Source organism: Eleutherodactylus coqui, chromosome 4, assembly GCF_035609145.1.
Source record: "Eleutherodactylus coqui strain aEleCoq1 chromosome 4, aEleCoq1.hap1, whole genome shotgun sequence".
NCBI lineage: Eukaryota > Metazoa > Chordata > Amphibia > Anura > Eleutherodactylidae > Eleutherodactylus > Eleutherodactylus coqui.
In genome coordinates, this window is record NC_089840.1 from 49448438 (window position 1) to 49520526 (window position 72089).

Below are 72089 nucleotides of genomic sequence, written 5' to 3' on the forward strand. Positions count from 1 at the left end.
TCTAACCACATTAAATAATGCAGGCTTCCTGGTATATAATTTGATTAGTGTGACTCTTTGTGGCCTGATGACTCTTCTCTGCTTATTTGCATACGATACACGATAACTTTGGAATTTAATTGCTCAGGTACATGGGCTCATTAGGAAAAGAGAGGACATTAGATGTGGTTGATTGGAAGTGAAGTTAGTTTTAGGAATGAGATGATGACAACAGGTTCCCTTTAGCTATCTAGGGAGTTACAAAAACAGCTGAGCAGCTTCCACATAGTGTGTTGGAAATACCCACTGAAAAGTTTTAGAAACTAATTGTCCAGTGAATGTTAACAATAAACCTTTTACAGTAGGAAACAATGAACTATCAGGTGACCTCAAAAGTTTCGTTCCAATAATGATGGGTATTACGAGCAGCTGCTTAGGACTTCCCTGTTTGGGGTTATTTATATTTGTTTTTAATTACATTGAGATAGGCCGCCTGCAGACGAGCGGGTCGGATCCGGCAGCGAGAAATCTCGCCGCGCGATCCGACCCCAGAGCCTGCAGGGACGAGCGCGTACTCACCCGCGCCTGGCGGCCCCGGCTCTTTGATGTGCCGGCTGCCGCGCAGCCGGCGCATGCGCAGACCGGAGCCGGCGGCCAGGTGAGTGCGTGCCCCGCAGAAAATTAGAACATGCCGTGTTTGTTTGCCGCGCGAGATTTCGCGCGGCCAAACCGCGGCCGTCTGCATAGGAGTGCGTATTGTAATGCACTCCTATGCAGACTTTCAGCGGCGGAAATCCCGCGGGAAATCCCGCGGCGGGATTTCCGCTCGTCTGCAGGCGGCCATACTATGATTATCAGAAGCACCATCACTGCTCAAATGTTTATGGGAAATGACATCCCACAATCCTTCTCTTGTAATCCGTAAAAGTGTTTTCCAAACATTTCCTTTGGAATGACACTAAATTACTGGAATTCTCACAGATTCTACCGCAGTTTTTGACTTACAACATTTGGTCCTCGGATTTTGTACTTATAGAGCCTCGTGTGGCACAGAGTGTAAAGGCAGCAGAAACGCAGTTCTAAACTCTCATGACCTGAAGGTTGTGAAATCAATCCCCCGCATGGTTCAGGTAACCTCATCCTTTTGTGGTCGGTAAAATGAGTACCCAGCTGTCATTCAATAGCTGAGAGCTGCCTCTGATTGGTCACAGTGCTCAGCCAATCAGAGGCAGCACTCACTCACCCATTCATGAATTCATGACTGGGTGAGTGAGAGCTGCCTCTGATTGGCTGAGGGCTGTGACCAATCAGAGGCAGCCCATTCAGCAGGCGGGGAAAATCCCCGCCTGCTGAATACTACAGAAAGCAGTTCAGGAGAAGAGCCGGCTGGATGCGGATGATCTCCTGCAGCTGCAAAAAGGTGAGTATATATATTTTTTTATTTTTTACACTTTTTGGATGGTTTTTAGGGAAGGGCTTATATTTGAAGCCCTTCCCCGAAAATTAATACAGCGCTTGCCGGCAGCCCATTGCTTTCAATGGAGCCGGCTGTATTGCCGACTCCATTGAATTCAATGGGCGAACATCGTTCTCCTCTGCCACAGCTGTGACAGAAGATAGCGGGTAGCGCCCGTGTGACCGAGCCCTTTGGGCTGATAAACGCTGCAAGCAGCGTTTTCTTCAGCCGTGATGCTGGCTTCGGTCACGCGATTTTTTTTTGTGCGCATCAGTTTTGCGCGCAAAAAAAATCACACGAAAAAACCCCCATGTGACTAAGCCCTAACTGTGAATTTTGATGCAGAATTGCAGGCACTTCTTAACCTGTTTTTAATACCGCATTAAATTCCACTGGTAGCCTGCGGATCTTGGTGCTGAATTTACCACAGCTTGTGGTGCATCATGAGGCCCATTCCATCCCATCTGAAAGGTCCTTTAAGGACATGAGCAGTTTTGATCCCTGTGGTGTTTTATGGTATTAGCATAAATCGCCTACACTATTTAAATAGTGTACAAGCGAATGTGGCCAGCTACGCTATGCAAATAGCATAGAACTGTATGCTGCACTACAGCATTAACGCAGCACATGTGGGGTCAAGGTAACAATAGCTATATCTGTATGCATGACAGCATGTTCCCCATATCTTTTAAAACCCTATCAATACCCCTCAGCTTTAGGCCTTAGTCAGACGGGCGTTTTTTCGCGCGATTTGCGCATGTGCATGCGATTCGCGCATATAGAGAACCAATGGTTCGCTATGGTATCGGTCACATGTCCGCTTTTTATGCGGATATGCGAAAAATTATAGGACACGACGATTCGCAGATCGCGCCTATCTGCGTTCGGCGTTTTATGTGCGCACCAAAATCATTTTTTTCGCCGGCCAGTCTAAGTTTCATGCGCATTTTGATGCGCACGGCGATTTTTCTCCGGTCAGACGGGCGTTTTGCTGCGACGATTAACGCGGCTAGGTGCAGATTTTTCCCGCGATTTTTCGCCTCCGGTCACGCGATTTGCACATGCGACATGCGATGCGCAAATCGCGCAAAAAAACGCCCGTCTGACTAAGGCCTTACGATGAGGTTCATCCTTGGAGATGGTCCCATAAACAGAGATACCAATTCAGATGACCAGGGACATAGCTATAGAGGATGCAGAAGCAGCAATTACTTGCATCAGGGCCCTAGTCTTACATAAGCATACACCATTATTATAAATTGCATATACCGTAGTTTGGCACGGTTCCTCCTCACAAACTCAGCAAGAACCTCTGAAATAGGACAGACTGGCCTGCTGATGGCAGCATCGTTCTGCATCTACATTCCTTATGTTTAAAATGGGCTGTTCTTGTTTTGGAACTCGAAAGGAAATGGTTATCAGAAGTATGTGAAGCGGACAATGGACAAGACGGTAGGATGGGAGCTGGCAACAGCCGGCAATCTGATTCTGCTTTAATTTACTGTATTTGTACGTAATTATTCAAAGGTTTGGGAGCTAATGAAGCTGATTGATGCGGGTGATGTCTGTAGGAAATGTATATGAGCCTAATATATTACAAATAATCTATCGACTGGATTGGCACTGAGAAGGTTAAAATATCTATGCACCTTACAAAGACCAACCAAGAGAGCTGATTTTTTTTAGGTTTTACTTTTTTGCTTGAACCTTAAAGTAATAATCTTAATTATTTGACTTTTTTAATGTGTTTTATTGCAGTTGTCTATCACTTTAAATTGAAAGTCTAAAAAAATGTGGAATCTGAATTTTACAGTAATTTTTTTTTTACAAGATGTAGAGATTTTTTCCTATTCTGGTTGAATGACAATTTTCTATTTGGTGATACTATGTTACATTATATTTTGTATAATGTACTTCTAACCGGGTATAATAAAGGGAATGGTATCCTATCAGACCAATAGACTATAAATGGGGCAGTAGACCACGTGCTTGACCACCGCTCCATTCAATGTCTGGACTTGGAAGCCCTGTTCTAGTGATTGTGAGTGCTGCAGCGGTGGAGCTCCCTGCAATCTTATATTTATTACCCGTGGAGAGGTGATAAATGTACTTTATGAGAAAACCCTGTCTACGGGCACGTCCACGGGGAGTAGATATGCTTCGGATTTTCCATCTGGATCTGGGGGCAGAAAATATGCGGCATATTACTTTTATAGTAGTGAAGATGGGATTTTAACAAATCTCACCCACACGCTGTGGACAAAAAACCCACGTGGAGATTGGCGCGCAGCGCTCATTGTAGATCCACAGAATGCCAATTTATGTTGCAGATTTTTTACCATTTGTAATGCATGGAGTGAAATCTAATAATTATTCCTTCAAGTGATAATGTTAGTTCTACTAACACCTTCTGAAGTTTGTGCCTGTTTTTTATTTTATCTTTTCTAATAACTTTTGTACTTATTGGATTCCTGGATTTGAAGTGAAAAAAGTTTTGGAAATTTTTCAAGTCTGTGGTCTTGCCGTATGGAGCTCCGATGAGACCACGGCTGGAAGAGTGAGTTCAGTCTACAGAAAGACACTGATAAATTAGAACATGTCCAAAGATGGGCTACAAAATTGGCGGAAGGTCTCAAGAATAAAACTACAGAAAAGACTAAGCCCCTTAATGACGCGGCCACTTTTTTTTCCATTTTTGTTTTTTCCTCCAGCCTTCAAAAAAATCGTAACCCCTTTATTTATCCATTGACGTCGCTGTATGAGGGATTGCTTTTTGTCGGATGAGTTGTATTTCTAAATGGTGCCATTTACTGTACCATATAATGTGTACTGAAAAACGTTTTAAAAATTCTAAGCGGAGTAAAATGAAAAAAAAACAACATTCCGCCATCTTTCGGTGCGTCTTGTTTCTACGATGCACAAACTGCAACAGAAATGACATGATACCTTTATTCTATGGTTCAGTGCGATTACTACGATACCAAACTTGTATAGTTTTTTTTTACTGTGCTAATTTTTTTTTCAAAGACATTTACTTTTTTAAATTATTTTCTGCCGCCATCTTCTGCACGCGATAACTTTTTTATATTTCCGTCCAATTTGGAATACATACGACTTTTTGATTGCTTTTTGTTGCGTCTTTTTCTGGTAGACAGGGTAACTGAAAGTGCATTTCTGGGGTTTTTTTGTTTTTTTTCGGACGACATTCACCGTGCAGGGAAAATAATGCACTACTTTAATAGATCGGACATTTATGGACGCGGCGATACCAAATATGTATTTTTCTTTAACCCCTTCCCGCTCCATGACGTACCGGTACGTGATCGGGATAGCGCGAGATCATGACTGACCTCGCGCTATCCCGCAGCGGGAGCCGGCTGTCAGTCACAGCCGGCGTCCCGCTGTTAACCCCTTCCCTGCCGCGCTTCTAAGTAGATCGCGGCAGGGAAAGAGTTCACAGAGGGAGCACGCTCCCTCTGTGTCTCCGGCCGGCTCTCGCGATGTCATCGCGAGAGCCTGGCCTGTCACCATGGCAACAGGACGCGAGACACTGGCGTCCTGTATTGCCTATGCCTATGATCTCTGTATAAGCGAGAAGGCATGGCAGAGCAGTAGCTCTGCCATTTCTTATCACAGTGATCATAGGCACAGTGCTGCAAGTCCCTCAGAGGGCCTCAAATTGTGTAAAAAAGAAAAAAATGTAAAAAAAATCCCTTTTTTTATGCTTTTTCTAATATTAGCATAAAAAAAGGTTACAAAATTAAAACCCCACATATTGGGTATTGACGCGTCCGTAACGACGTGTACAAAAAGTTGAACATGCTTTTTATTTTGTATGGCAAAAAGCGTAACAAAAAACGATAAAAAACAGAGGCAAAATGCTAATTTTTAGCATTGTGCGTCCCAAAAAATGCAATAAAAGTTATCAAAAAAGCTGTACATTCCCAAAAATGGTACTGAAAATGGTACCAACTAAAGCTACAGCTCGTCTCACAAAAAATAAGCCCTTATAGAGCTCCGTACATAGAAAAATAAAAAAGTTATAGGACTTTGAATGCAGCTATAGAGAAAAAAAAAGATTTCCAAAAAAAAGGGTTTTTATTGCAAAAAAGTGTAAAAACCTAAAAAAATATAAGAATTTTGGTATCGTTGTAACTGTACCGACCTGCAGAAAAAAGTTAGTGTGTCATGTATGCTGCATAATTAACGCTGTAAAAAAAAAATCTATGGCAGAATTGATGCGTTTTCTCTCCCTGTTATCATAAAAAAAATAATAAAAGTTAAAAATATAGTCTATGTACCCAAAAGTGGCACAGATAAAAACTACAGCTCGCCACGCAAAAAACAAGCCCTTATACGACCGCATCGGCGGAAAAATAAAAAAGTTATGGCTTTTGAAAAATGGAGATGGAAAAATACCAAAAATCCCTTGGTCCTCAACGCCAAAATAGGCCATGTCATTAAGGGGTTAAGGATGTAGATTTTTTTTATTACAGATATGGCAAAAGGGGGTTGATTTAAACTTGTATTACTTTTTTTTTTTTTACAATTGATATAACTTTATTGTTCTTATTTTAACTTTTTTCTTAAGCCCCCCTGGGGAACTACAACATGCGATGCTTTGATCGCTCCTGCAGTATGACGTAATGCTATTACATCATACTGCTTTTTGACAGGCAGTCTTTCAAGCCACCCTATGGGGATGGCTTAATAGGCAGTCTCCTAAGGCAGCCCTGGGGCCTTTCAGAAGGCCCCTGGCTGCCATGACACCTGCATGGCTCCCTGATCTCAACATGGGGGGGCGGTACGGGATCCCCCAACATCATTCAGGGGATTTAAATGCCGCTGTCAGAATCGACAGCGGCATTTAAAGGGTTAATAGCTGCGCTCGGCCTGTGGGTGTCAGGTGTAATAAACAGCTGACACCCTCACTGTATAAAGAGAGGTCGCGCATACATACCCCGACGCCACAGGATGTACCCTTACGTCCGTGGTCGTTAAGGGGTTAATGGCCTCCCATAAGCCTTTTGACAGCAGCCAAATTTATTCTCATGCCCCGTAATTTAATGGTTGCTGCATCTGAAGCCAGGCATGAGTCTCCCGTGCCAGGGAAAGCGGGTGCTCAGCTGTTAGATAACAACCTGATTCCTGATCAAACAGCAGATAACAGAGAAATTGCTTATCGACACTGTTTATCCCTTTACATGCTACAGTCATTGTGACCTCGGCATGTAAAACACTGACAGAGGGAGGGGGCTCCCTCTCTCACCCATCAGACCTCCGCAATTTGATCTCAGGGATCCGATGGTATGGCACCTAGAGGCTTGAATATATTCCCTGGGTCTGCCAGCTAGAGTAGCCTATGAATTTAGCACTACAACAAGGGGGCATAATCTGAAATTAGTTGTAAGAAAGATTAGAAGCAATGTCAGGAAATATTATTTTACTGAAAGAGTAGTAGATGCTTGTGTAGTGGCCCAGTATAACTAGGCCCTTCCTCAAAAGTGTGTATGCTCAGTGTTGTTTTGCTAGTGTCCTTTGTGTTGTGTGATTGAGGTGTGTTGCCTATTTGCAGCACTGAAAGGGTTAACTGTCGGGTATGTGAGCTGACTATCTGGAAAATGTATCTGTTTGTTTGTCATGTGACCTGGTGTGATATATGTGATTGCAAGGTGTGTACAAGTGGTTGTTCTGCTCTGGGCTTGCAAGAGGAGAGTGTGTTCTGAGGAGTCCTGCAAGAGGACCACACAGGCACCTTCAGCCTGTGTGGCCCAGAATGGAAGAGGCTGAAAGAAATACACATCCTGTCCTGGGCCCTCTGTCCCCAGGAGATGTGGAAGGACTCCTTCCGTTCTAAGAGAGAGAAAGTGAGGAACCGCCAGGCAGTGTACCCTTTTTATCAAATATGAGTGTTGACCGGTAGAGTGTTGGAGAGAAGATAGTGTGTTGCCGGGATCAGGACCCACAGATAACAGGATTATGGTTTCTCCTGTACACCCGTGAGCCCTCCCTGTCGCACCACTTTGACGTTTTTGCACTATTTTCCTGCTGGCGTGTATTTTGAAGTTGCAATCAATTTACTTCAAGTAAAACAAGCAGTCGCCTGTCTTTTTTCGGAGGCTGTATCTTAAAAGAATCCTGTGTGTGGATACCCCATTTATTAACCTGCCCTCAGCCCTTGACGTGTCACTGGTTACCCTCTGAGTGGGAGACAGTAGAGCCACCGTGACAAGGCCCAAACTCTACCCTGCTGTCTCCTAGGCCGTGTCCCGCTCCTCGGGCGCTGTGCTTGGAACTAACGTCCAGCAGACATGGTTGGAAAATCAGCAATAAATGAATGTAAGCTGCCTAGGAGAAGCATATACAGTATTTATCCTAAGAGAGAAATAACATAAGGGTGGACTACATGGACCAAGGGGTCTTTTTTCTGCCTTCAGTTTCTAGCTTCTCAGTAATTGTATTATTAGGATTATTTATTATCATGATTATTATTATTACTACAGTTATTGTTGTATATAGTAAATATTTTTATTAATTGATAACAATGATACAATTATTACCTTTCTTGGACATTTTCTACTTCATCATCCTTATAAACAAGAATAACAATAATACTATATACAATATGATGTAATATACCAATCAAGAGCCAGATGGAGGGGTTGACGATCGCTTACTGCAGAAAGCCCAGGACCGTTATCTAGCAATGAACCACACATCTGACCCACCCTAGTAGTGTCTTGTACTAATAGTGGGATTGCTTTACAAAAGCCGATTTTGGGGCTCTTGCAGCAGGCTAAGCAGCAGAGGACATATGTGGAGCCCGTCCTCCATGTCAGCGCCCATAAAACGCTACTGGTTTAGTAGCTGCAGCGACAATGACGGATGTCCATCTAGATAAATTGTACAAATGAATGATTTAGGCGATAATAAGATACTTTTACCCCTACTAATTACCACTACCACAACATCATGCACTACCAGTGATTGTCGAGTCCAGCCAGTAGTTCCTCAGTAAATCTGCTCCCCAGTAGAGGAGTATCCTGACCGCATTTTGACCCAGTAATGTATAAATACTCTATTTGTGGAATATATTTCCTGCCGCATTTCCTTTTGTACTGCAGACTTTTATCTTTTACTGTTGATTTATTCTTCAGCCCAACACAGGATATTTCAGCCTGAATCGGAGCAAAGTAAATGCTTTTTGTGCATTATCTTGGTTTATTAACCCCTTAAGGTTTGCGGCCCTTTTTTTAAATTTTCGTTTTTTCCTCCCCCCTCTTTTAAAAAATTGTAACTCCTTTATTTATCCATCTACGTCGCTGTGTGAGGGCTTGTTTTTTGTAGGATGAGATGTATTTTTCAATGGTTCTATTTAATGTACTGGAAAACTTTTTTAAAAAAGCATGAAATTCCACCCCCTTTCGGTGCGTCTTGGTTTTATGGCGCACAAATTGCAACAAAACTGCAACAAGAATGATTACTACGATACCAAACTTATATAGTTTTTTTTTTTGCTGTACTGCTCTTATTTTTTTTCAAAGATATTTAATTTTAAAAATAATTATTTTCTGCCGCCATCTCCTGAGAGCAATAACTTTTTTTATTTGTCCGTCAACATAGTTGTGCAAGGGCTCATTTTTGGCAGGACGTCCTGTAGTTTGCATTGGTACCATTTGGGAATACATACAATGTTTTGATAGCTTTTTATTGCATTTTTTTTTTTTTTTGGAGACAAAAAAAGCGCGTTTCTGGACTTCTTTGTTTTTTTTCTGATGACGTTCAATGTGTGGAGTATATTATGCATTACTTTGATAGATCGAACTTTTGCAGATGCGGTGATACCAAATATGTATTTTTGGTTTGTGATTTAGATTATTTGAGCATAAATATGGCAAAAGTGCTTTTTTAAAACATTACTTTTTTTCTTTTTAATAATTAGTAAAACATCATTGATCTTATTTTTCTTTTCTTTTTAGTCATGCTGCAATCAGGCAGGCAGTATATCAAGCCACTCTACTGACATGGCTTGATAGGCATTCTACCATGACAGCCCTGAAGCTGCCAAGACACCTGCATGGCTCCCTGCAATCTCATCGCGGGGGAGCTGTACAGGATTCACAAACATCGTTCAACGGATTTAACCCTTTGCAATGCAATTTTGCCTTCAGACATCAGACAGTGGATTGGAAAGGGTTAAAAGCTGCTGTCAGAATTGTCAGCAGCATTTAAAGAGTTAACAGCTTAGCAGATGAGCCACGTGGCTTATCGGAGCTGTTGCCATCGGGTGCCAGCTATAAGAAACAACCAGTGCCCACGTTGTATGAAGGGATATCACCCCGCGATCTCCCTTCATACATACCCTGACACTGCAGGACGTAAATGTATGTCCTACATTGGGAAGGGGTTAAATATATATCTGCTAAAAAAGAACAGTAAAGGACCTTTCACCCATGATGGTATATTCTGCAACAGTATTATGGAATATGCCTTGCTACAGAATGGGATTGTTCTCAGTAAGAGAAACTAAGTAATCCTGTAGATATGATACCTTTAAGTAGCTAACAAAAAGACGAGATGTTACAGCGAGCTTTCGGGTTCTTATCGACCCTTCATCAGACTAAAATGAAACTGGTTTGGATGGTACACAATTATAACATACAAATGCAGAGGGGAGGAGGGACATCCCTCTTGATCTAAATAAATGTTCACAAGCAGAAATTTGAGACCTAAAATAACACCAATCTGAGCAAAGAGATAGATGCTTAATCAGTCTACTAAGCTGAGGAATGTGACAGTTTTATGATGTCTCTTATCTCTACTTGAATTGCACATGGAAGAGGATGGTAACACTATCTCTGCATCACCATCTATTGGGTGGCAACATTCTTAAAATCAATTTCTGAACTTTTATGAGAAAAGCAAAAAACAAAAAACAGACAATGATTAGGGAAGAGGACACCTGTCTTGAACTCCATCAGAACTTTCATATTCTCCATGTATGCAAGAATCCCGGGCTGAGGTTCATTCCATTCTTGAGTCAAACATGGCCATAAACTTATACTCCCAAATTCTTCTGTGACACTGTGACTTGATGTTGCCCTTCAGTATGATAACTCTCCTCTGCTCTATGCTGTGTCCCTGACTACAAAAATGTTTTGCCATAGGCAATTCCGTCTTTTCCTCTCCAATTGATTGGCAATGAGATCTCATCCTGGCTCACAGTTTTTGTCCTGTTTCCCCGATATAAAGCCCCCCAACAGGACATTTACTGCAGTGGATCAGGTACACAACATTGGACGTGGAACATGTGAATGTCCCAGGTGTCTTATAGTCCTGCTGTGTGCTGGGGATCCGTATCCTGTCTGCAGTCAGTACATGTGAGCAGGTCTTGCAGTTCCTTACACTCACATAGCTCTCCATGGTGCCGCACCACTGTACATCACCTCCCTCCTGTCCATACATCACCCAGCCAACTTGCTCCACTCTGCCAACACAGTCAGACTAGACGTCCCCCTAATACGAACCTCACAGGCTCGCCTCCAGGACTTTACCAGAGTGGCACCAATCATATGGAATTCTCTACCACAAGACATCCGGACAATCCCTGATGCACAAAATTTCAGACGTGCCCTAAAGACTCACCTCTTCAAAGAAGCATACCAACTCTCCTGATTTAGTTTCCCTGCCCTTAAATTATGCCCACCATGTACATTCACCGCCCCTATACCTCCTGTACCACCCCATCCCATCCTGATTCAGCTCCCCCATGCATCAAATACACTGCAGAATAGGTTGGCGCTATACAAATAAAGATAATTATTATTACTACAATACTAGTGTCTTCCTATGTGTCAGAGCAGCCTTTGGACTTCCTCAGGCATCAGGCTTTAAGTATGACTGCTATATCTTCCCCTTTTACAGATGTGCTCCAGTCCGTAATACGCCAAGCACAGAAGTAAAGGGATAAATTAGTATTAGGACCTAAACAGATGAACATACGCATAAATGCGTTCACCACAACGGAGCAATTTTGTGCATGAACTAGGTTTGGAGATGGCCCTAAACAGGCTGATATGCGCGTGCCAGCACATATTACTGCCATTTTTGCCCTCAAAATGCCAGTTCACACATGCATGTTACTCCCTTTCTGTGGAATAGAATGTTAATTTAATGCCAAATTATGGCCACCTGTCACACCCTCTCGCTCCCTTTTTTTAAGCCACCGTAGACTTCTGTTGCAATCGATAAGACGATGTTTTAGGTTGTGCTACTGGGGCCTGTAGTATTATGGGTTTCCACGAGCACATCTTCTCAGCTGTGGGATATTTGAGCTGGCTGGGTGTGGAGTTTCTCAAGCCAGTCAATCCACACTGATCTGCTGCATATAAATACCAGCTCCTCTGGCTAGAGGATACTAGTCGTTTTACTCAGTTTTACTCATTCTGTGATATTCCCACTCAGAGCTAGTGTTATGCATGTTTAGTCTGAAGTGTCTCTCTCACTTTACCTGAGGATGGTCTGGACACCTGTCTTCCTCATCTGTATCTTATGCAGACCAATTCTCCCTTCCCCTTGACAGTTGCGGCCTCCAGACATCTGATGTTACGTGTGGTCAGATGGACTATTCCTGACACTGTTCCCTTTATGTCAACACAGTGGTTGACTCTTTTCCCCCTTGGTGTGAGGACACTTGGACTTGCTATGGTTTTACTAGCTGTTTGCATGTGAGTTCTGAGTGGAGCTTCTGTTCTGTGTGGTATGCATTACCTGAGGTGTGTGTGTGTGTGTGTGTGTGTGTGTGAACAGCGATGTGCTTTGTTGGATTTGTGCAGGTGGCCAGACATGTGGCATATGAACAGTCCTGTTCTGTGTGGCATGCACTACCTGGTGTGTTGGTGTGAACAGCGATGTGTTCATTGGGTCTGTGCAGGTGTCTAGACTTGTGATTTATGAACCGTCCTTGTTATCATGTGGTGGTTGCGGCTTGTGGTCCCGCTGCCGGGGGCGTGGGTGCCTGGCCGGCGGTGAGCTTGTGGCTCTCAGCGCTGTGCGCATGCGCACCGGTGAGTGCAGCTGCCGTGCACTAGCTTCCTTTTTATATTGTCTATTGGGAGTTGGCTTCTCCCTCTCTCTGCCCCTGGGTGGAGACTTTTTGTTTATGTCTGGCAGTGACTTGTAATCACTGCCAGTTATTGGTTTCCCTCAGTGAGCTAGCCTGCCTCTGTTGGACTCCTGCTCTTCTCAGCTTGTTTGCTATTTCTGCCAGGTTATTCCATCTGCCTCAGGTCTGCTTTGTATTTTCGTGTTGGTTTATTACATATGCCTTTTCTGTCGTTATTCTGCCCTTCCCATCAGGCATGCCAGCATCCCTTCTTGGTCCCTAGCGAGAGTAGAGACCGCTGCCCAGTTGACCACCTGGGGTTAGCCAGGAGTGGATGCAAGTAGGCAGGGACAGGGGTTGTGGGTGAGATCAGGGCAACCCGAGCTGGCATATCAAGGGCAGTATACCGTAACAGTCCTGTTCTGTGTATAGCTGTGAACAGTTATGTGTCTTGCTTTTGATGCATCTCTCTGGGTTCCTAATCAGGGATAACTAGGTCCCAGATGAAGACAGTAGGGCCGTCCTTATTAGGACGCCTACCCAGTTTTTAGGCAGGGGTGCCCCCACTTCCCCTGATTATTAAGGGGCAGGTTTCCTTCCATCCTTGCCTGGAATGCTCCTTGCAAATACTATGTGAGTGTCTGCAGTTTTACTAGGACACCATCTTGCATCTGTGGTGAGGCGCACTGCTTTAGTGCGCAACATGAACTTAAAATGATGGCTGTAATTAACCTTTGTTTGGTGACTGAGACATCCTTGCAGTTCCATATTGGTCCATGCTCACCATGGTCATATGGCGCAGTGCTAATTGGCGCTTTATCTCTCCTGTTGAGCTGCCACTAGGTTTGATGAAGGAACCAAGGAATATGAAACTATTAACCACTTTGATTTCCTCGTTACTGACCTTTATGTGGACTTCCTTATTGGCAGTGGTCATGATCTTTGTCTTCTTGATGTTCAGGTGAAATCCCATCTTCTCACTTCTCACTAGCTTCAGGATCAGTGTCTTCAGATGCTTTACTGACTCTGCTACCAGGATTGTATCGCCTGCATATCATAGATGAGTGATGGTTGTTCCATCTTTTTTCAACCCAATACTTTGATCATTTAAGTCCAGCCACCTCATGATCAGTTCCCCATAGAGGTTGAAAAAAAAAGGAGAGAGGGCGCATCCTTGTCTTCTGCCCTTATTGATCCTGAATCATTCTGTATCCCCATACCCGGTTCTCATGATTGCTTCTTGATTGCCATAGAGGAATTTGATCAATGTAATCAGGTGCCCTGGTACTCCTACCTCCCTCAGTACTTCCTAAAGCTTAGCATGCTCTACGCAGTCAAAAGTCTTGGTGTAATCAATGAAACACAGGTAAAGCTTCTTCTGATACTCTCTTGCCTTTTCCATGATCCACTTCTGGTTTGCGATGTTGTCAAGGGTCCCTCTGCCCTTGTGGAATCGATAAATAACTATCGACATCCTAATCAGAGTGACTTGATCTGGGAAACCCCTGCTTCTCTCTTGCATGATTATTGGCCTATGACTCCTCACAATTACACTTGTACCTTATCCAAGCCTTGGGGTCCACTTTAGGTTCTGACTGACTAACTGTCTCTTTGACTGCCTTATGGCCCTCTAACAGGGGCAGGGCCTTATATAACTTTCCCTTCTATGGTGTCCCAAATGGCCACTCAGGACACGAGGCCTGTTCTGAGAAACTGGGAGGGTAGAGTTATCACTTGTCACGGTGGCTCTTAACAGTATCCTCCCCGGAAAGACGCACGCAACCTCAGCCCAAGTACCACTAGGCCTCTTCTGGACACCCCTGGAGCAAGGATGGCTTATAAACATGCGGTGAACTGTAGATATGTCACGTGAGACACCACTGTTCCTTACTCACCGGAATGACCTTCAGTGGAGAAATGAAGGAAGTCCACACATACAATTAACTTTTAGTACCTCAATCCCTGGGAATGGTTAGGGCCTGGGAAAACTTTACTTGCAATTTGACAGTTTACAGCTTAATTACGCACCAGTGCAGGAAAGACAGTAGGCTTGAGGTCAGGAAGGAAAATTTAGGAAGACATCGGTTCTGCAGTCCACGTTATCTGTCAGGTACTGCTCCTGGAAGGGGAAACTCTCCAGAGAAGGACAGGGTAGGATCTTTCCACAGACACTCACTTGATTCAGACGTTGACACACTGTACGGTGGACTCCACGCTCTTCACTCAGCTCTCGCTCTCTTAAAAGGTTCCTGGAATAGGGACATCAGGGTACCTTTCTTTCTCTTTCATCACTTTTCACCACATGAGGGTTGAAGGTACCCCCATGTGACCGGCACTCCACTCCACTCACTACCATTGAAGAAGATGAAAGACCACATCTTGCTCTCAAACCAAACACTCATAGTCTCTAGCATACCATATGACAGGACATAACTTGATACTTTTGTAGACATATCATAGTCACATCAAGACATTAACCCTTCACTTGCTGCAGCTGTGCAATACACATAACCAGAGACTAGACATTTTGTACAGTGCATCTACACAAAAGACATGACATGTATGACATTTATGGAGGGGCCAGGACACTCCCAGAAGTTTCTACCATCTTCCAGTTAGCACCCCCCCCCCCCCCTCAGCCAATCAGGGTTCAAAAAATACCTCAGCATGGCTGACTAATAGGAAGAGATTTTCCCAGTTTCTAAGACCAGCCAGAGATACCGGAGATACAGACATATGATCAAATACAGTACAATTAAAGCATATGGTGACACAGTTTCCCTGAGATGTTAATATCCAGTAGTACCAGTACTGCGTCACTATATCAATATAGCCTTAGTATTACATGGTAGATACTACGCTAGTGAGTTTCAGACTGGAAGTAGAAAACTATAAGTATAGCGGTAAGTCCCTGCTACTTAGCTGTACCATCTAGATTTCAGCATTTTTAGAATTTCCATTTTGTGCCCAGAAATCCCCTTTAGGCCTTAGTCAGACGGACGTTTTTTGCCGCGATTTGCGCATGCGCATGCGTCCGGCAATTTTATAAAACCATTGCTTTGCAATGGTATCGGACACATGAGCGCTTTTTATGCGCTCGTCTGATAAATTATAGAACAGAAATCGCAGATCGCACCTATCTGCGATCTGCGATTCCTGTTCTCTTCTCTATATGCGCTCAATGGGGCCGGCGGCAGCAGCGCCGACCCTATTGAGAACATATAGAAGACAAATCCTTCTTCTCTGCCACAGCTGTAACAGCTGTGGCATGGAAGAACGATGTTTGCCCATTGAATTCAATGGAGTCGGCAATACAGCCGACTCCATTGAAAGCAATGGGCTGCCGGCGTGCGCGGGATGAATTGTCAGGAAGGGCTTAAATATATAAGCCCTTCCCTGCAATTCATCCAGAAATGTGTTAAAATAAAAAATATATATATACTCACCTGCTCCCGGCAGCCGGAGTTCCGTGCGGCCGGCCTGTAGTGGGTGTGAAGGGGGTGTGAGTCAGACCTGCCCCCTGATTGGCTCAGCGCTGAGCAGGTAAGTATATATATATATATTTTATTTTAACACTTTTCTGGATGAATTGCAGGGAAGGGCTTATATATTTAAGCCCTTCCCGACAATTCATCCCACACTCGCCCGCAGCACATTGCTTTCAATGGAGCGGGCTGTATTGCCGGCTCCATTGAATGCAATGCGCTGGACAGCTCCGGCCCGTCTCTAATGAAACGCGGCTAGGAGCAGATTTTCGGGCGATTTTCGGGTACCGGTCACGCGATTTGCGGATGCGCATCCGTCATGCGATCCGCAAATCGCGCGAAAAAACCCCCGTCTGACTAAGGCCTTAATGTTTTGTTTTATCTAAATGTATTTTTTTTACAGCCAATGTAATTATTCATTTTTTATTTTCTCTCAGGAATCATATATTTCCCTTGTCTGGCTGACCTGTTTAATTTATATTACCTGTGGTTTAGGTAAGTCTCTTCCATAGAACACTCATAAGACTTTTAATATCTGTATTCAATAACCTAAGGTGTATTTATATTTTTTCAACACTATTCTTAATGTCCCAATGCATCTAGAATGAAAAATGAAACAGCTTTGCCAATAGTCTTGGTGATAAATCTACCATTTCATGTCTACAGTTCCCTTGTAGATCTACATGTCTACAGAATAAAAGCAAACCTTGCATATAGTCTGATCCTGCAGTCATGTATGTCATCTTTCCTTCTTCCCCCTCTACTAATGTCTGTAGGTTTGTAGGAAGATATTGAGTATGCTATGAAATAACAGCTGGCTCTCAGTTAACAACCAATACAGCTGCACTTCCCATCATCATTTTTGCGAAAATGGCCAACATTGCAGAACAATGTGAAATCTCTTTAAATTGATCATTGCGCTAACTGCTAATATAGTTTATGGCCATTTTCAGTAGTTAAGGAGACCTTCTTTAATGTATATACACTGACATGCCAAAGTCAAGTGAAAAGAACTAATATAGTTTAGGACCTCCTCTGGCCTGACACAGTGCAGCAACTCAACGTGGCATCAATTCCACAAGTGGATGGAAGATGTCTAAAGGGATAGTAACATAGTATGTTAGGCTGAAAAAAGACAATGTCCATCTAGTTAAGCCTGTTTCAACTCCTAGTTGATCCAGAGGAAGGCAAAAACCCCAAGAGGCAGAAACCAATTAGCCCATTTGGGGGAAAATTCCTTCCCGACTCCGTAATGGCAATCAGAATAATCCCTGGATCAACCTTTGATAGTTCCTACCTAAACATAAGACCCGGAACTACAAACCTGCTGGTCACCTAATGTCTATATCCTGTAATATCCTTCCGCTCGAGAAAGACGTCTAGTCCCCTCTTAAACTCCTCTATGGATTTTGCCATCACCACATCCTCAGGCAGAGAGTTCCACAGTCTCACTGCTCTTACAGTAAAGAACCCCCTTCTATGTTTGTGATGAAACCTGCTTTTTTCTAGACGTAGCGGATGCCCTCTTGTTACCGACGCAGTCCTTGGTATAAACAGATCATGGGAGAGATCCTTGTGTTGAACCATGCCGTCTGGATGGTCACCCACAGCTCCAAAGTACTTGTAGGTGTGGGATCTCTGGTGTGAATGAACCTCTCCACTACATCCCATAAATGCACAATTGGGCTCATGTTGGGTGAACGTGCTCGCAACGCTATTCATAGGAACTCTCTAGGATGCTCTGTGAACCAATTCTAGACAACTTGAGTCCAATGACATGGTGCATTCTGCTGCAATATCTCATCATTGTGGGGGTACATGAAGTCTATGAAGGGCTGCAAATGATCACCAGACAGCGAAATATAGGGGGCACCAGTCAGTGACATCTTTAAGCTTACCAGTGGACCCAACCCATGCCTTAAGAACACACTTCAAACTAATATGGAATCACCACCAGCCTGCACAGTGCCTTGTTGATAATTGGGGTCACTGGCTTCATTGAGTCTGTGGCACACACGAACCCTACCATCAGCCTGAAACAATTGGTATCATGACTCCTCAGACCACATTACATGTTACCAGCCCTCTAGGGTCCAGTTAGCAACCTAACGTGCCCTGGTGAAGTGCTGTGTCTGGTGCTGTGGTGTCAACATGGGCACTCTGTTGGGTGCTCTGCTCCCATATCCCATGGAAGCTAAAGAACGTTGCTCCCACCTGCTGGATATACGTGTGGGGTCTCCTGCAATGAAAGTGGATGTGATTTCTGCTGGAGTCACTTGTCTGTTCACGCAGACAGTTCTAGCCAGATGCTTCCGGTCACGACCATTAAACCCATAGGCAACCATTGCACTGTCAACTGTGGGTGGTAATTCTTTCAATGGCATATTCTCCGTACACACATGGCACTGCGGATTGAGGAATGTTAATGCCAGCACAACTTTGGAAATAGAATGTTCCATCCATCTGGCATCCACCATCTTGCCTTGTTGTAACTCCGATAATTCACGTTCCCTTTGCCATGGGCACACAGGCCGATGTTCAACCTCACTCACAAGAGAACACCTCACAACTTATACAGGTGTGGGCATTCCTAAGCCATCCGCTTAGATAAAGCCACATCAGTGTATATTTTTTATACCTTATGGTTGCTGCACAGTAGAAAAATGTGTTTGTGTCTTAGACAGCTGGAAACCATCCTAATACTCTTTGCTCTTTTGAAGACTTAATAAGCCGGCGCTCCCGCAGTCCAGAAATAGAATCCGGACATATAAGCGGGGTCACCGGCCGGGCACAGAGTCGTATCTTGCTGTGGGATCCCGCATTCCGGATCCAACCCTGTCATAGAGGCCTTACTCTAGCTCATATTGGCTTAAAGGGGTTGTTTCACTTCTTGCTGTTTTTATACAGCTCCATACATTGCACAGTGGCTCAGTTTGGTATTGCAGGCTTGTGTCCTATTGAAGTGAATGGGACTCAGCTGGCATTACCAGCCTGGGTCACTTCCCAATATACGGAGCTGTCTAAAAAATAGCTAGAATTAGCATATAAAGAATGTCTTAGAAAAGCAAAAATAATCTCTCTGCATGTCTTGTAGATCTAGATGTAAAATTGCATTACTGTGCTGCTTGTAGTTCCCTTTACATGTGCTAAATCCCGATAAAGACGTTCTCACAATTCAGAGATACTTTTGCTTATTTTGCAGATGTAAAAACAGAAGTCGGCCCGGTAGTGTATGGAGAAAGTGTAACACTAAGGTGCATTCTGCTCCCACCCAATACTGCTGCTCAGGTGATATGGACAAAGGTTGTAGGTAACGAAGAAACTACTGTAGCCGCATACACATCAGGCTCCAGAGCTGAAATCAGTAAAGGTTACCAGAATCGACTCAGGATAAGCACTTCCCTCCTAAATGAGACCGCCATCACAGTTTATAAAACCGGCCTACAGGACGAAGGCTGCTATAAATGTAGTTTTAATTCTTTCGTCAAAGAGCCACAAAAAGGAGAAATGTGCCTTACAATTCCTGGTAAGAGTTCTGCTGACTTGCATTTTCTTAGAAGCCATTTTTAAAGACAAAGAATCAAAAGGGACCCCTTGGGAGATCGGGCTTCTAAGGGACCTTTCCCACGAGACGGAATATTCCCCGACAGCATTGTGGAATATGCCATTCCTGAAATTTTGCATGAAAATCCACTTCAATGGTGTGAATTCTTGTGCAGAATGTTCCACAGGAGGGAATTTTGCACAATACTGTTGTGGAATATTTTGTTTCATGTGAAAGGGCCCTAACACTCCCAAATAAATTTGCTTAACAAGCAAAAACTAAGTTTATAGCCCCATTCCCCTGGGGATGTCCCAGCATGGTGAAACATGTTGGGGAGGGGGGCTGATAAGATGTTAATTAGGATCTCCTGGTGGTTGTTAGCATTTAGGGCATGTTTAAACACTGAGGAAATGCTTCAACAGCAAAAAAATTATGCGACAAAAATCAGCATTTCCATATCCACAACTGATTGCAGACGATACAGTGCTCCCCTCACCTCCGAAGTGCTAGTTGTCATGGCACCACAGGTTGTGTATAGTTTGTACTATAAAACCATTTGTTCCCTATCTAGTGTTCAGATGTCCGTCTTTTACAGGTACAAAATACTTGCACCGGCAAAAGATAGGACATCCGTGCAGCAGCAAGGTTTGTGCTGCACGTAAAATATTCCCGCGGGTTGTCCCCACAGTGTTCAGTGACAAGGGGACTCTCCGCAGGGATGAAGGAATCCCCTGCCACAGTGGTGGCAAAGGATTGCAATCTTCTGCCATTGCTTTCAATGGGGCCTGCGCTCAGCCGACCCCATTGAAAGCAATGGGCTACAGGCAACCCCATTTTCTCACCGTTATTAGCATGCGAGAAAACGTTGTCCGAAAATTGCTACCATGTAAAGCATTGGAGTCCAATGCATTAATTTACATGGGCGATTTCACTGGTGATTGCGTTTTTTCCTTGCAGAGTTAAACGATAGGCTGCGACCTATCTTATGACAAAAATCGCAGGAAGCCCGGGGAGGGGAGGAGTTTATCGGGTCCGGCGCTCATCGCAGGAGACGGCTGGTCCTATTTAGTTATTTAGGTTTAATAGAGCCCTTCTGCTGGCCGCCGCTGCAGTGTCCTTTTTACACGATGCGGCCGCGTGAATGAACAAGAAAACGCTAATTCCTTTTGGAATGCCGCATTTTTTCACGCAATGCATTTTCCGTGAAAATACAACGCTTGTGTGAAAGAGGTCGTAATATCTAATTTTACTTTATGTTTTTTTTTATTCAACTGAACATAAACTGATTATCTTGGCAGGAAAGGTGCTCATTGAAAAGCATCACAGGGTCCGACTCTTCCAACCCGCGACACTGAAGTGCATCAGGAGAAAGGACAATAATTCCTCTAATGTGGTGCAGGTATCATGGCAGAAAGATGAGACCAACATAGCAACTCATGGGGACAGCGTCTACATTATTCCGGAATATGAAGGACTAATCGATGTGACGGCGGACGGTCCCAATGTGTCTTTGCTCTCCCTGTTTCGGGCCACTGTAGGCGATGAAGGAAGGTACAAGTGTCTGTTCAGTATCTTTCCTGTCGGATCAGTTCGAGGGGAGACGTACTTAGAAGTCTACGGTATGTTTGACAACCAAAGGGGCTTTTTTTTTATATTTTGGCTTTTAAAAGTAATGAATGTAAAGTTTACGCCCAACTTCACAACCGTTACAAAAAGTTAACAGATGTTGCAAATTTCCTATTGTTTTCTGTTTACAGCTCCAATGCAAGACTATGTTTCCATGGTAATGAAAAACAAAGAAAACCCCATCCCATATTTATACTGACATCTATCTGTCCCATAGTTCTTACTAGCATCAGGTAAAAATTAGAGGACAAATGGGATTATGACTGCAAGATCAGACTACACATGGTTTCTTTGTTATCTGTTACCATGGAAACATATAGGTCTGCATAAGAGCTATAGACACAAAATGACAGGAAATTGGCATTTAACCTTCCGTCAGGCACAATGCCAAAGCCCACCTGTTCTGTCGCAATGTGCCCAGGGCTTCATTCACATGAACGTATATCGGTGACCATTTTCAAAGCTGGATGATATACGCTACCATCTGATGCATTGGATTCCAATACATCAGATCAGACGAGCCATTTTTTACCACGTAAAAGTACCTGGCCAGCCAAGATAGCTCATAGGAACGAATTTCGGCTGGGTGCTTTTATACCAGCAAGGAAATATAGTTCAGGATCTATATTTCCCAGCCAGAATATGGCTGCTGCCATAGACTCCTATGGGAGCCTATGACAGCTGCTGGAGAAGGGAGGTGGGAGGGAGTTTAGCAGAGTGTCTGCTAAACTCCCACTCCTTCCCTCCTTCTCTCTGCCCCTTGCCGGCTTTTTGCAATTGGACAGGGCAGGGGCTATTTGCTAAGTTCCCACCCCGCCCCCTCCTTTTGCTGGCAGCCAATCAGGGGCGGAGAGGGTTCGGGAGCTTAGCACAATAGCTCCCAAGCTGTTCTGCCCCCTTCCCTTGGCAAGAGCCGGCGAGGAGATGGAAAGGGGGAAGGCAGTTTAGCAGAGCGTATATGCGCCGGGCCGTCTGATCGGGTGCACAAACAGCAAATTTGTGCACCTGTTCACGTGTTTTATGACCGTAAAAACGCCTATGCTCATGTGAATAAGCCCTAATAGGCACATGTTTTAAATAAAGGTAATTAAAACCTAAATTGTTAATTCCAGCAATCTGCAACTAATCAACAACATTTTGAGGGATTTCTTTTTATCAAAATTTGAATGAAGATTCCCCATCTTCCACCACTAATACCAAAAGTAACATTTTTTATGGGCCTTCTTGTTTTTTTCATCCCCCCCAAAAGGGAAAGGGTGTTTGCAAATGTGAAACATTGGTGTGGGTAATGAAATGGTTTGCTAGGGTCAGGATTAAGCCTGTTTGGTTCAGACATGTACTTGCATAGCTGTAGTAGGTTCAGGGGTATAAGTTGCCACATAAGAAGTAAATGGATCTTCAAGTTCTCGACTTAGACAGAGGTTGACTATGTTCTATGTCTTATAATACTAACCTGCTTCCAGTTATGAGACTCCAATACAGAACTCTTCTATCTTCCAGAACCTTTGAATGTGACAATGTCAAAAACTGAGGAAAATGGGTGCTTTAAAATAACATGCGTGGCCCGGAGCAGGCCCCCTTCTATGATTTCTTGGTTGGATGTAGACAAAGAATCCATCAATAGCACCACCTATGATGGATTACTAACTGTTAGCAGCTGGATTCTGATAAAAAGCCCGGACAGTCAGCAGAAGAAAATGCCAAAATGCAAAGTTCTTTACTTAGGGGAAGAATCGTATTTCAGTGTGTCTACAGGTAAGCAATGTAAAACCCCAAAAATCCCCAAAGGTCATCTTCTTATATACGTCAATACCCTTCCAAAGAAAGAAAGTTAGCAGCTGGGACTACGTGCAACTAGGCCTTCATCTGTATGTGAGTGACACTGATGGATCTCGATGAGAGCATCTACCACCCACCAGTAAAATCCCCGATCGCCAAGTAGCTATCATAATGTATCTTTAGGATACGCTACTCTAATTAACTGATTTCTAGAAATGTATGACTGCATCTTGGAAAAAAAAGCAGAAATATTGGTGGTGTACCTCTTTCCCCATGACAACATGACCAGGGGCATAACTGTAGGGGATGCAGTTGACGCCGGGCCCACAAGCTTTAGGGGGCCCATAAGGTCTTTCTTCTCCATATAGGGACCCAAGTACTATGAATAAAGCATTATATTTGCGGGCCCTGTTACATATTTTGCATTGGGGCCCAGAAGCTTCATGTTAGGCGTCTGAACAAGACCACTCCTATGTACCAAGGGTTGTCTTAGATACATTGTTCAGTAGCATCAATATCATTGGCAGGTGTTTAATTGTAGACATTGACGTGGGTGGTAATTGTCTCTATGATACTGTGAAAGGAAATATTTTCATGTGGGCTCAAATAAAAAACTATTCTCACAAGTGCTGATAATTCAGAACTGGAATAAAACAGTTAAACCGATCCTCTGGTTCCAGGACAAAATTCTAGCCTTGGACAGGGGAAGAAGAGGTATATTACTTTCAGTTGTTCTTCTCCATCATCCCTCCAATCTGCTGATTCCATTTTTGGTCATCCAAGATCACCAACGCAATCTTCAGACTAATACCCACAGTGCATTGGTAATATTATACTATTAATGCACTATACACTCTCTGATTGGTCAAAGCTCCGCACATATTTAGCATTGGCCAATCAGAGAGCAATGTGCATTGGTAGTTGGAAAATTGCTGCGGCCTTCTTGGACAGCTGAAAACAGAGCCCAGAATCATCAAACAGAGGAGCAGCGGGGTTTTCTCCTGAAACTGTAGAGTCATTTTAAACAATATTCCATTGAGTTTTTAGAATATGCTAGAAGGATTTAGAGAATTTCCTCTTTAAATTGGGGGATGGGAGTAGGTGGGGTCAGCACCACGCTCTTAATGACAGAGAAGTCATACTGAAGAGTCCGTTGTATTACCTTTTCTTGACTAGTATCCAAAATGCACCATATTTTTCTGTGCTGTTTGGTATAATGGTTAGTCAGATCTGTCATAATAATATGCTACATACCTCCAGTGAAAAATAACATAAATGTAAGTGTCCTTAAGAACATGAACAATAGTTTTTGTTAAGCCTTTCCCTCTAAAGCTCAACCATTTGTTCTGCAGACCTCTGCTTCCTTATTCGTTAACAGAAACTTATTACCATTGTCTGCCATGTTACATATATAGTGGAGCCGCGTCATGGTCACTGTCTGCACAAGCCTGCTAGCTCACTGTACACTTGCCACTAGCCCCATCCTACTCTCACACAGCAGAAAGAGAGACAGACTGCCCAAATCAGTGCTGATGCTGCTGTAATCTCAGGGATTTAATAACTAGCAAGTTTCCTCTATAGAGGCAAATTTTCCTATATCTCTGTATTCTGTCTATGTGCAAAAGGAAATAAGTACTAGGTATCAAATCTATCTATCTATCTATCTATCTCAGATCTATCCACCTATCTCATATCTATCTATCTATCTATCTATCTATCTATCTATCTATCTATCTATCTATCTATCTATCTATCTATCTATCTATCTATCTATCTGTCTGTCTGTCTATCTCATATCTCATAACGCTTATTGTTGCCCTCATCCACTCTCGGCTCGATTATTGCAACTCGTTGCTGATTGGCCTCCCCTGCACCAGACTCTACCCTCTCCAATCCATCCTAAATGCGGCAGCCAGGCTCATCTCCCTGTCCAGTCGCTACTCGGACGCCTCTGCCCTGTGCTGGTCACTGCACTGGCTGCCCGTTAAATTCAGAATTCAATTTAAACTCGCTACCTTCATCCACAAAGCCCTCCACAGTGCAGCACCCCCCTATATCGCCTCCCTCATCTCAATCCATCACCCAGCCCGGGCTCTCAGCTCTGCTCATGAAACCAGACTGAGTGCCCCTTTAATTCGAACTTCTCATTCCCGCCTCCAAGACTTCTCCAGAGCAGCACCGGTCCTCTGGAACGCATTACCAAATGCTACCCGGGCAATCCAGGACTCGCGGAACTTCAGGCATGCTCTAAAAACGCACCTCTTCAGGGAGGCATACCGCATTCCCTAAACAAACCCCTCTGTACTCCGCCTGATAACATGCTCCCTGACCTACTGACTGCAATCCCTGCTAGCCATCATAAACCGCTCCTGCAGTCATACTGTTTCTGCCGTCACACGGCTAAATGTTTGACCATTGTCTATGTGTATAGCATCGCTCACTCTCCACCCCGCCATATCGTGCACATATCCAGCCCCTTTACCTTCTGTATCACCCCACTATTCGTAGTATGTAAGCTCGTTGGAGCAGGACCCTCACCCCTATTGTTTACATCAACTGATTACTATGTAACCGTGGTTCTGTTATATTTGTATTTTTCGTCTTTCTGTATTCCCCCTGTCTACGTAAACGCTGCAGAATATGTTGGCGCTATACAAATAAAGATTATTAATATTATCTATCTATCTATCTATCTATCCATCTCATATCTATCTATCTCATATCTATCTATCTATCTATCTCATATCTATCTATCTATCTATCTATCTATCTATCTATCTATCTATCTATCTATCTATCTATCTATCTATCTATCCATCTTATTCACATATTCTCCTAGATGACAGGAGGTAGACTTTAAATAGGACTGAATATTCTGATGACAAATGCACTTTATTCTACTATAGTAATCAAAAGTCTTTGTTTATTACATTACTGCTGCAATTTTCATCCAGCGACCGGGTTCATTTCCTTTCTTTTTGCTGTCTAGGCACTCGATGTCGACTCCATCCTGTCATTCTGGGTCTACTTGTCTCCATAAAGTTTTTCCTCTGAAAGCTGCTACATTACAGAACACAGTGTGTGCATAATAGTAAAATGCTTTTGCTTCACTACAGATAGGTGGATGAATACGTAAAGAATGAATGGCCATATAAATAAACGAATGAATGAAGAAATATATGTATAAATGAATGCATGGATGGGCAGATTAGTGAATGAATACATAAGTGGTTGAACGAATAAAAGGATAGATAAATAAATAGATGAATGAACAAACAATTGAATGTGTGTATGGATGAATACATAAATTATTGCATTGATGGAAAGATGAATGAACAATTGAATGTATGTGAATGAACGGATGGATAAACAAACAAACTAACAAACAAATGGTTGACATCTGTATGAGTGGATGAATCCACAAATGAATAAATGAGCTGAAATATCAAAAGATTACTGAATGAATGAAAAAACACATAGATGGACATAAGAATGAATGAAGAAACAAAAGAATGGATATGAATCCCATTCCTTACTATGTATTATTTGGCTTGTGCAAAGACACTACAGTGACAAAGATTGAAAATGGTATGTATCACTACCCTGAAAGGGCTATGCATCCGGAGTGATCCGCTATCCTGTGCTATGCTGTATGTACAATGCAAATCAATAAGCAAGTGTTCTAGACAATGCTGCTAAACCAATAGTTAATGAAGAATGCAATGCAGGGCAAAAACAAATGAGGAGTGCGCTAATACGCCCTCCACTGCGATGCATAGTCGCGCATGTACCAGGTTTGTTTCTTTTTTCGGACTATTCGAACTCCACGCCGGTGCGCATGAGTTTAGAGATCTAGTGCCCTATCTTTCTCGCACGTAGTATGAACGCATGGGAATCCCGATGGTGAAATCAATAGTTTGATTTTGTCCCATTACGTGGCCGACATTTTCAGAACCTCATAATGGGGCTAAAGCGTGCCCATGTGTTTAACTCTGTCCAATCCAGTTTGTATCCTGGTTTTCCTAGGGGGATTACTCTTTTTCTGCTATTATACAACGGCGCTATCTGCTGGCTAAAGCCAGTACTGCATGAGGTGACACGTTGGATAGGCTCCGACAGCAGAGAAGCTGGCAATATACAGTAAGAGAACCCCGACAAACGTCTTCCTACATCGGAGCTGTACAGCCTTAAATCATAATGTCTTTAGACGTCAGACAGTGGATTGGAAAGGGTTAAGCTCAAAAAGGTCAAGAATCACTGGACTGTCAGTAAAGGTCTACTAGACAAGCTAATTTCACGTTTGAGCAAGCGGTCAGAGCTGGCTCGTTCGCTCAGACAGCCTATATAGACAGGCAGATACATCGCTGGCTCATTCAAATGAGCGCTATTTAAACTGAATGATAAGAATGAGCCAACGATGATGAAAGTGAATGATTTATCGTTTATCATTCGGTCGTCGGCTGTGTTTAGACTGAACCAATAAGCTTCACTTTTGCTCGTTTGAACGATTTTTTTGAACAATAATCGTTCCGTGTAAAAGGGACATAAGATGTTACATCTGCCGTGTATTTATTTAATCCTACCTATATCTTATTTATTTTTTGTCTATACTGTAACTCCCATTGATTTGTAGAGCGCTGACATTTGTAGTCCATCTTCATTAAAGTTACTTTCCATTTTTTATTAAGGTGCGCAATTCCATGCTGATTCAAGGGAACCTCTCATCACATTAAACTTTGTTATGGGGCTCATAGGTGAGGCAATGGGAAGGGGGGCTGTGTTTCATACTCAACCAGGTACCCACCTGCATTATCTCCCCGCAAAGTTTGCACATGCATGCGTTGTGAGTCATTGTGCACAAGGCTGTCTGAAAGAGTCATGTTTTGTACGTATGCCAACTTCACAGGGACGCTGCACACTAATGTAGTTTATGGGGCTCAGAGGTGACGACAAGTTTCTTCATGTTCTATTAATTTCTCTGCCATGCAAATGATATAATTCTGACTCCCTGCGGCCACCACTAGGGGGTGCTCTCTGCACATAGATGTGTACAGCTAGTATTGACCTTAATGGGAGCTGTATAAACTTATGTTCAGTGAGGGCCTCTAGTGGCCGCTGTAGATAGCTACTACAAAAGTAGCAAACAGGTAAAGCATTGTAGTGCCGAGCCTCTTTCTAATGTACCATAGCCCCCTTAGCAGTTGGGTGCACAGCCCCCGTGGTGTGCTACTGTTTGGTATCATCAAGAAGTAGCAGAAAAGACCCAATTTTATTTTAGCCGTATTTATACCCCACAGTAAAGCCTTGTGCTGTGTCTGTCTCTCGAAGCTATATTAGATTTACACTTTTGTTCTTGACCTTAAAGGGGTTATCCGATTACTGGACAACCCTGTATCAATAGGGCTGTATGGGTTAAAATAAACTGAAACATACTTACCCCTCTGCAGCCACTGAGATCCTGTGCTGCAGCCCAGCTGTAGTCCTGGTGGTGGCTGTGATCACTGATGTCACAGGAAGTCAGGTAACCACTACAGCCAATGAGAAAGTTCAGTGCCCAGCGTTCCTGAACTCCTAGCAGCATGGTGCTTAGAATGTAAACGCTGATGCCAGGAGAACAAGCAGTGGCTCTGCTGCCTCTCATTGGCTGCAGCGATCCCTTGAATTCTTGTGACGTCAGTGATCACAATAACCAGCCGGGATCACAGCAGGGCTGCAGTGCTGAATATTGGCGGCCAAGGAGGGGTAAATATGTTTCAGGTTGTTATTTTAAGCCACACAGCCCTATTGAAGCCGGGTTGTCTGGTAACTGTAAACCCATTTTAATAAATGAGCAAACTTAATTGTATGGATGTGGCAAATCGGCAAGATTACTTTGCTTATCCCTGATAAATCTTTTTTCCTTTTGCATCTTCTAGTAATTAAACAGTTCTAGTACCTTTATTCTTCTGAGGCCTCTTTCACATGAGGGTATATCGGACGCCATTTTCAAGGCCAACCGATATACACTATGATCCGATGCATTGGATTCCAATGTATCAGATCACATGGCCATATTCCCGCAGAATAAAAGCACCCAGCCAGGACAATATAGCGCTGAGCGCTTTCATGCCAGCCCGCTAAGATAGTCCTGAAACTATCTTTCTGCCTGGAATACGCAGGCTGCTGCATAGGCTCCTATGGGAGCCAATGACAGCGACCAGAGAAGGGAAGTGGGACGGAGATTAGCAGTGTGACTGCTAAACTTCCTCCATCTTCTCTCCTCCTCTCTCCTCCCCTCTGGCTGTTTGCAATGGGAGGGACAGGGGCAGAGCTAAGCTCCGCCCCCTTCAATTGCTGGCTGCAGACAAGGGGCGGGGTGGAGGGAGCTTAGCTCCGCCCCCACCCCTCCCATTGCACACAGTCGGATGAGAGAGGAGGTGAGCCGGCGAGGGGGAGGCAAGAGAGGCCCAATGGCATTGCGGGCTCGTTAGATTTGTGCACCCATTCAGGTGTTTTTACAGCCTCCGAGTAATTTCAGTTTTACTCTGCCAATCCTTAGCGAGAGTCATCATGATATATAGCAGTAGTCTCCAGCCCACGGCCTTCCAGTTGTCGCAGTGAGACAACTCTCATCATGCTCTGATACTCGCAGGGGGAGCGCCACGGAATGGATACCACTGATATGTACAATGCTGCCATGACCTTTCTATGCAAGAGGAACAGTCCTTTGAATCACAGGTGTAATTTGAAGCTCCAAGACCCCACATTGTACGTCCCACTGCCCCACTTCTGTCTATACCACTGGTTTCATATCATATTTATATTGCTAATTTCATTACCATAGTCTGATAAGAGAACTATTTGTACATTATATATTATAATAAATTATATTTATGCAATTGCCTGATGTTTCTTTATGTGTAAAACAAAAAAGCACAATGAACCCTGGTAATCAATATGATCACATCAATAAATGTTGTAAGAGATACAGATTATCTAGGTAATGTTTTATCAAAGGGCCACTCCAACGAAAACACATTTTTCCATCCCTGCCCCCTCAACTGATTGCCTGTCACACTGTGGTGGTTTCCTCTATACAATGCAGTAATTTCCATGCAGTGCAGCCTCCTGTCTGATGCTTATCATTTACCATCTTGATCTGAGAATTCTGCTTTCACTTTCACCAGTTAGAGACTGGGTACTGTCGATATCGGAAGCTAGGGGTGTGACAGCACTTAGCAGGAGGGAATGCCCCTGTCATGCCCCTAGCTTCCGATTGGGTAGTACTGCAGCAGGGAGGGCACTGCTCCCGTGCAGCCTGTGGCCGCTGCTGAAGGTGGGACCATTGTCACTCAGCTCCCCGCTGCTCTCCTTGGTGGACTGCCACCTCCACTGCCATTCCCCCGGTTGCCCGCTGCTAGCAGGGACCACTCTAAATGTGCTCCAGGCTCCCCTCCATACCTCACTGACAATCTGGGCTCCCGTTCCCCCTGTGCCTGCTGCAGCCGGGAGCGCTGTCACTGGGGTCTCCACTGCTCTCATCTCCGCTACTGGTCTCCATTCGGCTGGAACCGCTGTGAGTATGCTCCACACTCCTCTCCCCACCACACACAGGATACCCCTGGCACAGCTGCAGCAAGCGCGACAAGAGCTGTCGCCCGGGATGATGGTAGGCTGCCGGGAATGGGTCGCCTTGTATGCAGGGTTACGGTTAGTTTAAGTGTTAGGCTTACATTATTAGGTGTAAACAGCTAATAATGTAAGCCTAACACTTAAACTAACCCTAACCCTCCATCCAAGGCAAACTTCAGTCCCCACGCTGCTAGGACCTTGCTCCAGGAAGCCAATCAGTAACTTCTGGGTATACAGTGGGCATATACAGCCCATCACTAGGTCTCCACCTATGCTTGTGGTGGAGACAAGATACACCAGTACCTAGAGACTGTACCATCTCTGCTGCAGAAAGAGCACTGTCATTACATTATGTATTAACGTAAATAAGTGATCGATCATAAGTATATAGTCAGTAGGATGAGTTGTGTGATCATAACCACTAACTGTGATAGAAGTGTCTGTGTCTCTCCCTGAAGAGCTTGTGTGGTGGGGTCCATCACACAAGAATTATACTGACTGAGAAACGGACTTGTTTGACAAGACAAAAACCTAAGTAACACTCAACTGGTGAGAACTAAGATCACAAGACCACCTGAGAAAAAAGAGGCCAGGAATTTAAGATAGAAAGGAATAACTAACCAAGCTAATACTAGCCGACTTCTATATACTGGGGGCTAGTTACATAATGAATGAAAAAAATTGCCAGACCGGTCCTTTAAATATCTATTTTTTGTTAATTATTATTACAACAATGTATAATTGTAGCATTATCATATAAGTACTGATGTTAAATACTGATCGTTTCTGTATGTTGTCTGGTAAAATAGTATCGAGAACCTACAGTACCAGACAGATGATTGCCCACCTTTCACACCATGTTGTTGTTAGAGTCTAAGCTTCAGTACTGATTTGTTTCATAATGTAGAGTTTTCTGTTCAAACGTCCAACATTTAACCAGTTCACAGAACAAAAGGTATGAACGGAAGGAAAATGAAAATACAGGAAATGTAGGAAGAACTCAAAAAATGTTTTTGGCAAACACCATCTACAAATATCTGAAGGGTTGTCACAGTGCAGACTAGAAGCAATGGGATGAAACTGAAAGGGAGAAGACACAGATTAGATATTAGAAAAAACTTTCTGACAGTGAGGGAGATCAATGAGTAGAACAGGTTACCACTGTCTAGGATGATTTAGTGAATCCTGCACTGAGCAGGGGGTTGGACCCGATGACCCTGGAGGTCCCTTCCAACTCTACCATTCTATGATTCTATGACTAATAAACCTCTACATGTGCCCCATTCATAGCATGAACAATATCAAGTCTGTATTCAATTTCTTGCCACATTCTCTCCAACATATCCACAGATACAGTAGCAATCATATCACAGATATGGGATCGTAAATCTGGAAGATCATTCACTGCAGTCACAAATACATAGTCCTTCACATAACCCCAGAGAAAGAAATCCAGCGGAGTAAAATCTGATGAACAGGCTTCCGAATTAGTCCACCGCCATCAATCCACTGATTTAGAAATGTCTTCTTGAAGGAACTCTGAAAATCCCTACCCCAATACTGGGTGCTCCATTTTGGTGGAAGATGATGTAAGGTTGCAGATTAACTATTCTGGGTACAGGAACTGGTCCAACATGTCAAGGTCCACGGAGCCAGTTTTATTGAACAAAAACGAACTGATAATCCCGTCCTTCATTACACCACAACAAGCATTTAGTTTTGGTCTATCTTGGTCATGTTCTCTGTAGACATGGGGAGTTTGGGTACCTTATATCTGCACATCATATTGCTTGACATATCCTGACAGAGGAAATGTGGCCTCGTCTGAGAAGATAATGTAGCAGCAGAAGCCAAGAAGAGCAGCTGAAGTAACGGGTTTTAAGGTTTATTCCCCAAAATCTCATTTGTAGCAGCAAGTGAGATATTAAAATATAACATTTATTGGATATACATAAAATCTAAGAAAACTAATATAAACCAGCATGTATACGCCAGAACAACAAATACAGTAAGAACATTCGACCTTGGATCACCACATGGATAGGGCTTACCAGATTCACAGGGATAAACACAGATGATCACAAAAAATGAAAATAAGCAAAGACTAATGTACACCCAATATAAAAATATGTATAAAAACTTTATTGATATCAAATAAATATAAAAAGTGAATAAAAAAACAGATAAAAACATTTAAAAGCCAAACACAGGTAATTGTAAAATCATCTGAAACTCCGAAACAGTGAGGGGTAACAGAAAGCATGGTGGAACCATAAATGCTGATTGGATAGTGGAGTAGTGATAGATACCTCTAAGAATATTAGTATCACATGATCTGCATTAAAAAATGTCAAAATAAAGAAAAACCTAGCAGCATACTGAGCATAAAAAAATCGCGTGATCTTCTTGTAATGCGACAGTGCTGCAAATCACATGTATGTGAAGCCCTTGCTTATTAATGGCTTCCTTCACATTAGCAATGTTTTGTAGCCTGGGACATTGTGAGAATACAAAATCGAACCATGCTCTATACAGCCGTGATTTGCAATGCTTTGTAGCCCATGTTTCCCTATGGACCCTTCCTTTCTGTTGCATCAAAGGAAAACGCGTTTTTTGTGCGATGCAATCCAACTTTTACAGTAGCTAATCTTACTGTAAAAGGCTGAAAATAAGCCCTAGCTGCCTAAGAAAGAAACAAAAAAAAAAAAAGAAATACATCACCTAAGAGGCGCTATCTGGCACAGTCTACCGAAGCACCCCGGCACTTGATTGAAGTTCTCCAGCATAGCTTCCTGGTCAGGATTTTAAAAAATTAGACAATCAGAGGCAGCGCCACAGCGCTCAGCCAATCAGAGGCAGCAATCAGCTGTCATTCAATGACGGCTGGGCTCTGCTTCTGATTGGCCACAGCACTTAGCCAATCAGAGGTAGCGCTTTCTGGAGGCGGGGATTTTTTAATTCCTGACCTCCAGAACACAGAAGATGACTTCCCGGGGCCAGAGAGAAGAGCCGGGCTGGTCTTCTATGTGAGTTAATCTTTTTCACATTTTCTTTACAGATTGCCATGATTTTCAGGAAAGGGCCTATATTTCAAGCCCTTCCCCAAAAATCATTGCCTCTGTGGTAGCCTTCATTTTATTGCTTTCAATGGGGCTGTGGAGACCATGGGGATGAAGGAGCCCCCTGCCTTAGCTGTCACAGCTGTGCCAGGGGAACGCAATGTACTCCCAATGATCTCAATGGGGCTAGTGTTGCTGCTGCTGGCCCCATTGAAATCAATGGGTTATATCGCACATTCTTCTTTGCGATGCGAGATTACAGTGAAAACATCGCTAATGAGAATGAAACCATTGAAAATCATTGGTTTCATTATCATGCATTTTCACTCACTCTCGCATCGCAAGGCTAACAGATCGCCAGTGGGTGTTCACTCTTACCATGTATTACGCACAATAGAGCCCTATTGTTCTCTATCGGTGCGTAATGGACGTGGTACATATGCAATTACAGTTTATACGCTAAGCGAAAGAGCAGAAAATCTATAAAATGGAAAACAGGAAGACTGCACATGACAACATGCATGAGATAGGCTGTCATGCGCAGTCCAAAATCGCCGCCATATGCAGCGAAACGCCGGCTCATACAGCGGTAAATGCTTAAATACACTATGTTATGATGTCACTATGAAAATCGCGCAAGATTTGTGAGACACACAAATCTTCCACAGATATGAAAAGCCATTTTTTGAATGGGTTCATTCACATTAGGGATGTTTTCCCGCATGGCATCGCAATGGGATGCTATGCGGGAAACAGATCGCAGCATATCTAATCTTTCTGCGAGATCTCCCATTGCTCTCAATGGGGCCGGCGGCAGCAGAGCCGGCCCTATTGAAAGCAATGGGATGACTGTGACAGCTGCAGCAGGGGATTCCATTTCTTTCTCGAGGTGATGCGAGGCTGTTCCCACATTAAAACGCCTCGCATCCACAGAGATTTCCCATAGTGGCAGGTGCGATATCGAGCTGTGATTCATGGCCCGATATCGCCCTTGCCAGTGTGTAGGAGCCCTTAGGGCATTTTTTGCTGTGTTCTATGTGTGTGTGACACAAAAATTGCCTAAAAACAATTGCGATTTTGCTGCGAATCCGGATCGCCAATATGAAGAAGCCATCATTATGTACAAAAGAACACACAAAAAAATCACCAATTGAAAATTGCTACAATAACCCACTTAAAAAAGTTAGTACAGTATTTGGCTCGTATGGTGCATGCCAGGAAAAAATCTAAAAGCTATGGCAAAAATAGCTAATTTTTGCATATCTTGCCTCACAAAAAGCATAATAGAAAGTGATTAATAAGTCATATGAATCACCTAATGGTATCATAAAAACAAACAATATGTCCTGCAAAAAAAAAACTTGCACAGCACCGCTGACAGAAGAAAATAATGTTAGCGATCTTTGAATATGATGATTGAAAAAAATAATGTTTTTTTTAATGTTAAAAAATATTGCAAAAATAACCACTATTTAAGTGTTGTATCGATGTAATCGTACCGACCAGCAGAATTAGTTTAACATATTATTCATAGTGCATGGTCAACGCCAATAAAAAAAAAATGCATAAAAATTCTCTCTCGTTTCTTGATAAAATGGACTAAAAAGTGATCAAAATGTTGTATGTTACCAAAAATGGAATCAATCAAGAGTAGGGCTCAGCCCACGAAAAAAATCAAGCCCTCTTAGAACTCTGTCGATGGAAAATGAAAATGCTCTGGCTCTAGAAATGCAGCAACACAAACAAATCTTTAAAAAAAAGTCCTTATATTGTACAAAAATAGCAAAACAAAAAAACGTATAAACTTGGTGTTGTTGGAATTGTGCCGACCCGGAGAATAATCTTATCCCATTACTTCATCTGCATGCTGAACGCTGTAAACCTAAAAAACAAATAGTAGGACTTCTTTTATATTCCCCAATCCCCCTAAAAAAATGAATATAATTTATACCATACATTATATTACCCCCAAATAATGCCATTAAAATATACAACTTGTCCTGCAATAAACAAGCCCTCATACGGGTATGTGACCGAAAAATTAAGAAGTGATGGCTCTAGGAAGGTAACAAACTGAAAAATCAGTTGGTCATTGAGGCACAAGCAGTCTTCAGTATTTAGGGATTAATGGCTCTAGGAATTGAAGAAAAGTGGCACTTTCTACATTGACAAAATGTCCAGAATATGACTCTTTTATTCTCATAGCGCTGCCAGGGAGAAAAGCTGGATGGATTTCAATTGTCTTTTAAAACAAGTTTGGACATCCATTGGTAGGGTTAAATATGTCTGTTTAAAGCAAATCTAGAATATTGTGACTGTAAGGGTATTCGCTGCCTGAGTAAGTCACTAGTGTCTATTCTGAGGGACAATGGTACTTCTTCCTGGTAGACAGGAAATCGTTCTTAGTAGGTCAGAAAGTTTGTAACTTTTCACTTATAAAAGTTGAATGACAAACCGTAAATCAGCATGAAGGATATCTGGAGGGAGGAGGCAGGCTGGGAGATGGGGCATTCCAGATGTAAAACTAATGATTCCACTGTAATATATAAAGCAGCCTTCCCCTTCTGATTAATTAAATTCATACACAGATGTAGCAGAGCTGAGTTCGTCATTCTTCAAAATTCATTCTTAAATCCTTAGGGTGCATTCACACAAGCGTCTGCTGGTGCGTACATATGTGAGCACAAAACCGGCACACCCACGTATGTGCACAAACAGGCGTGAATGCATGTCCGTGCAGTATTGCTTTCAATGGGGCCACGGCTACTGCCAGCGGCCCCATTGCAAGCAATGGTTTGCCGGCAACCCCTGCAGTGATTTTCAGGGATAGGGCTTTAAATATAAGCCATTCCCTGAAAATCATTCCTATCTGGTGTAAGAAAAAATTTAAAAATCTATACTTACCTGCCTGCGGCTGCAGGGGCTCAGGCGTGTCTAGCCGCTTGGGTCCCGTCACTGTAATGAAATTCTTTCAGCAGGCGGGGATTTAAAATCCCTGCCTGCTGAAAGGACTGCATCTGATTGGCTGAGTGTTCAGCCAATCACAGGCAGTGCTCAGCCATTCATTGAGTGACAGCTGAGCGCTGCCTGTGATTAATCACAGCGCTGAGCCAATCACAGCCAGCGCTCGGCCATTCATTGAAATCAATCGGAGAGCTTTGTGATCCTCTGCCACAGCTGTCACAGGGGATCTTTTACTCCCCGTGGAGAGTCCCCTTGTCACTGAACACTGTGACAATGCTATGTCAATGTTCAGTGATGAGGGGACTCCCCGTGGAGAATATTGACACGTACCATGGACCTATAGTGCACGCATGTCCTATGTTTTGCATGCCTGTAAAACACAGACATGGGAACACACCATAGGAAACCAATGGTTCTAATAGACGCGTGGTTATATGCATACGTATGTACGCACATAAACTCACTCGTCTGAATGCGCCAACTTATTCCGCAGCGTTTTCAGTTACCGTAATTTATTTATTATCCCCAGCAAGCTGCTTACTCATTCCCTCGGAAGGATGGAAGGCTGAGTCAACCTTGAGGCGGCTACCTGAGCCAGGCGGGGATTGAACTTGCAACCTTCAGGTCGTGAGCGAGAGCTTAGGACTGCATTTCTGCTCTTATTAGCATGTCTGAATTGCATAATCCGTTCGTGCAAAATAGAATACATGTTCTATTTTGCCACATATATACAATATTGTTCTCTATTGTCACATATATACAATGTACAGTAATTGCGTATGCCCTGCGGGTATACACATCATTACTAAGGGACAGCACGGGAAATATAAACCCCAAAAAATACAGGTGTACTGCGCATGACCACACCTTACGTGGCTTTACACAGGGTCACAGCCGGGTTCACAGCTATAAAATGCTGCGTTTTACTCTTACGGCCGGACTAACTTCTGTTTTTAATATTTTTTTCCAATAATTAAAAAAAAATTGTTTTACTTATTTTTACATTTTTTTCTCCCTGAGGGCTCAGTCACACGGGGGCATCCGGGCGCCGATGCGCCGTGTTCCCGCATGAAGAAGACAGCCACACTGCAGGACGGATGACTCTCCGCAGTGCCGGAAGAAAGAACACATGACCCGCAATGGAGCCGGTCACATGTTCTTTCTTCCGGCGGTGCAGAGAGTCGTCTGCATCTGCAGTGCAGCCATCTTCTTCGTGCAGGAACATGAGTGCCGATGCGCCCGTGTGACTGAGCCCTGACTTGAACTTGCTATTGTCTGATCACTCATACAGTATAATGTAATAGCACAGTATTACATAACACTGAATTTATTCATGGCGGCACTTGGGGTCCTCAGAAGGCCCCCAGCTTCCATGGCAACCAAATGGCACGGTGCAACTACATCACGGGATGGAGGGTCCCCAAAACAATAATCGGGGAATTTAAATGACACTGTAATAGTTGACAGCGGTATTTAGGGTTAACGCCACGCTCAGCATTAGCGTTGATGATGGCTATTACAGACTGGTGTCTGCTATCACAGAAAGTCGGCCCTCACCTTGTATTGAATGGGATCGACTTGTGACCCCAATCTATTTAAACTCAATACAGCCAGGACATAAATGTAAGCCCTATGGGGCTAATGGGTTAATTACTAGAGATGAGCGAACGTACTCGGTAAGGCCGATTTCGCAATCGAGCACCGAGATTTTCGAGTACTTCACTACTCGGGTGAAAAGATTCGGGGGTCGCCGGGGGGCGGGGCGTGGCGTGGTGGAGCGGGGGGTAGCAGCGCGGAACAGGTGGGAGCTCTCTCTCCCTCTCTCCCCCACTCCCCTCTGCAACCCCCCGCTCACCCACGGCGCCCCCCGAATCTTTTCACCCGAATAGTGAAGTACTCGAAAATCGCGGTGCTCGATTGCGAAATCGGCCTTACCGAGTACGTTCGCTCATCTCTATTAATTACGTTCCTTGCTTCTGGGCTTCTCTTCAGCCCTGATAGCTGCTGCATTGAGCCTTGGCACCATTTCATACTTGCCAACTTTCGAGAAGGGACATCGGGGAATGACATACTAATATATTAACATTGTTTACTACATGCCAAACCCAAAGCAGACTATCTAATAAATTCAGACACTAGATCATACATCCTAAATAAATTCAGAGCACTGGACAGACCCATACATACAGACACCAGACCCCTTAATTAATAGTAGACCCAATATCACACCCCCAGAATCAAAACCAAGACCAGACCCATATGTTCAGACCCTAGACCCCTTAGTAGGGTATTCCCACCTCATACCTTTATGGCATATCCACAGAATATGGTATAAAAGTCAGATAGGTGCCGGTCTCACAGTTATCTCCTGTTTTGGTCTCCACCGCTCTGGCTATAGGAGGTGTCCTGGGGGTGGTTGGAATTTCGGGAGCAGCCAAGCAGGCTTCTCTATTCTGTATCTCTAACTCGCATAGTAGCCAATAGAAGTTACGTAAACCACATAGCACAGTGAGCAGTCCCGAAATATGGAAACAGCGAAGGTCGCTATGCTATGGAAACAGTGTAGCACAGCCGCGCACAGATGGTTTCGTAATCCCAACCACCCAGCTACCTCATACAGAGCAGCGTTTCCATTTTGGTCACAATGGGAATACCCCTTTAACTAACTGCAGATCCCAGACTGTACCCCTAATTTAAATCCCGAAATCAGACCACTAGTAAGGTAATTCATTTATACACCCAGACCAGACTTACATATTATGATGCATTTATGCATCCGAAATACAGGCGGGTGTCTCGGCCTGACCTGAACTATGAGCATGATAGATCCCTGTTATGCTCAGAGTTCGGGTCAGGAGACCCGTGGTCAGGCGGGGGCACAAGTGTGTTGTGTATACATGTGGCTGGACTACGCTCATCTATCATCGGCCAAACTCTCCTTGCTCCTGGGCTACTCTTGAGCTCTTGGCACAGCAAAATAAAAACTTGTTGCGAAAGTATTCACACCCATTATAAAGAATATGTGAAATGAAATGACCAGAAAGTATAATACCTTAAAAAGTCTTGTGAAAATGTTTTGAACATTCTGAATATTGGATTATCAGCATGACATCCACTAATGGCAGCCATTATATTGCCCATATGGGTTGTCACCCAGCTTTATATAGACCCGGAAAGGCATATAAATCAGGGTATGTAGAAACCTCTGTGGCAAGCTCTGTTATGATGAGGACGTTATAGCTTATGATATGGCTTTACATTTAAGTATAACAGTTGTATATAGCAGCTTACCCTACACAGGATTTCCTCAGCAGGATGCAGACTTCCCATGTATGCCCAGAGCCAGCGCCCAGCTGCTCTCCATTTCCTTCTTCTAACAATGTTATTGGCCATTAATACTCACTAGAGAAATAACACGTCTATTGCTACCGAACGCCCATAAATCAGTCTCTGAGACCGTTCCATCTCTCATCCTGCTCATTGGGATTTAACTCTTGGCTCACCCCATTTCCTGTGATGGCTGGAATTTAAACAGTCACTGTTATGCTATTATTTTACACTGTAGAACAAGTTTTTTGCACTCCCAGGACTTAGAGACCAGAGCCATGCTTCCCCCTAAAATAAATCAAGAATACAGGGCATCCTCTGTGTCTAGAGGATAGAAGGTTTAACTGTCATTATAGAAAAGGATTCTTTACTGTAAGAGCAGTGAGACTATGGAACTCTCTACCACAAGATGTTGTGATGGTTGATTCATTTTTCAAGTTCAAGAGGGGCTGGGATATCTATCTTGAAAAACATTACCAATCAAGAGTATTATATTTCAGGAGATGTGATGTTGATCCACGGATTTATTCTGATTGCCAGATTTGGAGATGTAATTTGCGTGAGCAGTGGTGTAGGTATATTGCAGCCAGGTCCCTAGGCCTCACAATAGTAACTGTCACTGCAGCAACCGCTCGTGTCTCCAATGCTTAAAGGGAATCTGTCACCTACTTTTAGCCCGCTAAGCTTATGAGCTGAAAGCAGGTAATTTGCTGAGTCCGGGTATGTTTTATACTTACCCCGGTGTCAGTGCTGGAAGCCTCTGCTGCAGTGCACTGAGCAGCGCTGCTATGTAGTCCACCGTTCTAATTCTATAATGGGCAAACTACTTAGCAGCAATTGCAATGCATTGCAGCAGCAGTTTCCAGCGCTAACTCTGGGGTAGCGACGGGAGAGGTAGGTAAAACGCTTACATCCCTGGACTCAGCGGGTCGCTTACTTTCAGCCCATAAGCCTAGCTCATATGGCTAAAAATAGGTGAGAGAGTCTCTTTACTGCTCACAGGAGGTGAAAGGAATTAGTCTATGCTGTGCGGGAAGTCGCATAGCACGACACGTAGCAGAGCAAAATGATATATTTTAGTCTAGTGACTTTTGTTTGACAGAGGTTTGTGGACATAGAGGTGCCATGAGAGGCTCTAGAGAAAGTTACTGTGGAAGGAAGCCTCTGGCGTTCCCTGTCCCTGGGGGACAGTGATTGGGTGACAAGTCTGGGTCCTGAGGGCTCTATTACTTTGAGGGGGGAGGGAATTTTACCAGAGAGACCACCATTACATTGTGGGGACAAAAAAGACCACTATTACTTTGTAGAGGTAGACTTGGACCACTAATACTTTGTGGGGGCACGCAGGGGCCACTATTATTTTGTCGAGGTAGACTCGGACCACTATTACTTTGTAGAGGTAGATTGGGACCACTATTACTATATAAAGGTAGACTGAGACCACTATTACTTTGTAGAGGTAGACTGGGACCACTATTACTTTGTAGAGGTAGACTGGGACCACTATTACTTTGCAGAGGTAGACTGGGACCACTATTACTTTGTAGAGGTAGACTGGGACCACTATTACTTTGTAGAGGTAGACTGGGACCACTATTACTTTGTAGAGGTAGACTGGGACCACTATTACTTTATAAAGGTAGACTGAGACCACTATTACTTTGTAGAGGTAGACTGGGACCACTATTACTTTGTAGAGGTAGACTGGGACACTATTACTTTGTCGAGGTAGACTGGGACCACTATTACTTTGTAGAGGTAGACTGGGACCACTATTATTTTGTCGAGGTAGGCTCGGACCACTATTACTTTGTAGAGGTAGACTGGGACCACTATTACTTTGTCGAGGTAGACTGGGACCACTATTACTTTGTAGAGGTAGACTGGAACCACTATTACTTTGTGGGGGGCACATAGGGACCACTATTATTTTTAAGACACAGAAACAGGCATTACTACCTTGTGGGGGGCACAAAGGGAAACTATTACTATGTGGGGCATAAAGGGATATTATTACAGTGTGGAGGCACAAGGAAGTGTGCTATTACCGTGGGTATGGAAAATAAATTATTTCTTGTGGTTGGCATTATGGGGGAACTCCAAAATTTAGGATGTACTCTGGCATCTACAGTGCGTGAGGCCACAAGGTTAACATGCTGCAGACCTTCAAGAATGTAATACAGTGTATGACAATGGGTATGGAGTACTATGATGTCGAGTGAGTTGAAGTGCCTTGTCACCCTGACAGGAGTAAAGGATGTGTACCCAGCACCTATGGTGCATGTCGTAGGGCTCTGAGAGTGTAGTACAGAGATTGTTGTTTAAATATTCCTAAGTGTTAACTTCCAGTTGATATTACTGCAATTATTATGACTATTATACCCACTTCCTACTGTCACTTAAAAAACCACTATAAGAAGACCAAGTTTTACTACTCACATCATGACCAGATATTTTCACCACACAATGAGTGCTACTACAAAATGTTACTGAACAAAGACTACTCCAAAATTAATATTACCAATAATAACACTATATAAGGGCCAAATAATACCGCCACACCATTCACTACCTTTACCGCTATATAGTGATGGAATAAAACCACTCTACTGTAACTGATTAAAGACCAATATAAAGATTGATCTTACCAATAATTTCACTATATGAGGGCCGAACAATACCCCCAGATCATGTTTATGTAACACCACCATACTGTTACTGAAAAATAAACTATACAAGTACCATTATTTCCAGCAATACAGTCACCATGTAGCAATAGATGACAGCTCTATACAGATTCTCTGCAGATCATAGGAGTGATTACAGTACCATTTTATCCAGTGATCACAGGTGACATACCTTCTGACTAGAGCTGTTCACTTTCTCTTTTCTTCTCCATCTGGCCCAGACCGCCATGACAAAATCACATCTTGTCTCTGCAGAATTTGACAGACATCTTTTACTCCTCAATTTCCAAGCCACATGGCTTTGATTTCCGAATGTCTTTACAATCTTCATAATGTCCCAGATAGTAATAATGCCATTTACTGTTTCCCACCAGAAGGATTTTCTGATGACTGAGGGCGCCCACCCACTGGCTTTTTTTTTCCCTGCGAAATTCGCAGCATTTTTTTCTCTGCAGGGGTCTATGGGACTTGTAATGTTAAAATCGCGATCGCGCAAAACCGCAATTTACCGCGAAATCGCGATTTTAACATTACAAGTCCCATAGACCCCTGCAGAGAAAAAAAATGCTGCGAATTTCGCAGGGAAAAAAAATCGCCAGTGGGTGGGTGCCCTAGCCCACCCACTGGCGTTTGCGATTTTCGTGCGTGAAAAACGCAGCGTTTTCGCGGCTTTTCCATTAATTTCCATTGACTTTCATGGGTGCATTAGGAGAAAAATAAGGACACATATGCAACTGACAGTTCCTATGTTAAAAAACGCAACGCAAAAAAAAACGCCAGTGGACAGGAGTACATTCAATTCTAATTGCTCTTGAGAAAAAACGCAAAACGCAAAGAAAAAAAAATCGCCAGTGGGTGGGCGCCCTTATAGAAAATTTGCAGAGAGGAAAAACAGGAACCACAGACTGCTGGAAAGTGAGAAAGAGGCCACTTTTTCCTAAAATACATATTGCAAAATTTTGTATTTTCACATTAACTACTGCTTCATGCAAAGAAAAAATGAAATATTTCTGTAGATACATTTAAGGATTTTAGAATTTTAACATTCAGATGTACAGAAAGGCAGTATATAGGGATAAGATCAATGTAGTAGCCTTTATTCCTGTTGTGTACAAAGACTTGGGTCTTACTATCACTTACATAGAATGGAAAATCATTATAGTGATATCAACTTACTGCTCCAGAAATAACATTCACTTCTTCAAGATGAGCCATTTCCTGCAAGTCATACGCTTCTGTTGTTCCAGATGGTTTAGGAAGTGAGATTAAGTACAACTTTAGATGACAAAGATACAGAACAAAGAGCAGCCTGAAAGGGAATTTGTCATTCATGTATTGTTAGTGTAATGCATTATGTAACAGGAATGGAAACTGATGTGGACTGTCAGTATGCCCAACCGCCCATCACTGAATTCATGAACTGTGAATAGTTGACTGCTGGAATGTTCTTCATTGTTATGCCTTGCTACTGATATTTACTTGTACTGTTGATGATATTCTTGCTGTCCTAATGTGCATTTTATTTGTGAGTTGTAGGTGGAGATATACAATGAATTGTCACTTTATTAGAGACACCTGCCCTTTCATGATTGGAGCTTCCCTGTATGAAAATTAGACCCCGGAGTGCAGCAAAAAATGAAGTGGCAAATCTGAGCAACTTCCAATAAAGCTTGGTCATCAGTGCTAGACTAGTCGGGGCCAGGATTTCCTCGCCAATCTTGTGAGATTTTCTCATGCAACAGTTTTAGGGTGATTTCACATCTGCACTGGGGATTCCACTTTCCTGCTCGGTTCAAGAAGCAGGAAAGGGAAATCCCTGCGGTCAAACGGTCCCGTCTCTGGACGGAGCCAAACAGTATTGGGGGGACTCCATTGACTATAATATAGGTCCACCTGCTTTTCACACAGCTAGTCGTCTTTTGAATGGAAGAAAAAGTGCTGCATGGAGTACTTTTTCTTCTAGTATTTTCAGCCACATCTGTGACAAAGCCTTCGGCCGGAGGATCTGACACGGATGTGAAACCACCCTAAAGCATGTACAGGAAATAGTGTGATCGAGGAAAACACCCAGCAAAAGTGGATCTGGTGGATGTCAGGAACTCATCATCAATAGGGGTTAGGGGAGGATCTCAAGTATCATTTTGATTAACAGGTCCAGTAACAAATCGCAGACAGTCAGAATATAAATCAAGCAGCAATATGTTAAGGACATCCTGCAGCCACATATATTACCTCTCATGGCAGCATTACGAGAAGCATTTTCCAGCAGAATAGCGCTTTGCCGCACACACAAGGGGGTCACAGGAATGTCTCTACAGCACTGTCACACTTCTGTAGCTGCCCAGTCGCCAGATTTATCACCAATAGAACATATATGGGACCATGCGGGATGCCAACTTTGAGAGCCTACGAGTTTGCACGATCTGAAGTCTCAGTTGCAATAATTGTGGACCAATATGCCACTGGATACCATTCAGAACCTGTATGCTGCCATGCCCACCCGTATCATAGAATTATAGATCATTTTATTAGTTCCTATTCGGTGCTGATCCAGATGATTATGATGTCATCAATGTAGCGCCGATTGTTTGCCGGGGCAGGAGGCCAGAAAGTCACTTTCCAGTTTTGCCACGAAAAGGTTGGCATATTGCAGTGCCATTTTACTGCCCATGGTGGTTCCCGTGAGTTGCAGGAATATCATAGAACCATAGAATGGTAGTTTGGAAGGGACCTCCAGGGTCATCGGGTCCAACCCCCTGCTCAGTGCAGGATCACTAAATCATCCCAGAAAGATATTTGTCCAGCCTTTGTTTAGGAGAACTCACCCCCCCCCCCCCCCCGTGGTAACCTGTTCCACTAATCGATCACCCTCACCGTCAGAAAGTTTTTTCTGATATCTAATTTGTGTCCCCTCTTTTTCAGTTTCAACCCATTGCTTCTAGTTTTTTCTTGTGCAAATGAGAATAGGGCTGATCCCTCTGCAGTGTCACAGCCCTTCAGATATTTGTAGACAGCTATTAAAGGGGTTGTCCCGCGCCGAAACGTTTTTTTTTTTTTTTTTCAACAGCCCTCCCGTTCGGCGCGAGACAAACCCGATGCAGGGGTTAAAAAAGAAAACCGGACAGTGCTTACCTGAATCCCCGCGCTCCGGTGACTTCTTACTTACCTGGTGAAGATGGCCGCCGGGATCTTCTCCCTCGGTGGACCGCAGGGCTTCTGTGCGGTCCATTGCCGATTCCAGCCTCCTGATTGGCTGGAATCGGCACGTGACGGGGCGGAGCTACAAGGAGCCGCTCTCCGGCACGAGCGGCCCCATTCAGAAAAGAAGAAGACCGGACTGCGCAAGCGCGTCTAATCCGGCGATTAGACGCTGAAAATTAGACGGGCACCATGGAGACGAGGACGCTAGCAACGGAACAGGTAAGTGAATAACTTCTGATAACTTCTGTATGGCTCATAATTAATGCACAATGTACATTACAAAGTGCATTAATATGGCCATACAGAAGTGTATAACCCCACTTGCTTTCGCGGGACAACCCCTTTAAGTCTCCTCTCAGCCTTCTTTTTTGCAAGCTAAACATTCCCAGATCCTTTAACCGTTCCTCACAGGACATGATTTGCAGATCGCTCACCATCTTGGTAACTCTTCTCTGAACTTGTTCCAGATTGTCTATGTCTTTTTTAAAGTGGGGTGCCCAGAACTGGACACAGTATTCTAGATGAGGCCTGAATAAGGAAGAGTAGAGGGGGATAATGACCTCATGTGATCTAGACTCTGTGCTTCTCTTAATACATCCCAGAATTGTGTTTGCCTTTTTGGCTGATGCATCACATTGTTGACTCATGTTCAGTCTATGATGTATTATGATCTTTTTCACATGTGCTGGTGCTTAGCCCAATTCCTCCCATTCTGTATGTGCTTTTTTCATTTTTCTTGCCCAGATTTGGACTTTGCATTTCTCCTTGTTATATACCATTCTGTTAGTCGTCGCCAACTGTTCAAGCTTTTCTAGTTCTTTTTGAATACTCTCTCTCTTTTCCCTGTTAGTGTTAGCTATCCCTCCTAGCTTTGTGTCGTCAGCAAATATGATCAGTTTTCCATCGATTTCCTCCTCCAAATCATTTATAAAAATGTTAACAACACTGGGCTTAGGACAGAGCCTTGTGGTACCCCACTTGATACATTCTTCCACTTGTGTATCACATCTTGTATCCAAGCTAGGGGCGGTACAACAGGGTACTAGAGCCTCCCTTCATGAGTTCAGTTTTCTGAAATACATTATTCTTTTGCTCTGATATTCACTCACATTTAAGATTGTTACATTCACACATAAAGTTTCATTTGATTTAGACAACTCCTAGGTGCTTGATTTTTTCATAATGAGTTTAAGGAGAGGAGGTTTCTTATAGCACCTCGTGACAGTTGATAGAGTGAAAAGGGAAGAGTAGTGCTACTAAGGAACAGTAGCATATAGAGAAGTGGTGTACCACTCTATATAGGTTACAGTGAGCAATATAAAAGAGTTTTGAGACTGTAGAAGGGTTGACTACACTGTACTGCTGGAGATTGGGACTAGTGATCTTTAAAGGATGCTCTGTAGGTATGAGCTGAGCTGTGCTGACCAGCCAGTTTGCCACCTTGAGTATGCCAGTGAGTTAAGACGTGCGGAACAAGCGTGTTAACTCTGGAGTGTACCGGGGTGCCAGTGTGTGATGAGACACACTGAAGGTCGGAGGCAAAAGTGAACCCTCCAAGTATAGTGTCACTGACACACCTGTAAGAGAGACTTTACTTCAAGAGCATAGAAATATATATGTAATGATGTCTGTGTTCCAAGGAGGGGAGAAATAAGGTGAGATATAGACAATCAGTACGTGGACTCACCTGGTAAGGAGCCCATCGTATGACAGGGCCCCACACCCACAGTCCATGTTAGCCTTCAGTGGTCTCCACAAGCACATGATCCCATCAGAAGTGGTTCCACAGGGAGAGAAGCAGTGGAAATATTCGGGGATACTTCATTAGGCCTGAGAAAGGGATTAGTATAGCCTTGAAATGTGTTCCCCTCTTACCCTTATCCTTTTAAAACTGTTTTTCTTTTTGTATATTGTTATGCTGTATATTTGAGTTCTTTTAACCCTTAATTGTATATTACTGTACTGGAATAAATGACTGGAAAGGAAATCTGAATCCTCCAAGCAATCTTATATTGGCTAACCTCACAGGAGGGATCTGGTGGCATCCATACCCTCCCTGTGAAGCAAGTTCTTCTACTTTATTAAAACTTCAGGCACTTAAGTAGCGCAGGAATCATTTTTTATCTTGTCACCGTTGGACTATTACAGGATTTCAGTCTGTGAAATTACCTTTTACTTCAAGAGCGTAACTGGATGCCAGTCTCCAGCTAGACAGTAGACACTCATGTGGAAACTTTTAATAAAAACTTGTTGAAACTAAACAGTTGATACTCAGCTCAGCTTCAGGGTGGTAAAACAGAATAGCACAAAGAAGAAGCACAAACATTTTGGAGAGGTGAGTAGAAAGTAGGTAGGAAAGGCTTGACAACAAGTAGAGACGTTATCGAGTTAAGGTTTACAAATCTGAGGAGTGGAGTCAAAAGGTACCTTCAAATGGAGCAATTATTGCCCAAATTATCGTTGGAAATAGCAAATTGGGTGGTAGACACTCCATGTACACTCAGCCACTGACAGGGCAGTGAGAGAGAAACCACTCCCTTGTCAGAGTCGTTTGGTTTTAGCTCATCTAAAAACCAAGAGACTGTGAACTCATGTGATCAGGCAATCGTTCATCTCTGAACGACTGCCTGTTTATAGTGAATGAAGCCGGATGGCCAAAAGAAATCTCCAGTGACTCCGCCTCCATTCTCTTAATGACTATCACCACTATGCGAAACTTATGTGGTGCACATGAACATGAGGGATGTTAGTCGTTGGCAATGGCGGTGGAGGCTCTGCTGTTCTCCCCCCTCACAGACAGCAGCGATCAACAGAATAATAAATATCTAAAGTCTCTAGTTTGGCATTTCTTTAATGCTACTCGTAGGTCAGGCAGGGTATGGTGCTAAAAATTAATTAGTCATTCGTGATGCCAGCCTATATACAGGCCTAAACCTGTTCCGGGCAAAAATAAATAAAAAGGAAATAAAAATAAAATGGGGGATGTAGTCCCGTGCCCTGAGGGAAGGTGTAGCATACTTCAGTGCTGATGGTAAAGTGGTGAGAAGGAAACTCAAGGAGTCAGGTTGAACAATAAAACATTAAAACAATTTATTTTCTGAGAGAGGTCTTCAATTTATCAAATTCATACAGTGGACACGTCTTGGACTTTCTTAGGATGAAATGCAGCAGTAGAGCCTGTCTATGTTACTGAGGTGAGTAATTACAGGTATCACATCTGTCCTCTTCATTTTACATTTATACTTTTTCTCTCTCGTATGTGTAGATCTCCTTTTTTCTGCTGCCCCTTTCTTTATTTATCAATTTATCTTCCTCTATCCTTCTGCTTGTAGTCTTCAGTCTCTAACCTTCTGCATATATATAATCCTTGTCTTTATAACTTTCTTTTCATAATACAATCCTTTCTATATCCTTCTTCGTTGTGCTGTCTTTCTATATCCTTTCATTACAATCTTTCCCTGTTACTTACTACACCTTCTACTTCCCACCACACTATATGTCTTTCTCTCCTGCTCTGGTCTTTCCTATTCGCTGGTCTCTCTCTAACTGCCAACTGCCTCTTACGCACACTTGAAATTATCTATCCATTTGGGCTCTGGCGGTGCTAAGCAAGCAACACACCAATCGCAGGCCTGTAATCTCCTGATTATCCTGTCCTCCAATCACTACACTGCTGCTGGAAGTTACTCAGGCCAATGGGAATCAGGGAATGGGCAGCCAATCAGGACGTAGTGGTGGTTGTCAGGCAAACTTCCCTGCTGGTAACAACAGTTGTTTTAATCACAGTTAAACACATGCAACCACATATTTATTGTAGTTACCGACTCTGGGCCACTACACTCATGCACCCCATGGTCGTCCCATGTAAAGATATCTAAAAGTATCCTCTTGCTATTTACACTTACCCCCTACAAGGAGTGTGGACCCACCTTGCAGTCCCCATGATAGTCCCCAATAGACTGTCAGGTTACAGATAGCAAGTTACGTCAAAATGTTGTCAAATGTCTCTAGGAGGTCCGGGTGTGAAACAGTCCAGAAGCTAAAACCCATTTTTGAGATTTTGTTTTCACATTTTTTAGTCATGAAATAAAGACTTTCATGTATTACGATATCGTAGATTACAGACACATAAGTCCAAACACACGGTCCGGATATCACCTAACAAAGAACATGGCATTTGTCAAAGTCTGATAGCGGAGAATTAGGGTGGGGAAAGTACCATGGAAAAAAAAGCAAGGGGAAGTTTCTAACATGTATATTATCTCAGGGAGGAAAGAAAAACATGTCAGATCTCAAGATCGTAAAAATGAATAAAGGTCACAGAAATCAGGGTTACAACTGTAACTAAAACTGCGCTGTATAATAATAAATCCAAAATGACAATTGTCCCCGAAGGTTGTTTTAACCTTTTTTAATAACATATGTTATAAAGAAAAAAATAATTGATTCTTCGTAACCCAGACCACTAACTAAAATAACATGTTATATATTTGCTGAAAGTGCATTCCAATAGGTGGTGCTGTGGAGGAGTATTCCCTCCCTTATTTGCATAGCTATCAGCATAGAAGGGGGCTTTTTTAGCAGAAGAGGGATAAAGAGAGCCTGGACCGCTGTAAATTGCCCATCGGATAGTCTGAGGCGAATTAACATACGCCGTGGGAAGCCTTTCTGCGTCTTTATCTAGAGATGGTGTAGTGGCCCAGAACACCATCCTGGCCCCCTCCATAAATGTCATACATGTTTTGTCTTATGCAGATGCACTGTGCAAAGCTGTCATGTCATATTACTTTATTAAGGCACACCCACGCGCCTGCCGTGCGGGCTGTTATGGTGTACGCGTTCCTTTAAATAATTGGCTGCTGGAGTGTCTGTGGAGCGACCCCTGCCCCCTTCCTCCTCTGGAGTGCTCCCAATCCAGGACCGGTGACATACAGATAGCATGGACTGTTTTCATCCTGTGTATCCTCCCTGACCTCTAACCTGCTGTTACTTAAAGCGAACTGTATCTGCATTGCTTTGAATACCTGTTTTGTAAAGTTAATTCATTCAGTAAAAGTTATACCAGGCCCTAACCGTTCCTGGGGACCGGAGGTACTATAAACAAGTCTCTGTGTTCTTTTATCCGCCGCGTAGCATACCGGTGTGTGGGAACGGTGGCGTCACGAGTGATAAGTACTACTACCACCATCATCCCATTCATTGGCATTTCCTATTCTAGGGGTGTCGAAGGTGGCCTGCGATCCTGCTCTGGCCTTGGCTACGTGATGTCCCTCAGGGACCAGAGCCTGGTAAGTGCCGCCGGGACAAGCCAACACTTATCTCTCCCAGCTCTGCACTTTGGTCAAGTGTCCGGGGTCATCCCTCTGGGGTGTTGCAATGGGAGTCACAATGCACGGAGCTAATAGTACCATTTTAACCATCATTCAGTCCCTCATTCGTCGGTATATTAAGTTTAATAGGCAAAAGTTAGCTGACTGACTTTCTTTTAACTAATTTTAAATATGTTCCTGGTTGAGGCTTTCTGTCCAACGTCCCTTCAGTAACCCAATAATGACATTGGAACTGTCAGCCGTTTATAGTAGTTGACACTGTAAATGGTTGGAGCGTGAGAGAATGAGGAGGAAGCTACGTTACTACAACAGCAGCACTGTTGTCCTAGATTACTGATCTCAGGGGTGTATTTAGGCTCTCTATAAAAAGAAAGCTCCAACACTTCTCCGTCTCTTGGGTTGATCTTTAAGTTTTCTTAACATTATGTTCAAATATAAAATATAGGAAAAAATGGGTAAAAAATGACAACTATGTCTTAAAAGGGAATCTATAACCAAACCTATGCCAAATGCAAAAAAAAGTTTATATTGGGTCCCCTAAAAAATAACTTTTTTTGAAAGCTAATATAATGGGGATTATGGTGCGAGATTTAGTATACGATTATTCGCGAATTTGTTCATTTGTGCCTTCTTTTGGGAGATTGTGATACGTTGTTTTGATTAAATATCTAAAGATTGGTGCGCCGATCTGCTCATCACTATGGATTGTGTGAGGTTTTATGTATATGCATATATATTTTGTATTAGCATTTACATTCGATACGGCCCTCGAATACGTCATCGAATATGCGACCGGAAATGTTTTTTTAGTAATGCACAACAAGCCCCTATCTAGTTTTCAATGTCATTTCCACCGGCCGTGACATCGGTGAGGTTGGGTAACATCATTAACACACTATATAATGGAGTGTTTGTATCTTGTGGTCACCCCTGAGGAATCTATCTGTGTGTAGCGTGTGGGGATTTTACCCTGCGCAGCCTTTTTGTTTATTTGGGCTATACTTATTTTTTCCCCCTGTTGGCATCCCCAGCCCTTAGCATGGGGTTTGGTAATTGGTTATATTTCTTTACATTGGATGTCAAATTATGTCAATAAATTATTTTTGGTTATTTACGTATTTGTTTGCACTTGCATTTCTAGGGTTATATGTTGGTTACATCATATGTACTTTTTATATATTGCATGGGATAAATGTTGATTAGAGATGAGCAAGCATACTCACTAAGGGCAATTGCTCAATCGAGCATTGCCCTTAGCGAGTACCTGCCCGCTAGGGAGCAAAGATTTGGCTGCCGGCGGCGGGCGGGGAGCGGCGGGGGAAAGCGGAGAGGAACGGAGGGGAGATTTCTCTCTACCTCTCTTCCCCCCGCTTCCCCCTGCTTACTGCCGCAACTCACCGCTCACCCGTGCCGGCAGCGAACCTTTTCTTCCGAGCGGGGAGATACTCTCTAAGGACAATGCTCGATCAAGCAATTGTCCTTAGCGAGTATGCTCGCTCATCTCTAATGTTGATCCATAATTGGGAGTTTAGCCTTTATTTTTGTTGATATAGTATTATTGGTTGCACAAAGTTTTATTTCAGTTTCTCTCTTTCAAAAATGAAGTAGAGAGACGGACACCCTGAAATGACTAACACAGGTGTGAAAGCAGCCTAAATTGTGTTTTATAGTGGAGGGGCAACCATTACAGTGAAAAATAAAAAAAATAAAATAATTATAAAATGAATAAAAAATAGAAACATTTAAATCAGTTTTCCTTTGCAAATGCAAAACATTGACAAATCAAAATATTTTTAGCCATTATGATTCTGGACTCTGAATATGAATTGATTGGTTACAGCCACCTCTCCTGATAACAACAAATAAACTGGGCTCTGATGCATGCCCACCTACTGATACAAAACTGGAGTCAAGGTTGATATGGAATCACTATTGACTACAGCATCAGAAGAGTTAAATGCACAAGATCTTCAATCACGCTATTGCCAGGACAAAGCAGCTGTCAGTCACAGTTGTCCTTCCATGTCTGATAGCACTGACATATATCAAACCTCTGCCTTACATTTCTCACTTGCTTCCAATGCCATAAATGTAAAGCAGATGCTGGGTATAGATTTATGTAACTATTGTCAGTGTAAAGTACCACCTAGTGGTTGGAATACGATGTGAGACAAACTTACATTACCTGATGAACTTTTACAAGTTATTTCTTTTATAGTGCCCTCCTTCTGCTATGATAGGGGCAGATCATCCAGGAAGTCGTCCACCGTTATCTGCAGGAGATTCATGTACTGATCTGCAATGAGAGTCTATGCAATGAATGCAGATCTATTGATGGCTTCATGTATGTACCGTATCCTTACTTCAGCCATAGCAGTGGTCTCACAGGACTTAGAGACATGTGATTGTTTCCAGCAAGAGAAACCAAGTAATCTTGTAGATATGATACCTTTTAATGGCTAACAAAAATACATGGTGTTATTGCGAGCTTTCGAACCCCTCAGGGTTCTTCCTCAGGTTTACTGAAATAGACCGGAATAGGCATATATATATATATATATATATATATATATATATACACATGGCACAAGGCACAGTCGGGGATTTGATTAAAGGGGTTGTCCCGCGCCGAAACGGGGTTTTTTTTTTTCAACCCCCCCCGTTCGGCGCGAGACAACCCCGATGCGGGGGTTAAAAAAGAACACCGGAGAGTGCTTTCCTGAATCCTCGCGCTCCGGTGACTTCTTACTTACCTGGTGAAGATGGCCGCCGGGATCTTCACCCTTGGTGGACCCGGGATCTTCACCCTCGGTGGACCGCAGGGCTTCTGTGCGGTCCATTGCCGATTCCAGCCTCCTGATTGGCTGGAATCGGCACATGACGGGGCGGAGCTACACGGAGCCGGCATCCAGCACGAGCGGCCCCATTGAGGAAAGAAGAAGACCCGGACTGTGCAAGCGCGTCTAATTTGGCCATTAGACGCCGAAAATTAGACGGCCTCCATGGAAACGAGGACACTAGCAACGGAGCAGGTAAGTGAAAAACTTCTTATAACTTCTGTATGGCTCATAATTAATGCACAATGTACATTACAAAGTGCATTAATATGGCCATACAGAAGTGTATAGACCCACTTGCTGCCGCGGGACAACCCCTTTAATTTACTTTTGAAAGGATACTTCAACAGGAGGAGTAGAGAAATGAAAACATACTTAACCCCTAAGTGACGAAGCCTGTTTGCGCCTTAGTGATGGAGCCAAATTTTGGAAATCTGGCATGTGTCACTTTGACATAGAATAACTCCATAAACGTTTTGCATACCCAAGTGATTCTGACATTGGTTTTTCGCCACATGTTGTACTTCATTTAGTTGGTAAAAATAGACCAATAGAATTTATGCATATTTATTAAAAGCGCCAAAATTGGGAAAATTTTGAAAAAAAATATATAATTTTTTCAGATTTTCAATTGCAATATCTCAAATATGTGCAAACATACTGTACACATTTTTTATAAGACACAAACCTCCATCTGTTTACTTTAATCTGGATGCACATTTGAAAAAGTTTCGTTTTCTTTAACCATTTAGGAGACGTACAAATTTAACATTACTTATCAACATTTTGAGGAACACTTTGTTTTTCTGCACCAAGCCAGGATTGCAAAGGCTCATAGGTGTCAGAATGATAGATACCCCTACAAATGACCCAATTTTAAAACCTACACCCCTTAATCTATTCACTGAGGGATATCATGAGTATTTTAACCTCAGTTTTTTTCAGAAATTAATGCAATTTAGAGGAGAAAAAATATTTTATTTTTGCAAATACGTCATTTTAAAGGCAGTTTTTTTTTCTATACATGAAAATGAGGATTTGCATCCTAAAATGGATATCCCTGTTTGACCTGTGTTCAGAAACATACCCATTGTGGCCCTAATCTTATGTCTGTATGCACAACGGGGCCCAAACCGAAAGGAGCATCCGGTGGCTTTCAGAACAGACATCTTGCTTGAAGGCATTTTAGGTCCCATAGCACACTGGTAAAGCCCTTGAGTGGCCAAAACGATAGAGAAACCCCACAAGTGCCCACATTTTGATAACAAGACCCCTTAAGGAATTAATGTGTATTTTGACCCCACAGTTTTTGAATAAATCTAAGCAACACAGATGAAAAAAAAATTACAATTTTAATTTTTTTTGCAAATTGTGTCATTTTAAAAAACTTTTTTTTAGTACAGCATACATAGAAATGAAGTGGGACATCATGGAGGACAGGGGTGAGTATTTTTAGCTGTCCCCATGGATGCGATCCATAAGGGCAGCTGAAACTTTAACTTTAAAACTATTTTTTAACTTTTCCGTGATTGCCGGTATCCATTAGATACCGGCGGTCCCCGGTGACACCTCCTACCTCCCTTCAGGAGTCAGGAGCCAGGAGATTTCAAATTTGCATGGTCTCCTGGCCTTCTGCACCTGTGCGTGACATCATACGTCTGGCGCGCATGCACAGAAGAGGGGCGCTATGTTCTGGAGGACTAGATCACCAGGGGACATCACAGAGGATGGGGGTGAGATCCGATCCATCAGGGCAGCTGAATCTTTAATTTTTTTTTTAACCTTTTATTGACTTAATTGCGATCGGCGCTATTCACCGAATAGCAGCGATCGCATTGCCAGGGGAACTCCCCATGGCCCCCATGACAGCTCCATGCTGTCGGCTATCTCCAGACATATAGCTGTCACGTCCACAGCCCACGTGGCTTTAATCCTCAGGGGATGCATGTTTTTACATCCCTGAGGATTAAAGCCCACTTAGCTAAGACGTAAAAAGGCAATGGGGTCGCCCCTAAGGGGTTAACTAATCCACTGATAAAGATGTAAAGGTTTTATGGTCACCAGGCCAGAGTGTTATCTGTGCTATAGATTTCTCATACTTCCCATTCACACATGAATCCTCTTGAACAATTTAATTTAATTTGAAAGTGTCAAAAGTTGTTATAAATTTGTATTCTCAAATTCTTCTGTGGCTTGTGATCTGATATTGTTTTCAAGTATAACAACATTCATGTTTCTAAGTTGTGTCCTTGACTAGAAAAATGCTCGGCCAGAGGCAATTCTGTCTTTCACTCCTTAATCATGTGACGATGAGACCTCATCCTCGCTCTCAGTTTTTGCCCTGTTTCTCCAACATAAAGACCCCCAATAGGACATTTACTGCACCGGATCAGGTACACAACATCAGACATGCAACATGTGAATGTCTCTGGGATCTTATAGTCCTGCTGTGCGTTGGAGATTTGTATCCTGTCCTCAGTCAGTACATGTGAGCAGGTCTTACACCTCCTTTCATTACAGGGATAAGTTCCTTTTTGTGTGTCCGAGGGCAATGCACACCTGTAACACAGAAGCGGAGGGTCCTGGAATATGGTTTTCAGACGGTCATCCTTGTATAGGGTACAATGCCGTTTCTTTGCAGTAATCCTTAGTACCTCTAGCTGTGAATTGTAGGTCACTATTAGAGGCACACAATTATTTTCTTCCCTCTCTGTGTATCCGAGTAGTTGATTTCTGGATATCCTGGTGGCTCTGGTGATTTGGTCATCAAATGAGGTGGGATAGTAGCCCTGATTTAAAAATGTCCTTTTAAGATGGTGTGGATGTTTCTCTCTGTCTGTTGGGTTGGAGCAGGTCTAGTTGTATCTGATTGCTTGACTGCAAACGATGGACTTTCTGATGTGATTAGAATGGTAACTGTCCCATCTGAGGTATGTGGGCCGATCAATCAGTTTTCGGTATAGGGATGTCTGTATTGAGTTGTTTGAAATTTTCATGGTGGTGTCCATAAAGTTGATTTCAGTATATGAGTAGCTTAATGTCAGCTTTATGGTGGGGTGAAATGCATTGAATCTCTCACGGAATTTTACTAGTTCTTGTTCGTTGTAGATCCAGATAATTATGTCATCAATGTAACGAAGTAGGCCAATGGCTTGTTGGAGCAGGAAGCCAGAAAGTCACTTTCCAGTTTTGCCATGAAAAGGTTGGCATATTGCGGTGCCATTTTACTGTCCGTGGCATTTCCATTGAGTTGCATGAATATCATAGAATCATAGAATGGTAGAGTGGGAAGGGACCTCCAGAGTCATCTGGTCAAACTTCCTGCTCAGTGCAGGATTCACTAAATCATCTCAGACAGACATTTGACCAGCCTTTGCCAAGTATCTCTTTGACGAAGGAGAAATAAGTGTGTGTAAGGATGAATCTCATGAGTTATAACACGGATTCAGAGGTAACCCCATTGACCTCAAGGTGTGCCTGGCAGGCGGTCAGTCCATCACTGTGTCGGATGTTGGAATATAGGGATTCTACATCCATCGTTGCCAGGATGGAGCCATGGTGGAGGGGACCTATGGATGACAGTTTGTTCAGTACATCAGTGGTGTCCTGCAAGTAGCTGGTTGTATTTCTCCCCAGTGGTTTGAGACACCCTCTACCCATCCTGAGATTCCTTCAGTGAGGGTTCCCACACCAGAGATAATTGGCCTCCCTGGGTTGGCATCTTTGTGTAGTTTGGCAAGCATGGAGAATAAGGTTGAGCGAGTATACTCGCTATGGTACTACTCGTTCGAGTAATGTGCCTTAGACGAGTATCTCCCTGCTCGTCCTTAAAGATTCGGGGGGCCGCCGCGGGGCGGGGAGCTGCGGGGGAGGAACGGAGGGGAGATCTCTCTCTCCCGCCCGCTCTCCCCTGCTCCCCGCCGCAACTCACCTGTCAGCCGCGGCTGTCCCCGAATCTTTATGGACGAGCAGGGAGATACTCGTCTAAGGCACATTACTCGAACGAGTAGTGCCTTAGCGAGAATTCTCCAATCCTGGGGTTCTCTGGTATCAACTCCAAAAGTCTTGTGGAGCCCACAGACAGGCTTCTGATGACCCTTCTCAATTCCCTCACATATTTTTGAGTCGGGTCTTGATCCAGTTTGGTGTCGTATCTGGTGTCCGTCAGCTGTCTTTCTGCTTCTTTCGTGTAGTCTGATGTGTTCATGAGGACTATAGCACCACCCTTATCTGCAGGCTTAATGATGATTTGCTTGTTGTCTTTGAGTGCATGGATGGCACTTAAAGACAACATTGTTTCCTGCATATTGATGTTAAATGTTTCCCTTTTCTGCTTGTCCAGTATAGTAGATTGCACGACATACCTAAAGGAGTATATATTTGTCCAAAGCGGGGTTGCGGCCAGGAGGGAGTCTCCAATCAGAATTCTTTCTGGCCCCTAGTTCTTCTTGTGTTTGGATGCTTGGAGGTTCTGTCTCCTCTTTGTCATGGAATAACTCTTTCAGTCTCAGTCTCCTGAAATATTCCTCCATGTCACTGCAGAGTTCTGTTTTGTCAAGTGTTTTAGTAGAACAGAATGAAAGTCCCCTGGAGAGGACACTGAGCTCCACAATACTGGGGTTGCATCATTTGTTTTTATATCCCCTTAATTGTTGCAACCTACAAATTAAGTTAAAACATAACTTAAAGGGGTTTTCCATCTCTAAATAATCTCAGGCACCCAAGATTTCTTTCAATCAGCTGTTTCTTGAGTCTCTGTTGCATTGTAGGAAGGCAGAAACAGACAGCCCTGTATTTTGTGAAGAGCCTGATATTGGTATTGCAGGCATATCTCTAGAGATGAGCGAGCACCAAAATGCTTGGGTGCTCGTTACTCGAGTCGAACTTTTCGCGATGCTCGAGGGTTCGTTTCGAGTAACGAACCCCATTGAAGTCAATGGGCGACTCGAGCATTTTTGTATATCGCCGATGCTCGCTAAGGTTTTCATTTGTGAAAATCTGGGAAATTCAAGAAAGTGATGGGAACGACACAGAAACGGATAGGGCAGGCGAGGGGCTACATGTTGGGCTGCATCTCAAGTTCCCAGGTCCCGCTATTAAGCCACAATAGCGGCAAGAGTGCCCCCTCCCAACAATTTTTACTTCTGAAAAACCCTCATTAGCAATGCATACCTTAGCTAAGCACCACACTACCTCCAACAAAGCACAATCACTGCCTGCATGACACTCCGCTGCCACTTCTCCTGGGTTACATGCTGCCAACCCCCCCCCCCCCCCGCACGACCCAGTGTCCACAGCGCACATCAAAGTGTCCCTGCGCAGCCTTCAGCTGCCCTCATGCCACACGCTGGCCTCATAGCCACACCACCCTCATGTCTATTTATAAGTGCGTCTGCCATGAGGAGGAACCGCAGGCACACACTGCAGAGGGTTGGCAGGGCCAGGCAGCGACCCTCTTTAAAAGGGGCGGGGCGATAGCCCACAATGCTGTACAGAAGCAATGAGAACTCCAATCCTGTGCCACCTCCATCAGGAGCTGCAAACGTGGGCATAGCAATGGGGAATCCATGTGCCACACAGTATTCATTCTGTCAAGGTGTCGCATAGCTCAATCCACACTGTAAGGGAAAAGCCGTCAGCGCTCTGCCCTCTACCCAAGTCAGTCAGTGCCTTTGTGCCAGACAGGTCAAACACCGCGATGGGAACTAAGTTTGCACCAACAGCATAGGGGGGTCCTAGGAAGCCCAAGACATGAACAAAAAACTGATCTGAGCGGCCAAACATGGCAGACTTGCACCGCACCCACAACATAGGCCTCGGCCCACAGCTTCAGCAATCCTAGGCAGGAAGCGGACTTTCACTGCACCAAGGACATAGGCCTGTGCACAAACCCTCAGCAATCACGGGCCTACAGCGGACTCCTATGCTAGCGTAGCTGTGCACGTCTCATTAGTGCTGCATTGCTCCTGTAGTTTGTCCCAATTGCAGTGCCCCGGATAGTAGAGCTAACGTCAGATTAAATACAGGTGGGCTTCGGCCCACACTGCATGCCCCAGTCAGACCGGGGTTTTTAATACATAGACACAGGCAGGTACAACTCACTAATGTGAAGTCGGTGTGGACCGACAGCATGGGTGGCTCCCTGGAACCCACAGGCGGTACATAAATATATCCCATTGCAGTGCCCAGCACAGCTGAGGTAACGTCAGGTTTAATGCAGATGGGCTTCGGCCCACACTGCATGCCCCAGTCTGACTGGGGTTCTTTATAAGTAGACACATGCAGTTACAACTCCGTGTGGACTGACAGCATAGGTGGGTCCCAGGAAGCCACCGGCGGTACATAAATATATCCCATTGCATTGCCCAGCACAGCTGAGGTAACGTCCGATTAAATGCAGGTGGGCTTCGGCCGACACTGCATGCCCCAGTCTGACCAGGGTTTTTAATACATAGACACTGGCAGGTACAAATCCCTAATGTGAAGTCCCTGTGGACCCACAGCATGGGTGGCTCCCTGGAACCCACCAGCGGTACATAAATAAATCCCATTGCAGTGCCCAGCACAGCTGAGGTAACGTCAGGTTTAATGCAGGTTGGCTTCGGCCCACACTGCATGCCCCAGTCAGACTAGGGTTCTTTATAAGTAGACACAGTAACATTCCCGTTGCAGCAGTTTAGGGAGATAACAGTTTCTTTCACATTTCAGTATTTGCAGTATAGACAAGGCCCCAGTTACATTTATGTAGCAAAAGTGTAGGCCAACCCCACACACCTTGCTGCAGCATGAGTGCAGGCGAAGCCCATAAAAATTACTGGGATTACACTGTAGGCGATGGCCCCAAAAAAGTGGTGTACCAACAGTACTAATGTACCTCAGAAAAATTGCCCATGCCCAACCAAGAGGGCAGGGGAAACCCATTAATCGCTTTGGTTAATGTGGCTTAAGTTGTAACTAGGCCTGTAGGCAGCCCAGTTGAAATAAAAATTGGTTCAGGTGCAAGTTTCAACGCTTTAATGAGCATTGAAACGTATAAACATTGTTTACAAAAGTCATATGACTGAGCCTTGTGGGCCTAAGAAAAATTGCCCATTCGGCGTGATTACGTCAGGTTTCAGGAGGAGGAGCAGGAGGAGGAGGAGGAATATAATACACAGATTGATGAAGCTAAAAGGTCCCCGTTTTTTATGGTGATAGAGAACTATGCTTCCATCCGCGGGTGCAGCCTGCGCATTGTTTAGGTATCGCTGCTGTCCTCTGGTGGAGAAGAGAACTCTTGGGAAATCCAGGCTTTGTTCATCTTTATGAGTGTAAGCCTGTCGGCACTGTCAGTTGACAGGCGGGTACGCTTATCCATGATGATTCCCCCAGCCGCACTAAACACCCTCTCTGACAAGACGCTAGCCGCAGGACAAGCAAGCACCTCCAGGGCATACAGCGCGAGTTCAGGCCACGTGTCCAGCTTCGACACCCAGTAGTTGTAGGGAGCAGAGGCGTCACGGAGGACAGTCGTGCGATCGGCTACGTACTCCCTCACCATCCTTTTACAGTGCTTCCGCCGACTCAGCCTTTACTGGGGAGCGGTGACACAGTCTTGCTGGGGAGCCATAAAGCTGGCAAAGGCTATGGAGAGTGTTCCCCTGCCTGCGCTGTACTTGCTGCCTGATCTTGAGCGTGCCGGTGCGTGGCGGCGTACTTGCACTCAAACAGTGGCGCTAGCGACGTCTGGACGCTGCGCTGAGAGACATTGCTGGATGGGGCCGAGGACAGCGGAGGTGAGCGTGTGGGTGCAGGCCGGGAGACGGTCCTGCCTGTGTCCTGAGAGGGGGGTTGGATCTCAGTGGCAGGTTGGGGCACAGGGGGAGAGTCAGTGGTGCAAACCGGAGGCGGTGAACGGCCTTCGTCCCACCTTGTGGGGTGCTTGGCCATCATATGCCTGCGCATGCTGGTGGTGGTGAGGCTGGTGGTGGTGGCTTCCCGGCTTATCTTGGCGCGACAAACCTTGCACACCACAGTTCGTCAGTCGTCTGCACTCTCAGTGAAAAACTGCCACACCTTTGAGCACCTCGGCCTCTGTAGGGTGGTATGGCGCGAGGGGGCGCATTGGGAAACAGTTGGTAGATTTTTCGGTCTGGCCCTGCCTCTACCCCTGGCCACCGCACTGCCTCTTCCAACCTGCCCTGCTGCTGCACTTGCCTCCCCCTCTGAAGACCTGTCCTCAGTAGGCTTAGCAAACCAGGTGGCGTCAGTCACCTCATCGTCCAGCTGCTCTTCCTCTGAATCCTCTGTGCGCTCTTCCCTCGGACTTACTGAAATTACTACTACCTGACTGATATACAAGTGTGTCTCATCGTCATCGTCCTCCTCACCCACTGAAAGCTCTTGAGACAGTTGCCGGAAGTCCCCAGCCTCGTCCCCCGGACCCCGGGAACCTTCCAAAGGTTGGGCATCGGTCACGATAAGCTCCTCTGGTGGGAGAGGAACCATTGCTGCACAATCTGGGCAGGGGCCCAAGAACAGTTCCAGGGAGTCTGCCTGCTCCTCAGAATGTGTCATTTTTATGGAGTGAGGAGGCTGGGAGGAAGGAGGAGCAGCAGCCAGAGGATTCAGAGTTGCAGCAGTGGACGGCGTAGAAGACTGGGTGGTCGATAGATTGCTGGATGCACTTTCTGCCATCCACGACAGAACCTGCTCACACTGCTCATTTTCTAATAAAGGTCTACCACGTGGACCCATTAATTGTGAGATGAATCTGGGGACCCCTGAAACTTGCCTCTCTCCTAATCCCGCAGCAGTCGGCTGTGATACACCTGGACCAGGAGCTCGGCCTGTGCCCACACCCTGACTTGGGCCTCCGCATCCTCGCCCCCGTCCACGTCCTCTAGGCCTACCCCTACCCCTCAGCATGGTGTATTACGAGATTAGCAGAAACAGAACGCTGTAATTAAATGTGCCGCTTATTGGCCTGTGGTTGGAGGCTGACTTCGCGTACGTAACGCACTGCAGAGGCAAGAAACAATTATGCGCAAGGCTGGGTATTAATTCACCAACTACTACACCCAGCAGAGACGCTGTAAACTGAAGACACTGACAGGCAGGCCAAATCTTGTATATTTTTTAACTTGGTGGGAACAACAGGCAGGCCTAATATTGTATTTTTTGGAAGTTTTTGGGAAAAAGCCCACTGCCTGTGATATACACTGTATTTCGATTTCCCTGTTGGAGGCTGACTTCGCGTACGTAACGCACTGCAGAGACAGGCAACAATTATGCGCAAGGCTGGGTATTAATTCAACAACTACCACCCCCAGCAGAGACGCAGTAAACTTAAGGCAGTGACAGGCAGGCCTAATATTGTATTTTTTTGGAAGTTTTTGGGAAAAAGCCCACTGCCTGTGATATACACTGTATTTCGATTTCCCTGTTGGAGGCTGACTTCGCGTACGTAACACACTGCAGAGGCAGGCAACAATTATGCGCAAGGCTGGGTATTAATTCACCAACTACTACCCCCAGCAGAGACGCTGTAAACGGAAGGCAGTGACAGGCAGGCCAAATCTTGTATATTTTTAAACTTTGTGGGAACAACCACACTGCCTGTGATATGCACTGTATTTCGATTGCCCTGTTGGAGGCTGACTTCGCGTACGTAACGCACTGCAGAGGTAGGCAACAATTATGCGCAAGGCTGGGTTTTAATTCAACAACTACTACCCCCAGCAGAGACGCAGTAAACTGAAGGCAGTGACAGGCAGGCCTAATATTGTATTTTTTGAAAGTTTTTGAGAAAAAGCCCACTGCCTATATAGCCCGTATACCTCTTTCCCTGCCTCACCAGTACTGCCCCTATACTGAGTAAAATGACTGCAGACTGAGGACGCTATGGTCTGCACGCCCGATATACAAAAAAAAAAAAAAAAAGTGCAACACTGCTAAAAGCAGCCTCAACAGTACTGCACACGGTTAGATGTGGCCCTAAGAAGGACCATTGGGGTTCTTGAAGACTAAAATCACTCCTAACACTCTCCCTATAGCAGCTCCGGCACCAGCAGCACTTTCCCTGATCTCTGTCAGAATGCATCTGTGGCAAGCCGTGGGCGGGGCAGATTTATATACTCGGGTGTCATCTGATCTCCCCAGCCACTCACTGCGGGGGGGGGTGGGATAGGGCTGGAACATCACAGGAGGAAGTTTTAATGCCTTCCCTGTGCTTCTATTGGCCAGAAAAGTGCGCAAATTTCTCAGGGAAGGAAATGTAATGGAGTCGAGTGCCGCGTGGTGCTCGTCTCGAGTAACGAGCATCTCGAACACCCTAATACTCGAACGAGCATCAAGCTCGGACGAGTATGCTCGCTCATCCCTACATATCTCCCATTCATCTCAATAGCAGCTGTGTCTGTAATACCCCACTGTACAGAGCTGCTTGCTTTCAGCAGTTATCTTTACTGACCTTTGTAATGTATAAAAAGAGTCAGGGAAAGTCTGAAATCCACCTCCAGTCTCATCGGCTGCTGCTTTGCCCTTGATGCTTTACACTGCAGCTTAGCTTGTCTAGATTTCTGTTGTGTACAAGCAAAAGTTTAACAAGAAATTAGTTCATGGAAAGTAGATTTCCCTGACAGGAAGGACAAAATTATTACAAAGGACAACCAACAAAACCATCAGCTATAAAAAAAAATCTTACAAAATTTTGCAATTGTTAAAGTAGCCACTAGATGGAGAACTTCTGCTGTTACTGCTCAGTACACCTTGCCCTTTGTCATGAATAAAGCCCACCAGAGGAAATGATTTTAAGGGTCCACCCCATCTATATAGAACGTGAATACATTTATTATTAACCCCCATGGCGGGTGTTTAGGGCCATCAGGCCTGGAGCAAAATGTCATCTTTTGGAACAATGTATTAAAAAGTGAAGATTTTTCATTTTCCTATTAAAACAGCCTATTTCATCAATGAATAATAATTATTTCAAAAATTAACCCTCTAATTTGTGATTTATAGTGATGACATATACAATGAGTGGCCACCATATTAGTGACCCCCATGGAGTAGCGTGTTGAACCTCCTTTGGCCATCAGAACAACAGCAGTTTGTCATGATAGATTCCAGTAGGTGTTGAAATTGTTCTGCAGTAATAATGGCCCATGTGGACAGAAGAATTTATTGTAGCTACTGACATGCTCAGAGAAGGGTCCATCAATTACTTCTGCTTGCGCCAAATTCTGACCGCCCACCAGCACGGTGTAACAGAACTCTGGATTCATCTGACCAGGAGATGTTTTTTCACTGCTCAGTGATACAATTTTGGTGCTCTTTTGCCCACTGGAGTCTCACCTTTCTGTTTCTCTTAGGGCTCCTGTACATGGACGGATTTGCACTGCGGAATCTGCGGTCGGTGTCCGCACCACGGTTCCACAGCAAATACCGCCCATAGCATGCTGTGCGAAATCGATTCATCCTGCACACATCCTGCACACTAAGGAATTGCGATTTCTGCGAGCAGAGGAAAAGTTGCAGCATGCTCTATTTTTGTGCGGTGTCCACACAGACAGCTTCCATTGAAGTCAACACCGGGTACAGGGTCGGTTGCGGGCTCCTGCATGTGGAATCCAACCCATTTGTGTGCAGGCAGGCTTAGACAGCAATGACACTGGATCTGGCCGTCTACTGTTATAGCCCATCCGTGCTAAGGAATGAAGAGTTGTGCATTCAGGCAGGTTAGTTGGAGCACCAATGTTGTGTTCAGCTGCAATTTGCTTGACTTGTGTACTGCCTGTTCGTCAGAAGGAGTCTTGACATTCTCCTCTGACCCCTTTTGTAGACAAGTTGTTTTCATCCACAGGATTCCCTTTCGCTAGGTATTTTCCTCAAACACACCATTCTTGGTATACTCTCCACACTGTTACACAAAAAAACACCCCATCAAGGTTGGCAGTGTATGGTAAATCAGTGCAGGTTGATCGCCCAGGACCCCGTGCCATTTAGCTGTAAATCAGGCCGTTGTGCTCATGCACTCAGCTGATTTCCCACTGCAGTGGCCAGCTTTGGTATTATAGATTAAAGGGGTTGTCCCGCGCCGAAACGTTTTTTTTTTTTTTCAATAACCCCCCCGTTCGGCGCGAGACAAACCCGATGCAGGGATAAAAAAAAAAAACGGGTGGTACTTACCCGAATCCCCGCGCTCCGGTGACTTCTTACTTACCTTGTGAAGATGGCCGCCGGGATCTTTACCCTCGGTGGACCGCAGGTCTTCTGTGCGGTCCATTGCCGATTCCAGCCTCCTGATTGGCTGGAATCGGCCCACGTGACGGGGCGGAGCTACGAGGAGCCGCTCTCTGGCACGAGCAGCCCCATTCAGAAGGGAGAAGACCGGACTGCGCAAGCGCGTCTAATCGGGCGATTAGACGCTGAAGATTAGACGGCACCATGGAGACGGGGACGCCAGCAACGGAACAGGTAAGTGAATAACTTCTGTATGGCTCATAATTAATGCACAGTGTACATTACAAAGTGCATTAATATGGCCATACAGAAGTGTATACCCCCACTTGCTTTCGCGGGACAACCCTTTTAAGTTCCCATTGGAAGGAATGGGTGTAGTATCGAGCCTGGCTATCGAGTGGGAACAGAGCTGTCTGCTTCTTGGCCTAGAAAATAGCTGAACAGCAGGTGTCTCAGGTGACTGGTCTGTGCTGATCTACTATTGATGGCCTAACCTGAGGATAAGCTATCAATAGATAACAACTGGACAACCCCTTTAAGCAAGAATGGTGTGTGAGCCTATGTGTGTGTATATGCTCTATTGTTATAGTGTCAGCCTGTCCCTATCTGTCCGTGTAAGTGTCTACGTTCTCACACAACTATGCCTGGCTGTCTATATGGTAAATACCTGTTCTCTCTGCTTCAGTCCACCTTGTTGTGGACCACAGGAGCCTGCGGAGGTGAGTAAACCACTAGACACCAGGTACTCAACTCAGAAATGTTCTCATTACCCCTTCACTTCCACTGACCTAATCACTACCCTTCTGAATTGAGTCTATTGTAGAGAAATTGTAATTTACCTTATCTGCCTAGGGCACCAAAAGGCCTTGTTCCTGCTCAGTTTGTCTGCATATTCCCAAGTCCCAATACAAAGGGAATCCCTGTGATCTCATTGATGATGTAAAGGTACTCCCATTAGAGGATCCTTTGATACTCTGGAGACGAGTCAGAACCTGACTGTGGAAAGCTGAGTTTCCAGTTTACCAGCTCTAGGTTGTCCACCTCTATGGGGCCATCGGTGGTTGTGTAGCGGGGTGGTGGTGCAACTCAGGTTTGGGGTGGTGCAGCAGCTCACAAATGGAGGTACATTTTTTTCTCAAAAATAACTTTTACTGAACATTAGCAGGAAGCATTATTACACCCCATAGGAGGGTTTTCCGACCTTAATATTTCATAATAAACATATGGCATAAATTCTCTTAAGGCAATAATACTCCATTGATATCCATTGTGACTCAAAAGTATTTGCTCTTTACACGGCATTTCTCACTGACATATACATTGACTTGATATCTCCTCATGGCCACAGCAAAACGCATGACATCTCATCACTCGAATACAGCATTACCATTATGTACATCATACTAGGCCTTCGGCCCTGCCGTCAAATGCCTCGCAGGAGCAGCGTCTTACCCCAGAATGCAATACGTGTCGTAGACGTCACTAATATCCAGAGGCCATCAAAACATTAATAGCGGTTCAATCCCCGTGTTACACTTTATTAGAACACACACTGCTCCTTGTGTCTTGCTATGCCATTACAATCATATTAACTGCCATAGACATCACGCATCACTACACACAAACTGCTTCATAACATTAATCCCAGCAAGTCCTTGCGTAAACTACTAGCGTCACATCACTCCAGTCCTGTGAGTCCCTAATTCCCCCATCCTGGCCAGGGAATTTACATAAATGTGTCCCAGGTAAAAGAATCCACTTATGAATATCCCAGCGGCATGAACCGTTTCTTTCTCTGTGGCATTGATCTCTTCAAAACCACTGCCACAATGTCAGGCAATTGCAGGAATGAAGACTCCCTCTCCTCCCATGCGCTGAGGGGTGCTGCACACCAGGAGTCCGGCTGCCTCTCCATCTTTGGCCCCTGGTCCTCAGGGCCCTTTCCGTAGTTGCTTTCACTCTCTTGGACAGCTCCCCAACATGGCGAAACTGCCCACAATGAAGCTCCTCTCTAATGGCTGCAGCCAAGATGTTCTGGCTCTGCTCTCTGTGCTGCCAGACTCATTCCCTCTGTAGGAGTCCCTGCACCTGGGTGCGGGGCTTACCAGTGCAGCCTATTACAACTGCTGGTAATAGGGAGCAGGGCACTGTTACCTTTTACAGTTGCATCCAACCCATCCACAATGTATTGAGCCCTACTCGCAGATCATTAGAATCTTAAAACACGTGTTCTGCAGAAATTTTGCTACACTGTGAAAAATCTTTGTTTTTCATTTTAGGTTTTCTCATATCCGCTGAGGGGGTTTGCAGTGAGTTTGTGCATGAAACATCTTCCATCATAAGCATGTTTGAGTATCTGACCTATTTCCCAGCCGCCCCCCACCTTCACTTGTGAAAAGTGACACTATCTGTACTGTCCTGTTTATACAAAAGATGTTTTTGCAGCTATTTTTTTTTCAAAATCTGTAACAGGGCTCTCACCCAGGGGGGGCAGGGGCGTAGCTAAAGTATCATGGGCCCGGGTGCAAAGGTTCACTGCAGTTATTCTGCATGTCTTCAAAAAATAAATACACGGTAGACATATCTGCTGTCTGATATATATATATATATATATATATATATATATATATACATACATACCGCATATATCAGACAGCAGACCTATAAGACAATGTTTATTACATACAGCAGCTAGTCTAGTAGTCTCTATATAACACAGTCCTCATAAAATAGACAGAAAACTGTTCTACACAATGATAGTGATTACAGTGCAGTTACTTTCAGTGATCACCGGTAATGTCTCTTCTGATTGGTGTCGGACACTTTCTCTTTCCTTCTCCATCTGTCCCAGACTACCATGATGGAACTCCAGGAAGATAATTTGCATAATCCCAGTGCATTCCGGGAAGAGTGAAGAGTCACTGTGAGCAGTCCTCCTGAACTGCTCTGAACAACTGTGAGTAGTATTCAGCAGCCGGGGATTAAAAATCCCAGCCTGCTGAATGAGCTGCCTCTAATTGGTCACAGCCTGGCCAATCAGAGGCAGAACTCACTCACACACCCATTCATGAATTCATGAGTGTAAGCCTGTCGGCACTGTCGGTTTACAGGCGGGTATGCTTATCTGTGATGATTCCCCCAGCCGCACTAAACACCCTCTCTGACAAGACGCTAGCCGCAGGACAAGCAAGCACCTCCAGGGCATACAGCGCGAGTTCAGGCCACGTGTCCAGCTTCGACACCCAGTAGTTGCAGGGGGCAGAGGCATCATGGAGGACGGTCGTGCGATCGGCTACGTACTCCCTCACCATCCTTTTACAGTGCTCCCGCCGACTCAGCCTTGACTGGGGAGCGGTGACACAGTCTTGCTGGGGAGCCATAAAGCTGTCAAGGGCCTTAGAGAGTGTTCCCCTGCCTGTGCTGTACATGCTTCCTGATCTCCGCGCCTCCCCTGCTACCTGGCCCTCGGAACTGCGCCTTCGGCCACTAGCGCTGTCGGATGGGAATTTTACCATCAGTTTGTCCGCCAGGGTCCTGTGGTATAGCATCACTCTCGAACCCCTTTCCTCTTCGGGTATGAGAGTGGAAAGGTTCTCCTTATACCGTGGGTCAAGCAGTGTGTACACCCAGTAATCCTTAGTGGCCAGAATGCGTGTAACGCGAGGGTCACGAGAAAGGCATCCTAACATGAAGTCAGCCATGTGTGCCAGGGTACCTGTACACAACACATGGCTGTCCTCACTAGGAAGATCACTTTCAGGATCCTCCTCCTCCTCCTCCTCAGGCCATACACGCTGAAAGGATGACAGGCAAGCAGCATGTGTACCCTCAGCAGTGGGCCAAGCTGTCTCTTCCCCCTCCTCCTCATCTTCCTCCTCCTCCTCCTTCTCACCGCGCTGAGATATAGACAGGAGGGTGCTCTGACTATCCAGCGACATACTGTCTTCCCCCGGCTCTGTTTCCGAGCGCAAAGCGTCTGCCTTTATGCTTTGCAGGGAACTTCTCAAGAGGCATAGCAGAGGAATGCTGACGCTAATGATTGCAGCATTGCCGCTCACCACTTGGGTAGACTCCTCAAACTTTCCAAGGACCTGGCAGATGTCTGCCAACCAGGCCCACTCTTCTGAAAAGAATTGAGGAGGTGACTCCCACTTCGCCGCACATGTTGGAGTTGGTATTCCACTATAGCTCTACGCTGCTCATAGAGCCTGGCCAACATGTGGAGCGTAGAGTTCCACCGTGTGGGCACGTCGCACAGCAGTCGGTGCACTGGCAGATTAAACCTATGTTGCAGGGTGCGCAGGGTGGCAGCGTCCGTGTGGGACTTGCGGAAATGTGCGCAGAGCCGGCTCACCTTTCCGAGCAGGTCTGACAAGCGAGGGTAGCTTTTCAGAAAGCGCTGAACCACCAAATTAAAGACGTGGGCCAGGCATGGCACGTGCGTGAGGCTGCCGAGCTGCAGAGCCGCCACCAGGTTACGGCCGTTGTCACACACGACCATGCCCGGTTGGAGGCTCAGCGGCGCAAACCAGCGGTCGGTCTGCTCTGTCAGACCCTGCAGCAGTTCGTAGGCCGTGTGCCTCTTATCTCCTAAGCTGAGTAGTTTCAGCACGGCCTGCTGACGCTTGCCCACTGCTGTGCTGCCACGCCGCGCGACACCGACTGCTGGCGACATGCTGCTGCTGCTGACACATCTTGATTGTGAGACAGAGGTTGCGTTGGAAGAGGAGAAGGAGGAGGAGGGTGCTTTAGTGGAGGAAGCATACACCGCCGCAGATACCACCACCGAGCCGGGGCCCGCAATTCTGGGGGTGGGTAGGACGTGAGCGGTCCCAGGCTCTGACTCGGTCCCAGCCTCCACTAAATTCACCCAATGTGCCGTCAGGGAGATACAGTGGCCCTGCCCGCCTGTGCTTGTCCACGTGTCCGTTGTTAAGTGGACCTTGGAAGTAACCGCGTTGGTGAGCGCGCGTACAATGTTGCGGGAGACGTGGTCGTGCAGGGCTGGGACGGCACATCGGGAAAAGTAGTGGCGACTGGGAACTGAGTAGCGCGGGGCCGCCGCCGCCATCATACTTTTGAAGGACTCCGTTTCCACAACCCTATACGGCAGCATCTCCAGGCTGATAAATTTGGCTATGTGCACGTTTAACGCTTGAGCGTGCAGGTGCATGGAGGCGTACTTGCGCTTGTGCTCAAACACTTGCGCTAGTGACGGATGGACGGTGCGCTGACAGACATTGCTGGATGGGGCCGAGGTGAGGGTGTGGGTGCAGGCCAGGAGACGCTAGTGCCTGTGTCCTCAGAGGGGGGTTGGATCTCAGTGGCAGGTTGGGGCACAGGGGGAGAGGCAGTGGTGCAAACCGGAGGCGGTGAACGGCCTTCGTCCCACCTTGTGGGGTGCTTGGCCATCATATGTCTGCGCATGCTGGTGGTGGTGAGGCTGGTGGTGGTGGCTCCCCGGCTGATCTTGGCGCGACAAAGGTTGCACACCACTGTTCGTCGGTCGTCTGCACTCTCAGTGAAAAACTGCCAGACCTTTGAGCACCTCGGCCTCTGCAGGGTGGCATGGCGCGAGGGGGCGCTTTGGGAAACAGTTGGTGGATTATTCGGTCTGGTCCTGCCTCTACCCCTGGACACCGCACTGCCTCTTGCAACCTGCCCTGCTGCTGCCCTTGCCTCCCCCTCTGAAGACCTGTCCTCAGTAGGCGTAGCAAACCAGGTGGGGTCAGTCACCTCATTGTCCTGCTGCTCTTCCTCCGAATCCTCTGTGCGCTCCTCCCTCGGACTTACTGCCCTTACTACTACCTCACTGATAGACAACTGTGTCTCAACGTCATCGTCCTCCTCACCCACTGAAAGGTCTTGAGACAGTTGC

The 72089-nt window shown here is 44.7% G+C and overlaps 1 protein-coding gene across 1 annotated transcript; it reads left to right on the forward strand.

The window, feature by feature from the left end:
• The first annotated feature begins 2858 nt into the window (after positions 1 to 2858).
• LOC136625304 (OX-2 membrane glycoprotein-like) lies at positions 2859 to 29855 on the forward strand. Its single transcript, XM_066599396.1, has 6 exons — positions 2859 to 2887; positions 16462 to 16519; positions 19227 to 19550; positions 20867 to 21187; positions 22695 to 22949; positions 25963 to 29855. The coding sequence occupies exons 1-6, from the start codon at positions 2876 to 2878 to the stop codon at positions 26025 to 26027; spliced, it is 1035 nt and encodes a 344-aa protein (XP_066455493.1). The 5' UTR covers positions 2859 to 2875; the 3' UTR covers positions 26028 to 29855.
• The last annotated feature ends 42234 nt before the right edge of the window (positions 29856 to 72089 follow it).

Coding starts and splice junctions, on each gene's coding strand:
- LOC136625304 (XM_066599396.1), top strand. Junction 16,520..19,226: donor TTATATTACCTGTGGTTTAG/GTAAGTCTCTTC, acceptor CTTATTTTGCAG/ATGTAAAAACAGAAGTCGGC. Junction 22,950..25,962: donor GTATTTCAGTGTGTCTACAG/GTAAGCAATGTA, acceptor TTTGCTGTCTAG/GCACTCGATGTCGACTCCAT.